Source organism: Urtica dioica, chromosome 7 (genome assembly GCF_054948205.1).
Source record: "Urtica dioica subsp. dioica isolate 48M chromosome 7, U.dioica_male_clone48M_v1_H2, whole genome shotgun sequence".
Taxonomy (NCBI): Eukaryota; Viridiplantae; Streptophyta; class Magnoliopsida; order Rosales; family Urticaceae; genus Urtica; species Urtica dioica.
The window spans coordinates 37,193,362-37,263,159 of NC_142762.1; the positions used below are offsets into that span (position 1 = coordinate 37,193,362).

At 39.3% G+C, this 69,798-nt stretch overlaps 9 protein-coding genes across 11 annotated transcripts in view; 4 read left to right on the plus strand and 5 right to left on the minus strand.

Annotated features, from left to right (window-relative positions):
• The window catches only part of LOC149391242 (MATE efflux family protein), a 2,707-nt gene extending 610 nt beyond the window's left edge, over positions 1-2,097 (plus strand). The window contains exons 2-3 of the mRNA XM_089618766.1: positions 1-838; positions 1,316-2,097. The exon at positions 1-838 is cut by the window's left edge and continues 41 nt beyond it. Of these exons, the coding sequence (XP_089474892.1) occupies positions 1-838; positions 1,316-1,915 (1,438 nt within the window). The 3' untranslated portion in view covers positions 1,916-2,097. The remainder of the gene's footprint in view (positions 839-1,315) is intronic.
• Positions 2,098-21,275: 19,178 nt separating this feature from the next.
• LOC149391243 (uncharacterized) lies at positions 21,276-22,656 on the minus strand. Its single transcript, XM_089620525.1, has one exon. The coding sequence runs from the start codon at positions 22,458-22,460 to the stop codon at positions 21,396-21,398; it is 1,065 nt and encodes a 354-aa protein (XP_089476651.1). The 5' UTR covers positions 22,461-22,656; the 3' UTR covers positions 21,276-21,395.
• A 1,753-nt stretch (positions 22,657-24,409) lies between these two features.
• LOC149391244 (SET domain-containing protein) lies at positions 24,410-26,827 on the plus strand. The gene is made up of 4 exons (XM_089621032.1): positions 24,410-24,921; positions 24,999-25,102; positions 25,190-25,904; positions 25,996-26,827. The coding sequence occupies exons 1-4, from the start codon at positions 24,447-24,449 to the stop codon at positions 26,112-26,114; spliced, it is 1,413 nt and encodes a 470-aa protein (XP_089477158.1). The 5' UTR covers positions 24,410-24,446; the 3' UTR covers positions 26,115-26,827.
• Positions 26,828-27,572: 745 nt separating this feature from the next.
• LOC149391245 (phenylacetaldehyde oxime monooxygenase CYP71AN24-like) lies at positions 27,573-29,514 on the minus strand. The gene is made up of 2 exons (XM_089619291.1): positions 28,493-29,514; positions 27,573-28,374 (listed from the first exon to the last, which is right to left on the minus strand). Exons 1-2 carry the CDS (start codon positions 29,423-29,425, stop codon positions 27,742-27,744), a joined length of 1,566 nt encoding a protein of 521 aa, XP_089475417.1. The 5' UTR covers positions 29,426-29,514; the 3' UTR covers positions 27,573-27,741.
• LOC149391246 (Ubiquitin carboxyl-terminal hydrolase family protein) lies at positions 29,289-32,976 on the minus strand. The gene is made up of 2 exons (XM_089619292.1): positions 31,235-32,976; positions 29,289-29,406 (listed from the first exon to the last, which is right to left on the minus strand). Exon 1 carries the CDS (start codon positions 32,784-32,786, stop codon positions 31,305-31,307), a length of 1,482 nt encoding a protein of 493 aa, XP_089475418.1. The 5' UTR covers positions 32,787-32,976; the 3' UTR covers positions 29,289-29,406; positions 31,235-31,304.
• A 7,465-nt stretch (positions 32,977-40,441) lies between these two features.
• On the minus strand, positions 40,442-41,032 carry LOC149391247 (uncharacterized). The gene has a single exon (XM_089619961.1). The coding sequence runs from the start codon at positions 41,030-41,032 to the stop codon at positions 40,442-40,444; it is 591 nt and encodes a 196-aa protein (XP_089476087.1).
• A 5,057-nt stretch (positions 41,033-46,089) lies between these two features.
• On the plus strand, positions 46,090-48,971 carry PTP1 (protein tyrosine phosphatase 1). Its single transcript, XM_089620750.1, has 8 exons — positions 46,090-46,507; positions 46,685-46,767; positions 46,850-46,990; positions 47,079-47,213; positions 47,714-47,862; positions 47,954-48,095; positions 48,433-48,519; positions 48,629-48,971. The coding sequence occupies exons 1-8, from the start codon at positions 46,240-46,242 to the stop codon at positions 48,641-48,643; spliced, it is 1,020 nt and encodes a 339-aa protein (XP_089476876.1). The 5' UTR covers positions 46,090-46,239; the 3' UTR covers positions 48,644-48,971.
• Positions 48,972-50,487: 1,516 nt separating this feature from the next.
• Positions 50,488-53,866, minus strand: LOC149391249 (purin-rich alpha 1). Its single transcript, XM_089620646.1, has 6 exons — positions 53,634-53,866; positions 52,188-52,708; positions 52,029-52,076; positions 51,484-51,624; positions 51,134-51,373; positions 50,488-51,023 (listed from the first exon to the last, which is right to left on the minus strand). Exons 2-6 carry the CDS (start codon positions 52,494-52,496, stop codon positions 50,871-50,873), a joined length of 891 nt encoding a protein of 296 aa, XP_089476772.1. The 5' UTR covers positions 52,497-52,708; positions 53,634-53,866; the 3' UTR covers positions 50,488-50,870.
• Positions 53,867-69,586: 15,720 nt separating this feature from the next.
• The window catches only part of LOC149391250 (protein PSK SIMULATOR 1-like), a 5,635-nt gene continuing 5,423 nt past the window's right edge, over positions 69,587-69,798 (plus strand). For 2 of the 3 annotated variants that reach the window (XM_089619361.1, XM_089619363.1), the window contains exon 1: positions 69,587-69,765. The gene's annotated coding sequence lies outside the window, so the exon portion shown is untranslated. The other variant, XM_089619362.1, reaches the window with a different exon arrangement.

Below are 69,798 nucleotides of genomic sequence, written 5' to 3' on the forward strand. Positions count from 1 at the left end.
GATAACGGGGATGAACGTGCTGGTGTATCTCCGGCTGGCGGTTTCGGTGGCGTTCCTGGGGAGGCTGGGGAGAGTAGAGCTGGCCGGAGGAGCTCTGTCGCTGGGCTTCACGAACATCACCGGCTACTCCGTCCTCATGGGGCTCGCGTCGGGGCTGGACCCGGTGTGCAGCCAGGCCCACGGGGCCCGCAACGACGCGGCGGCGGTGCGCTCCCTCCAGCGCATGGTCCTCATCCTCCTCGTCGCCGCCGTCCCCATCGCCGCCCTCTGGCTCTGCCTCGAGCCCATCATGCTGGCGCTGGGGCAGGACCCCGGGATCGCCGCGGTGGCGGCGGTGTACTGCCGGTGGTCGCTACCGGACTTGGCGGCGATGGCGGCGCTGCAGCCGCTGCGGGTGGTGCTGAGGTCGAGGGGGGCGGCGCGGCCGATGGTGTACTGCACGCTGGCGGCGGTGGCGGGGATCCACGTGCCGCTGACGGCGGCGGCGGCGAGGAGCGGCGTGGCGGGGGTGGCGGCGGCGGCGGCGACGACCAACGTGGCCATGACGGCCATGATGGGGGCTTGGTGGTGGTGGGGCGAGGGCGGGAGGAAGGCGTGGCGCTGGCGCTGGCCCTCCGGCGGCGGCGACGGCGGGGACGAGATGGCGAGGCTGGTGGCGCTGGCCGTGCCCAGCTGCCTCGGGATATGTCTCGAGTGGTGGTGGTACGAGATCGTCACCCTCATGGCCGGCTATCTTCCGGACCCCACGCTCGCCGTCGCCGCCACCGGAGTCATTATTCAGACCACGGCCGTCATGTACACTGTCCCCTTGGCCCTCTCCGCCTGCGTCTCTACCCGGGTACTTGTTTGAATCTTGATTCTCGATACACATGGCGGTAAAGCAGATATTTATTTATTTTGTCTTTTTTCTTTTTAAGTGTATAAATTTTGGTTTCTGACTCATACTACACACACGCACGCCGTGAAGATCCACTGGCGATGAGTGGTCCAACGTAGGTCTGTCTTTACACACATCATTGGCATTGAAGCACCTGTTTGTTTCTTCCTCTTTTTATCCATAGTGTTTGACCTTCCATTGGGTGTGCTTCTCAAACCAAATATGACTCTATATTGCCTTTTTTTATTATCTGAGATTTGACCTTTGTGCAATTAAACAAGGAAGTCATATGCATTACTATAAGGTCACTTTTTTGGTCTCGCAGTGCATTCCGTGCGCTAAACAATTCCACAAAAACAGAGTTTCCCCACAACTCCCTACATTTCTTGTCACATCACTCATGATTCCATATACTAATGATTAATTTGTATTTTACAGGTTGGAAACGAACTCGGAGCCGGAAAGCCGTACAAGGCCAAGCTAGCGGCCACGGTGGCCGTCGGATGCGCGTTCGTGATCGGGTTCCTCAACGTGGCATGGACCGTGATCCTGAGGGAAAGGTGGGCCGGGCTCTTCACGAAGGACGATCTCGTAAAATCCCTGGTGGCCTCGGTCTTGCCGCTGATCGGCCTGTGCGAGCTCGGGAACTGCCCCCAGACGACCGGGTGCGGGGTCCTACGTGGCACGGCCCGGCCCGCCGTGGCGGCCCGCGTCAACTTGTGGTCTTTCTACTTCGTGGGCACGCCCGTGGCCGTGGGCCTCGCATTTGGGCTCAGAGTGGGCTTCGCGGGCCTGTGGTTCGGCCTCTTGGCCGCCCAGCTGGCGTGCGTGGGCTCCGTGCTCTACGCCGTGTTCTACCGCACGGATTGGGAGGCCGAGGCTCTCAGAGCAAAGAAGCTCGCCGGATTGGAGATGATGACCGTCTCGGGTGGGCCCAAAGGCCCGGACCACGAGGAAACCCAAGGCTTCTTGGCTAATGGGAATGGGAATGGGAATGGGAATGAGAATGACAAAGAAGATGCTTCTTGGGCAGCTTGAACGTATACGTTTCAAGGACTTAATTTTTGGTGCTAGTAACTATGATTATGAATTTTGTGCTACTTGTGTTATATGGCATTATGTCATTAGGTATAATTTGATCTTTGTCTCCATATATATTGTAACGAAAATTTTGGATGCAAGAATTTCTTCGGATTAAATCAAAGGCTGTTTTTTACATATTTTTTTGGTTCATAAGTTCTTTTATATTTTTTCCTTTTTTTTCCTCTAATTAAGTTTGACAATTTTAGTAGTGTCTCTCGAATCAAAATAAATTGACGTCGACATGATTTATTTTGATTGGAGTAACAAAAGAAAACGCTAAAAAAATGAACAAATGGTCTGGATTTATTTAGGCAAAGGTAACAAGAATATTAATTTTTTTTTTGGAAAATATCAAGAGTATTACTCGTGTTTAATCGGAATGCGAGATTTATCCATTCGATTTTTAGAAATATCATACATATCCCTTCAGTTTAATATAAATGACATATATCTCGCCTAAAAAAATGTTATATTACAAATATCACTATTTTCGTTTATTTTTTACAAAAAAAAAAAAAAAAATTGAACTCCCCAAAATACCCTTAATGAAATAATGTTTTATTTTCTATTATGTATACAAAAAATTAAATTAAAAAATTTCTTTATAAAAAGTTATGAATTTTTTTAATAAAGAGAGATTTTGATTTTTTTTTTAATAAAATAGTAAATAAATATTTATTCTATAAAGAGTATTTTGGGGAGTTCATATTATTTTTTTGTAAAAAATAAACGAAAATTGTGATATTTGTAATATAACATTTTTTAGGGGAGGTATATGTTATTTATGTTAAACTGAAGGGATATGTCTGATATTTTTAAAAATTGAAGGAATAAATATCGCATTTTGATTAACAAGGAGAGATGCTCTTGATATTTTTAGAAAAAGGAAAAAAAAATCATTGGAAAAGAAAGTGATTGAAGTTGAACACAAATGGTACATGAATAGAGTTATGAAAATGTATACCTGACTTTATGGAATTGGTATTCCTTATTAGTCAATTCTTGTCCCATATTAGAAAAGAATTGGACTCCACTATTACTTACCAGGTGAAGAGATGAAACCGCTTTTTAATGCTTTCCTAGTTATGGCCTATGGGTCACTAATTATGGTCTTAAGATAATAGCATAATTGACTCGACTTATTATGCACAATGATATTAAAAAAAATTAATTTGTTATAGAGTGATGTACAGTCAGTAATTACGTTACGAATCATATGATATTCTTAATATACCCGTAGAAGTAATATATTACTCGGGGAATCAATTCTTTGTTGAGAATCCTTTTAATTTATGATGTTTTATATATAAAGAGAACAGATTTTGCTCATGATAAAAAAAACACGACAAAAGGAATACGTATAACTATATAAAATTGTATTAGGATACTTTTTCACCTAGAAGATTCTCGGTAAAATATTATTTAAATAATTCCTTCTTTTTTTTTTTGCTTGGAATTTAAATAATTCCTTCGACAAAGAATAAAAAATCGAACAAATTGGGCTCGCCCATTGTTTAAAATCATATAATAAAAGCATTATCTTTTTTTGCACTGCGCGTATTATTATCAGTGATTTATTTTTGAAAAATGGGTCAAGCGGTTATATAGCCAAATAAAATTTAAGTTTTTGCAAAATAGTCATAGTTTGTCAACTATAAGTAAATTAGCCAAAGTAAGATTAATTTAGGTTTGATTAAATTTAATCCCAACGAACTATAAAGACAGAATGTAAGATTTATGACGGCTGGATTAAAATTAATCGAGTCATGATTAAAAGTCGTAGTACTCTCAATTGGCTATTTTGCTATACTTAATAAAACTATGACTATTTTACAAAAGTCATAGTTTGAATTGACTATTTCATACCGTTTTTCCCTTGAGGAATATCCAGTCATTTCATTTCATAAAGCTTTTCAATATTTTTCTCAGCGTAATGATTATGAATCTCTCTTCATTTACATTTTTTGCAACTAATGATAATCGTTTTGAAGGCATGGTCTGTGCTACATGTATCGGAAGAGAGAAATTACGTTTGTTTCCGGTTCTTCCAAAAATCCAGGTTTCGATATATATATATATATATATATATATATATATATATATATATATATATATATATATATATCAGCGTGCTTACAGCGTAACATGTAATATGTTGTGGAGCTCACATTGTAAAAGTATGATGCGTCTACGCACTGATAAATAATAATACATTCTAAAATGGTCATATATATCTACTCTGTTCATTTTGATTAGTGTGATTAATACGTAAATAAACATATCAACCATTGTGGATTATTAACTAGTGAACATAATTTATAGAATAATAGAGTGAATAGTGATCATAAAAGTAAAATACATCAACTAATAAAAGTTACATGAAACATAGTAACTATTATCTTAAATATATATACATATATATATATATATATATATATATATATATATATATATACCACTTATGAACATTGCCATCTATACAAACACATATAAAGTTAATTGGCGAACAAATCTAATTTGCGAAGATCTTCAAATAAATTAATAAACAAAATAATAATGATTTAGGTAAACATTTATTTATAAAATACAAAACAAATGATTCCATATAAACAAAATAGTATAAATAAATAAACACGATAACTATAATTTAGGTAAAGCATTGGTGAATATTATTCAATAACCGAAGCATCGTTAGATCTTATTCAATAATTAACACCCTGATTTTTAGGAAAGGAAAGTTATACGAGCCACTTCAGGATACCATCTTTTCCAAATCGATGGCAGAGTCTAATCTTTCACGAGAGTTCATTTTCAAGAGATTACGAATCTTACATTTGTGGAGGATATAAAATATTCCGTACAATTCTGTTAGGATATTGACATTAATAATACCGTCTCAATGTCACTTATCAGATATAGCCAAAAATCAAAAAATTGACACATGTAATACTTAGATTATTGTGTAAAGATTATTATACCCTCATAATTCTTTTAAACACATCTTCAACCCATTTTCCTGTTCTTCATCTTCTTTTTACTTAAAAAAAAAAAAAAAAAAATTGTTCGGTCCTCTCTTCATCTTCATCCATCTCTTTCTCTCGCTCAACCCACAATTTCGGCCATCCCCAACCCATTTCCCGGTTCTTCATCTTCTTTTTCCTAAAAAAAATAAAAAATAAAAAAAATGTTCGGTCACTCTCTTCATCTTCATCCATCTATTTCTCTTTCTCGCCCAACCCACGATTTCGGCCCCTCGTCACATCTCATACCCACACGCAACTACCAAGTCGGCTCCTCTTCATCTTCTTCTACACCCATTTAACCATTCTTTCTTTCTCTCCGTCTCGGTCAACCCTCTTGGAAAAACCCAAAATTTCGGCGACCCAAAACGCTCGCGAACCAGCACTCTCGCTCAACCCACGCGCTACCCCAAATTTCGGCGACCCGACCCATCCTCACTGTGTTTCTCTTCGATCGGCTACCCATTTTTCTACAGTGAGTTTTTCTAGATCTTGGATATAACATTGTCAAAAAAGGAGGTTTGTTTAAATATTGATCTGAAATTGCACGTTTGTTGAGTTTGTGTGAGATAAATTGGTCCAAAATCCATGTTTGTTGAAGAAGTTGCAATGTTTCATTCATAAAAAATTTGATTTTGGATGAAAAAACAGTCGAGTATTGCTGGTTTGATGATTATTTACTCAAAATAAGGATTGTAATGTTTCCACCATTTTTTGTTCTAGTTGACGAGTATTTTAGCATCTAGGTTCATGTTTGGTGACTTGATTTGTTTTAGGTTTTATCTTCAATGACGAAGTCGAAAGATACCAAGGCAAATGAGGCCTCAAAAGTTGTCCGACGAAACCCTAGGACGGCTTCGAAAAGGAAGATTGTTGAGCCGTCCAAGAGTTCCGCCGATGACGCGTTCATGGTCGCACCACCCAAGATGAAAAATGTATAGAATAAAAACTAAGTGGCTTATTTAGAGTATTTTTTGGTGACGTCTTGGTTTGTTTTGTGTTTGATATAGATTAAAAACAAGGCCGAGTCATCAGGCATTGCGGCGGCCTTGGAGAGTCCTACCAACTGAATCTCTAACGATTTTCCCTATTTATAAGATTTCTAGACGGTTTCTATGATAACGAGAAACATATGCAAACCTTATACTCGGGGCATCCATAAAATCGTCTTTCAGGGTTATCCGCAGTCCAGGAAGTTCGTTCAACTCCATTTAGACCACACAAACATGAAGGAGGAGGTCGTCGACGCTCGGTACCACCTCATGTATTTCCAGAAACGCGCGGCGTCCGACGTGTTGACGAACTGCAATCACTCGACTCCATCGTGGTATTGAAAATCGACCGAAGAAATTGGGAAAAAGAGGAACCCTAACTCAAGACTATTTGGGGGCTTCCCATTTGTTTATGATAAATGAAACAATTTTATAAGACAATAAACATTTAATTCTGAATTCATTATAAATTATATTAAAAACGGTTATTAACATCGAAAAACATCCAGTTCGTGACACATGTGAATACAGTTCGTGACACTTCTGTCACGAAGTGAAATCCAGTTCGTGACACTTCTGTCTCGAAGTGAATCCAATTCGTGACACATGTGTCAGGAAGTGAATCCAGTTCGTGACACTTCTGTCACGGAGTGAATCCAGTTCGTGACTCCCAGAAAAAATCGGGAAATCAACAAAAAATGTCATATTTTGACAAACAAATCACACTCAAACACAATCGAACCTATTTCAACATGAATCAAAACAATTAAACATGTTCATATATGTTAAAAATATGAAGAACTTACCAAAATATGTTTGAAAATTTTTTGGATCTAGGATTTGCAGGGAACCTCCTCAGCACAAGAAGAAGAACAACCTTGGATTTGCAGGAAACAAACCGTCATTTGGATTTGAAGAAAAAAAATGGGTTTATGATTATTGCAAAATGGGTTTAAAATGAGTTTATGATTCAAACCTTGGATTTGCAGGAAAAAAAACCATCCTTTGGATTTCGGCGAGCAAAATTCCAGCGACCCTCGTGAAGAAACCTCCGGCGACCCAGAAGCGGAGAAGGAGTGAGTGTATTTTTTTTTTTGCAGTGTAGCAAAATAGCTAAAATAAAACCATGAAATTTGTTTTTAGCCTACTTTTCACAACTTTTAAGGAAATAGCCAACAAGCATATGTGACAGTAATTAAGGTCTGATTTGCCTTTATTTATTAACAAATTCGTTATTTTCTCTCTCCTACTTTTTTCCTACACTTTTTTTACCTAAAAACTTCAAAAAACCATATATATCTCATATGAACTCGAAATTGAGTGATTTCAAATCTTACGGATTCGTGACGCCGAGATCTTCAAAAATAGATCCATTGTGTTTGATGAAAAATCATGTTTAATATCATAGATGTAGAAAAATCATGTTACTATCTTATATATGGAAATAACTTAAATTTTTTGAAATTATAAAAAAAAATGGAAACGTAAATATGATGCATTAAACGTAACTTTTCATCAAACACAATGAGTCTATTTTTGAAGATCTCGACGTCACGAATTTGTAGGATCTGAAATCACTCAATTTCGAGTTCGTATGAGAAAGATATGAATTTTTGAAGTTTTGATGCACAAAAAATTATTTGAAAAAAAATAGGAGAGAGAAAGTGACGAATTTGTTAATAAATAAGGGTAAATCAGACCTTAATTATTGTCACATAAGCCATTTGACTATATCTTTAAAAATTGTCAAACGTAGGCTATATCCAAAATCACATGTTTAAAGTGGCGTAATTAATTACAAATTTTTTTTAGGGAGATATTGCAATGTGTATATACACACAACAGGTATCCATACCGACAACACATAATTTAATAAAATTAGTTATAGTAACTTTATGGGTGCATGATTTAAAACTGAAATATTAATTTTATGCACATATACAATACAATAAATATTATAATCGGTGTAATTTTAAAAATTAATTAATTGTGTAATATAAATTATATAAACACAATTAACATATATATAAGAATTAATTCATTTTTTACCCCCTGGACTCGTACCTCGATTACATTTCACCCCCTGGACTCGGAAATGTTGCAGAACTAATCTCAGAACTTAGACACGTGTTACAACTTGCCACTTCCGTCAGTATTTGGACGTTAAGTTTAACTTTTTGATGACGTGGCAATATTCTAAATACTTTTAATATTTAAATATTATTATCAGATTAAATAATTCAATATTTCTCTCTCTCTCTCTCTCTCTCTCTCCTTTCTTATTCTTCTTCTTCTTCTTTTCTTCTCTGCAATCAAAACCAACAATCAAAACATCACAAAACCAACCTAAATCCATAAAATATCACAAAAATCCGAAAGCCCTAAATTTCAACATATATTAATTCTTTTCTCAGTTGCGTGTTCGTGGCCAGGAAAGAAAGAGAATGAATTCGAGAAAATGTTTAACCTGAGACCGTAGTCTCAACCAAACCAGAGGCTTACATCCCGACTCTCATCGGCCTTGGACCGTACCACCACATGAGACCCGAGCTCTAACAAAGGCAAATGTGCAAGCTCAACGAGGCCAAGAGGATCCACGAGCGCTTCCGATCTGTGGGCTTCGAGCGCCTCGTCGAGCTTCTCCACCGCCTCGTGGGGCCCGCCGTCCAGGCCTGTTACAGCACGTACTTGGACATCGACGACCAAGACTTGGCCACCGTGATGGCCGTGGACGGGCTTTTCCTCTTCGAGCTCCTCTGCTTCCACGGCGTCTCCGGCGACGGGACGGCGAGATCTCCGCCACCTGGCGGGGGGAGATTGGTCCGGGATCCGAGCTGCCTGAGGGAATCGATGATGCTCGAGAACCAAATCCCGATCCTCGTGCTCAAGGTACTGATGCTCATCGAGTCGAATCACGAGGCTCGAGCCGTGAAGGAGCTTTTTCCGAAGATGTTGGTGGGGTATTGCAGAGCGTTTTTTCTTTTTTGGGGTCAGATTTAACTGAACAAAAAAAACTAATAAAGAAAGAAAGAGAATGAATTCGAGAAAATGTTAAACCTGAGAAAAGAATTAATATATGTTGGAATTTGGGGATTTCGGATTTTTGTGATGTTTTTATGGATTTAGGTTGGTTTTGTGATGTTTTGATTGTTGGTTTTGATTGCAGAGAAGAAAAGAAGAAGAAGAAGAAGAAGAAGAAGAAGAAGAGAGAGAGAGAGAGAGAGAGAGAGAGAGAGAGAGAGAGAGAGAGAGAGAGAGATATTGAATTATTTAATCTGATAATAATATTTAAATATTAAAAGTATTTAGAATATTGCCACGTCATCAAAAAGTTAAACTTAACGTCCAAATACTGACGGAAGTGGCAAGTTGTAACACGTGTCTAAGTTCTGAGATTAGTTTTGCAACATTTACGAGTCCAGGGGGTGAAATGTAATCGAGGTACGAGTCCAGTGGTAAAAAGGGAATTAATCCTATATATAATTTCAGTGTGTCAAAATATATTAGTAATCAAACTTATCAATTGAATTACTTATAGAATATATGTACAAATCATTTGGTATTATTAATCTCACGATACTTATAATTAGTTAAGTCATAATTATTCACATTGATTCAATAAATTTATCTACAAATATTGAAAAATACAAAGAAATTGAGTAAATCACATCTTGTAGTTCTATCGTTTTCTTATAGCGACTATCCGTAACAACTTATATTAAGTACGTAGTGAGAACAAAATTCTCATTATTAATAAAATATTAAAACATATTGAATATACAAGAAACAATAAACATTTTTATACATAATAATAAATAAATATAAAAGAAATTTTATTGAAAAATACGAAGTTAATACAAGTTTAAAATACAAAAAATAGAAAATATGTGAGAGGGAAAGATAAATAAATTAAAATAGAAGCGATATAAATGAATTATGTTTATAAATCAATTATTAATATTTTATTAATAATATTTGTTATGTAAATTATACAATTTAAGTTTTTAATAATATGTATTTATATACTATACAAAATTAAACATATTTTCATGGCCGTGCCCCCGGAACTCGTATAGTTTAAATAACCTTTCTTTAAAATTGTAGCATAATTACCAATTTATTTAAGAAAATAGCCAACCTAAAAGATCATTCTTAGAATATGTAGTCTTCATATACTCATATAGAAAATAAAACAGTTTTGAAAAAAAAAATCCATCTCTAAATGCCTAATAAGCTCTCCGCTCGATATTTGCACTGGCGCTAAAATCTCGCCAATGACCGACATTTTAGTACTTCAAAAAAACCATGTATACATATACTAGTAGATGTAAATTATTATAAAGAATATGTTTAAACTTTAGATTTGTAATTTATCTAATGTTTCAAACATGTTTAAAATCTAGTTATATTTAGTATCGTAGCTTCATTTATCAGATAGTATTTTATATGATTGTGTTTAGTATTTTCATACATTAATTTTGATTAATTTTAATAAATAATTATTTTATAAAAATAAACTAAACAATAATTAGTTCATTAAAATCAAATTTGAAACCACGACAGCCTCGTTATTGTAAACGAACTCAGTACAAATATCCAATAAGTCTTAACTAGGACAAAACCTTATCGCCATATAATAATGAGGTATTGTAAAAACAGCTGAGGGATGTGACTAGACAGTATGCCAATTCTGGCAAATTCAACTTTTATTTTTCGTGGAGCAAAGCAAACCCAACCAAACATTGGGAAAGACGCAAAGAAAGAGAGTGACACACACAATCCCCAGTACGCCACGTGTCGGCATCGATGGCTGTACATTCCAAGGACAAACAGATAGAGGTTTGTACAGGAACAGGAAAAGGATATTGTGATACTGGTTAGTATCTGGTTCAGTTTTCATCAAAAGATGTTCTTATATTTATCTCTTTTGAGGAGATATGGGAAAAAGATGATTAGTCAATAAGTCAGTGCACATGGGTTTGGCTCCGAAAGAGTTAACTTCAACAAGCTAGTTTTGGATTATACCACTGCTGCTCTACAGCTCTAAACGTACATTGATGTGTAATATATTCTATTGCATAATGCATGTACATTCTACAAATAATTATTTGTTGCCTCAATTTACAAATTTTTATATAAATGTAATTGTCATCATATTATTGAAATCAATTATGATAGTGTTTTTTTTTTCAAGAAAATTTCTCATTAACACTCAAAATTGATTTCAGCCATACAAAAATCCTAGACAAAAAACCTGTACCTCATTCAAACAAAATAAATGTCCTAAAATAAAAATGAGAAGCAGAAAATGAACAAAACAAGCAAAAGAGACAATGGTCTATTTTGACGGAAATGTCGAGTACCGTCGATAACTCTCTCGGGTCCCTTCAATAGAGATGTGCTGCAATTTCTGGAGTGAGCAAGAACATTGCCAAAAAAACAGGTCAGAGCTCAAATCATATACCACATTCGAAAGCTCAAGGGACACCAACCTCACAAACTAATTTTTATATTTAAGGATAGGAGGGGTTACACATTGAACCCTCGAAATGACTAAGGTAATAAAAAAAACCACTGCATGATGTACTAGACCCAAACAAAACACCCTAAAGTAAAACTAATAATACCAAATATACGAGAGCACCAAACAAAATAGCAATAACGAAACATTAAATCAAAGCAGAACTGGCAGTCTCGCAACCAACCACCGTAGACCCTTCGACCAAGCCCCTCCCATCCATCACCCGAAACCTCATTCCTGCACCGAACACGCCCCGATCAGAGAGAAGAAGAGCCGGAAACCCCGATCTCCATCCTCATCAAAGACAACACCCTACCGGAGGCCGAGACTGCCTGAGACCGAGGCTCAGGTGTGTTACAGCCGCCTGGAAAATGAGAGCCACGCTGTGTGACCAAAGACCAAAACTCTCAGATCTCATATCTGAGTCACAGCTCCGTCTCAGATCTGCGCACGACAGAACTATGTAGGAAGCGTCGGTCGTCAAGAAGGTAGAAGAAGCAACGTCAAGGCAGTGGCAAGTGTAATTCCTGTCAGCTGGGTGTAAAGTGGGGATTGCACCCAAAATTGTGATACCGAAGTCTATGTAAGAACCAAGGTTCGAAATGCCGTTTTCGTTGCCGTTTCGAGCTTCCTGATTTACGGAAAATCGACAAGTCGATGGAAAACCGAATGAAAAAAATGTGGAAAAAGGGCATACGATTTGTCGTTTTCAAATAACGTTTTCCATGGAAAACCGACAAGCCGATGGAAAATCGAACGGAAAAATGTGTCAAAATATATTTAAAATATATACATGTAATACATACATATATTTTTCAATTTTTAAACATATATAAAGAAAATACATTATGTATATAATCTTTTTTTAATAGAAAATTGTATATATATATATAATATTTTATGAATTTGTGCTATTAATGCATAATACATTGTATATAATATTTTTTATAATTTGGTTCTTTAAAAACTGACAGCACACTAGGACAAAAAACGTCATCCGGTGCGACGATTGTCGCACCGAATACTTCATATGTCGCACCTAAAGGTTTATTAGGTGCGACAACGTCGCACCGAATAACCCGTCGCTATAGAGAGAGAGAGAGAGAGAGAGAGAGAGAGAGAGAGAGAGAGAGAGAAAGAGAGAGAGAGAGACGTACCTTGGAGGAGGACGACGAATGAGTCACGGTGGCGGGGAGGTCACGGCGGCGGGGAGGTCACGGGCGGCGGGGGACGACCTGCAGGTCGGAGAAAGACAGAAGTAAGAGAGAGAGAGATAGAGATAGAGAGACGTACCTTGGAGGACGACGACGAAGTGGTCACGGTGGCGGAGAGGTCACGGCGGCGGGGGAGGTCACATCGGAGGAAGAAGAACGAGCGTTGGAGAGAGAGAGAGAGAGAGGCGGTTTGGGCGAGGAAGAAGAGACTCGTGTATTTAAAATACCCTAAACTATTAGGTGCGACAGTGTCGCACCTAATAGTCATATTGGGTGCGACATTGTCGCACCTAATGTGAAATCACAGAACCAAAAATATTCGGGGGGAATTTCTGACCGTTTTAAATTTTTAAACCCATTAGGTGCGACATTTGTCGCACCCAATAGTAACGGTGCGACATATGTCGCACCCAATAGTATCAGGTGCGACAGAGTGATATCCGGTGCGACAATGTCGCACCGAATACCACTAAACATCAACGAAGTTTTTACTCTTTTGGAGGACTATCTGGTGTGACATGTCGCACCTAATGTTAGCTTAGGTGCGACTATGAGGTGCGATATGTCGCACCTAATACCCTTCCGCACCCAATATGTTAATTTGTAGTAGTGGCAAAAAACAAACGACAAAACAAAAACGACAGAAAAAAGACAGTAAAAATGACAAACGACGAAAAACGACAAAAAAACGAAAAAATGACGAAAATCGACGACGAAACGATATATTACCTTGTCGACGACCGATGACTCGCCGGAAACGAATTTCCCGGCGAAATTCCTGGAAATTCGTCCGCTATATATCCTTGGTAAGAACAAATACAACAATAGAGTTTATATTTATATATAAATATCTTAATATATCAAGCGGGAAATTTACTTTCTATGTATCTATTAAAATTAAATTCAGTAAATAAAAGGTAAATCTCATATATTTGACAAAAATGTCCTTTAAGATATAGTTTTTAAATTTTAAAATCCTCTATATATCTCTCATAGATGGCTGCAGATGGTGGCATAAGATGACCACGGAAGGCCAAATAGACATATTTTCACGTATTCGTCTTTTTTTTTTACAAAATTCGTTAAAACATGATAAATATTGTTCTTTCGTACCAGAATAATTCGACATATGTAATAAATTGACCTAAATTTTATCAAGACGTGGTTGACAGGATGGAGCAAAGGTCCTAAAGGAGGCGAGTTAAACCTCTTGGCGGCCAAGAAGCACGACCGATCGAGTTAAGTTTCCGTTGACATTTTCATTTTTTGGGTTCCTCGCGTGCGTGCGTGCTTATGCGTGTGTATGGGTGCATGCTTACGTGCACGTGTGTGCGTGCGTGCGTGTGCGCGTGTGTGTGTGTGTGAGAGAGAGAGAGAGAGAGAGAGAGAGAGAGAGAGAGAGAGAGAGAGAGAGAGGATTTAAGGGGTGTTGAGATGAAAGACTTTTTTTTTGTCAAATTACACATATATTTAAGATCACAAAATCTTCCTATTAAGATTCAAATATTAAAATGAAAAGTATCATATATATCAATATTTAATCTATTAGTAATAAAATCACAAATCAATAATTAATTGCAAAAACTTTAAAAATAATTTTTTACTAATATCGTTTAAAAATGTTACTTATTTACAAATCACAAAATGTTGACTAAAAACTTTATATATAAGAAACTCATAGATGATACTTATCAAAATAAAACGCACAGAAAATGGACAGCAAACATAACCATTATCGCATGGTGGTGTAGTTGTGTATGAAAGAGAAAAATAGCCTGTAAAGGATTAGGAATAAAGCCATAAAAAAGATAATGTCACCTAGTTTTTGTATCTTAATTTATGTCTATTTTGCTAACTTATTTAAATCTGGTAGTTTACTCGATATGTTTGGGGTTGTTTTTTTAGTCAGCCGGGTCTTCTTTTTAGGTTTGTGATCGTTTTCCGCAAGGTCAAAGTTAAACCTCAAATGCAAAATCTTCAATTTCTCAGTAAGGCACTTTTCACCGTGAACCATTTCGATTCCTCCTCTGCTCAATACCACTCGTCTTTCCCCGCTAAATTGCTCAATGGAATTCTCGATCTCTATCAAGTAGACGACCCTCATATTCGAATTATTCCTATTCTCGGAGATTAGCTTACACATGTACACCTTCATGTTCTCCAATGATGCGTTCGATGTGATCACATACAGATTGTCACCATGTGGTGTGGGAGCCATGGATCGCCAACCACTGATAAATAAACTAATATATGAATCAAAATAATAGAGTGACAAACAATATACAACAAAAACGCAGATGAATAGTACTTGGATTTTTTTACGTACCTGAAACAAATAAACGTAGATGGTAATATAAATAAACTAATATTAATCAAAATAATGTAGTGAACATGATGAAATTAAAAAGAACGAACGCATAGAACCAAAGAAGCTCTCGAAATATTCAAAAAGTTTGAATGAAATTTTTAAGTTGAAAAATAAATTGATCTCGAAAAATATGGGTGATTCAATACACTGATTAAATAATACAATTTATTTTTAAAAAAAATAAAGAGACAATGGTAGAGCGGGGTGGCAAGTTCATCCGGAGATAAAACCCCGAGGCTTTGGAACGTGTTTGGGGCACAAGAAGTGGTGAAAGCAAGTCCGGAGCCATTTGCTCATCTGGGGATTCGGTGAAGCTCTCTCTCTCTCTCAGTGTAACCTATAGTGAAGATTGCGGACCTCAATGGACAGTACACACATCAAGGCCTTTCAGGTATTAATAATTGGCTTTTTCCCCGGTTCTCATCCCTCTATTTTTTATACCCATCTGAATATCCCCCGGACACACGTCAAATGCATCCGGAGATGAGACTTGATTTGGTGAAAGCTTCTCTCTCTCTCTGTAATAAAAAAAAAAAAAAATCACCAGATCCTGATTTTTGTTTATATTATTGTTAATTTTATATCCCATTACTTTGGAAAAATGAGTGAAAATATGAAAATCTAAACAATTTAGAACAAAATCAGTCGAATGCCATTGATGTTGCATAGTAAATGTTTTATGTACAATTAAATATGATACAGTCACAGTACCATCAATTTAAAATTCATGCACATACTGACATGTGATTGCGCTTGTAACATGTTAACCACATCAGCTTAAATCAATTCCATAGGTCCTATTTAACAATAATTAGCAGAATCAATCAAAACAAAACAAGAGTTATGATGTATAACGAATTAACTCGATTGGGCTCTTGAATAGAGAAAGTAAGATAAATATGTCTTAAAAATGAAGGGAGCTTGTTTCATAGGAGGAGTAACAAAGTTACAATGATCATAAGTCCATTTTGCATCCAAGCTGTCTAGCTCTCGCTATAAATGCTTCACTTTGCAAACAAACATACTAATGTTAAGCGTTAGAGAACACGTTCGGGAATAATTCATTGCGGCTCCTAGCGAGTCGTAGTTCGCCCACGAGCCATGACTGTCTACATATCTTTTGAATGCTCGCCCACGAGCCGTGACTGTCTACATATCTTATTTCAAAACATTTGTATTACAAATAATAATAAAAAAAACTATATGTTATAAACGAAACATAAAATATTTAGAATTTTTTTTTGTTTTTCTGCTAACAAATAGTGTGAAAACCTGCGCGCCTAATTCACTCAAGAACACAGACAGTGCACGTAATTGCAAACACAAACCAGAAAACTGAAAGAAAGAGAAAAGAGAGACAAGCGATTTGTTTACGAGGTTCAGAACAAATGTCTAATCTCCGAAACTCCTTAGAATAAGGTAGTTCAAGTCAATCTGATTATCTTCAACGTCAATTCTCTCAAACCTTCAACACCAAGCCAACCCTTTGTGTTTATCTCTCAGATCTAATTAGTTGCAAACTACCCAGCAAGAATTTTCCCTGAGAAAATACCTCTCAATTCTTGTTCAACCTCACTACAGATCTCTCAGAAAGAATTCCAAAATACAAAAGTGTTTTCCTGACTTGATAATGATAAGAGAAACTAACTGAGACTTTATAAACCATTTTGAAATCCTAACTAACAAACTGAGGGTTGCTCTCCACTATGGATCTTCAGTCTTGTGCTAGGATCTTGACACGTCGCCAAGGACCTCCTCTAATTGAATGATGAAGGACTGAACTTCTAGCAAATAGAATTTTGAAAATATGAATATATATATGCTTAACATATAAAAAAAAAATATGTATTCCTGTTTGAAAACTCTTATTGTACGGCAAGTCGAGGGACGCATGTCCTGTTTCCTTGGACTAGAACCTCCCATTATCTAGATTACCAAGAGTCATAATCTTATGAGTTAGACATAGTTTGTGACGATCATAATCATCATCACCGTGGTCTCTTCTCCTCCACGTATGACTCGTAGCACCTTGTGATCACCGCTCTTCTCTTCAAACCCTAGTCCCAAAATCGAGGGATATTTGTTGGGAATCTCGTTGACCAGGGACTCCGAAAGAACCCTAGATTCTCTGTTGGCCGAGTTCCACAACATCAACGGCTTTGGGAGAAGGACGAGGCAGCCAATTTAAACTGTTATACATCAAATGAGATTCAACCGTAACTTTATATATATATATTGTTATGAAAACCAAATGAATAACTTGAATTGAATACTCTTTAAACACTAATATGGTGAGAATTTAGAAGAGGAGAATATGAAGAGTAGAGAGAAAATGGAAGAGAAATTGTAGGAAATTTAGGGATGGATTTTTCATTTACCATCCTCATGTATTTATAGTGAAAATTTGTGTACATTAGTCAAAAGTTAGGTGTAGGGTAATTAATTATCTACCCCATATTTTTGACTTTATTTACCCTATATTTTTGACCTATATGAGCATACCAATTTATTTACAACACTCCCCCTTTGGGATGCTCATTGATACATTTACATGGTCAGCTGCCTCATTAAAAACCTTACTAGGAAAAACCCAGTGGGATAAAAACCTCAGTAAGGAAAAAAGAGTACAGCTATGCAAAGCTCCCCCTGATGCAGACGTTGGTGCGGCCTTTCTACAAATCTTGCAATTTACGCATTCCAATATCATGAACATGTTTTCTGAAAGTTGAAGTGGGGAGCGCTTTTGTGAGGAGATCAGATGAGTTATCACAAGAACGAATATACTGGATGTTGATAACATTGTTCTTCTCTAGTTCTTGGGTGAACGAAAAGAACTTCGGAGGGATGTGTTTTGTTCTGTCGCTCTTGATGAACCCTTCCTTCATTTGAGCAACACATGCGGCATTATCTTCATAAAGTGTGATGGGGTCTTCGATTGTTGGAAGACCACTGGTGGCTCTGATATGTTGCGTCATTGATCTCAGCCATACACATTCACGACTTGCTTCATGTAGTGCTATAATCTCCGCATGATTTGATGATGTAGCAACGAGCGTTTGCTTTTGAGAACGCCAAGAAATTGCAGTCCCTCCATACGTAAACACGTATCCAGTCTGAGATCTCCCTTTGTGTGGATCTGATAAGTAACCTGCATCTGCATAACCAATCAAAGCTGGTTTTGTCTTGTTAGGATAAAATAATCCTAAATCTATCGTTCCTTGAAGATAACGAAGCACATGTTTGACACCATTCCAGTGTCTCTTTGTAGGAGCTGAGCTGAATCTTGCTAATAGATTAACTGCAAAAGCTATATCTGGTCGTGTGCAATTAGCAAGGTACATAAGGGCTCCAATCGCACTGAAATATGGTACTTCAGGACCAAGAATCTGTTCAGATTCCTCACATGGACGAAATGGGTCTTTTACCACATCTAGGGATCTGACAACCATTGGAGTACTTAAAGGATTTGACTTATCCATATGGAAGCGTTTTATCACCTTTTTCGTGTAATTTGATTGATGCACAAATATTCCATTTTTCACGTGCTCAATCTGTAAGCCAAGACAATATTTTGTCTTCCCAAGATCTTTCATTTCAAATTCTTGCTTTAAGTAAGAGATTACTTCTTTAATCTCTTCATCAGTCCCAATGATGTTTAAATCATCAACATAAACAGCGATGATCACACATCCGGATGTTGTTTTCTTAATGAATACGCATGGACATAGAGAGTTATTGACATAACCTTTCTGTATTAAATATTCACTTAAGCGATTAAACCACATTCGTCCGGATTGCTTTAACCCATATAAAGATCTTTGTAATTTAATGGAATATTTTTCTCTAGGCTTCGAACTAGATGCTTCAGGCATCTTGAATCCTTCAGGGATCTTCATATATATTTGAGTATCTAGCGATCCGTATAAATAAGCTGTGACAACATCCATGAGATGCATATTTAGTTTCTCATGCACTGCTAGGCTGATCAAGTATCTGAATGTAATTCCATCCATTACAGGGGAATATGTTTCTTCAAAATCAATTCCGGGCCTTTGAGAAAAACCTTGGGCAACAAGTCGGGCCTTGTATCTCACAATCTCGTTTTTCTCATTTCTCTTTCGCACAAATACCCATTTGTATCCAACAGGTTTCACATCTACAGGTGTGAGTACTATAGGTCCAAAGACCTTGCGCTTGTTAAGCGAGTCAAGTTCGGCTTGAATTGCATTTTTCCATTCCCCCCAATCGTGTCTATTTTTACATTCAGTAACAGACCTTGGTTCGGGATCCCCATCATTTTCATTCATGACATCGCATGCCAGACTATATGAGAATGCATCATCGATTTCATCATTTCGGTTCCATTGTATACCTGTATTGGCATAATTAATTGAAATTTCTCGATTTTCCTCGTTTTGTATTTCTGGAATACATTCCTCCATTTTGGGGTCATTTTGTCTCTCTGCTCCTTTTCTTTTTCGAGGATTTTTATCTTTGGAACCAAATGGTCTTCCACGCTTCAGACGTGTTGTGACTTCATGAGTGACTTTATTTTCAACATGTCCTTTTGGAATATCAATTTGCGCAGGAGCATTTGCAGCTGGAATGTATGATTTAGTCACTCTTTTAGTGTCTGTAAACGCATCAGGAAGTTGATTTGCAATACTTTGCAAATGTACAATCCTTTCCACTTCTCCTTCACAATCTTTTGTGTAAGGGTCAAGATGCAATAATGTTGGTACAGACCAAGTAATTTCCCTTTCCAACTGTTTTCTTTCTCCCCCTAATACTGGGAAATTTTCCTCATCAAAATGGCAATCAGCAAACCGTGCTGTAAAAACATCACCAGTTTGAGGTTCTAAATACCTAACAATAGATGGACTTTCATAACCTACATAAATTCCAAGTCTCCTTTGAGGTCCCATCTTTGTTCTTTGAGGTGGTGCTATAGGCACATAAACAGCACATCCAAAAATTCTCAGATGAGATATATTTGGTACTTGGCCAAATGCAAGTTGCATAGGGGAGTATTTATGATATGCACTCGGTCGGATGCGAATTAATGCAGCAGCATGTAATATTGCATGACCCCATATTGAAGCAGGGAGCTTTGTTCTCATTATCAATGGTCTAGCAATAAGCTGGAGGCGCTTGATTAGCGATTCAGCTAGACCATTTTGTGTATGTACATGAGCAACAGGATGCTCAACATCAATCCCAACTGACATACAATAATCATCGAATGTTTGGGATGTAAATTCACCGGCATTATCAAGCCTGATTTTCTTAATTGTATGATCAGGAAATTGAGCTCGTAATTTAATTATTTGAGCAAGTAATTTCGCAAATGCCATATTACGAGTTGATAACAGACAAACATGTGACCATTTGCTAGAGGCATCTATCAATACCATGAAGTATCGAAATGGACCAGATGGTGGGTGAATAGGCCCACATATGTCACCTTGAATACGTTCAAGGAACGTAGGTGATTCTGTTTCAACCTTTCCTGGTGAAGGTCTTATGATAAGCTTTCCAAGAGAACAAGCTTTACATGGGAAAATATTACCTTGAGGGATCTTCTGGCCCTTCAATGGATGCCCATGTGTATTTTCAATAATTCTTCGCATCATAATAGAACCAGGATGACCCAAACGATTATGCCATGTCGTTAAAATTGAAGACTCAATGACTACCGAATTTGATTCTATCGCATTTATATATGTGTAGTGCAGTCCAGTAGGGAGCATAGGTAGTTTTTCTAAAATTTGTTTCTTTCCGAATTTGGATGTCGTAAGACACATATATTTCATGGTGCCTTCAGTTATAGACTGAGTATTAAATCCATGAGAATATATGTCATTAAAACTCAACAAGTTTCGTTTGGATCTTGGTGAAAATAAAGCATTATTTATATTGAATTCTGTTCCATTTGGCAGTGTGAAATTTGCCTTACCAATACCTTCAATCAGATCTACAGGACCTGACATTGTATTCACAAAATTTTTCGTTGGTTTTATCATTGAGAAAAACCTTTTATCATTCAAAATAGTATGCGTTGTTCCACTATCCGGTATGCAAATTTCTCCAGTACCAACCATTTGGTTCGCCTCACAATTTGCTTTTTCCATATGATAACTTCGGATTAAAACAAAAATAAAGTTAATGAGAAAGACGTACTTATATTATATAATACTAATGTGTTACAAAGTCTTGAAAAATATTACACATATTATACATAATTATATTTAAGTAACTAGGTAAAATACTTGACTTTACTTCATTCCCAAGCATGGGAAAAACATACATGCATCATTAATCTAGAAGTCTTCTGTGAAAACAGCAGAATCAGCGACAGTGTGCGCAAGATCACCATCGAAGTCGGAAGCATTAAGATGAGTGGAGTCATCTAAAGGTTCTTGGTCAATAAAGTTGACCTCTCTCTCTTTCCCCTTCAAGGATGCTTTATATAGATTGCACAAATGTTGAGGAACACGGCAAAGTCTAGACCAGTGTCCTTTTGTGCCACATCTATGACAAACATCTTCACTACCCTTGGAAGTACTTGGGTATTTTCCTTTTTTGTGTGGATAATCGTTATTCTTTTCATCTTGCTGCTTCTTATGATAATCTTTCGTGGTATTGTAAGAATGGTTATGATTATAACCACTTCGACCACGTCCGTATCCACGTCTGCGACCATGACCACGACCACGACCACGACCTCGACCTCGTCCTCGACCCGGAATATAGTTCCGTTGTTCAGTTTCTTCGGAGTTGACAGCGTTTACTTCAGGTAACGCTTTTGAACCTGTCGGACGGGATTGGTGATTCTTTATCAGTAATTCATTATTCTTCTCTGCGATTAGAAGGCAAGTGATTAGTTCAGAATATTTTGTAAATCCTCGAACACGATATTGTTGTTGCAAGGTTACGTTCGATGCATGGAAAGTGGTGAACGTCTTTTCCAGCATGTCATGATCTGTCTTTTGGTCTCCACAAAATCTCAGATGAGATACTATTCGGAACATCGCAGAGTTATATTCGCTGACTTTTTTGAAATCTTGGAACCGTAAAGCGTTCCATTGATCACGGTATATTGGAAGCATGATCTCCTTTTGGTGAAAATATCTGTCCCTCAACTCATTCCAGAGTAAACTTGGATCTCTGGTGGTGAGGTATTCACTTTTCAATCCCTCGTCAAGATGTCGACGAAGGAAAATTAAAGATTTTGCCTTGTCTATATTTGACGAGGTATTTTCTTCAGAAAGTGTTTCCAGTAAACCCAAAGATTCCAGATGCATTTCTACATCCACCTTCCAAGGCATGTAGTTTTGGCCTGTGATGTCTAGAGGACTGAAATCGAGCTTGACGAGATTTGCCATGATGATAACTATTATGAAATATAAAATTTCTTAGATTAATAATTAAAGACATATAAGTCTACAAGAATTGTAAGGAATAAAAATAAATACATGAATCCAAACATTACTACAACGAAATAAAATTCTTTCGGTGGAATTTCTATGGTAGAAATATAAGCATTAAACATTACAATAAATATGGCAATAAAGACTAGTAGTAAGCGAGACATTTTGAGCTTGTACCGAAAAAATAGTAGGATAAGAGAAAAATATGTATGAGGTAGAAAAATTTGAGATTTTTGTGTGGTTAAAAATGAGTTGAATAGATATGTATTTATAAGGTAAAATATAGCCGTTTATAGCCGTTATATTACCGTTGGTATTTATTAATTTTGTGATAAAAAAATTATTGTATTTAAGCATAACAATGTGTAATAAACAATATGTATATGTACGAGTATTGAAAAGATATAGCCAATCAAAGTAAAATATTAATTAGAGCAGTTAAAATAAATTTGCAATTAATAGCATTTTTCTATAAGGTGACAGAGCCTCCTGTATATAGAAAATTGATATTAATTACAAGTAAGATGTAGTTCACATCACTTTACTATAAGGAGGCATAGCCTTCCATATGTATAGTACTATGATGTTATACATTAACAAAGTTAAAATATTGTAAATCACATCATATTACTATAAGGTGGCAGAGCCTCCTGTGTATAGTAATCTGGCGTTATACAATAAATAATAGTTATACGAGTTTTAGTGTTTAGAGTATTATACCTCCGAATCGATCTTGATGAGAGTGATCGTGCTGATAACGTGTTATGAAAACCAAATGAATAACTTGAATTGAATACTCTTTAAACACTAATATGGTGAGAATTTAGAAGAGGAGAATATGAAGAGTAGAGAGAAAATGGAAGAGAAATTGTAGGAAATTTAGGGATGGATTTTTCATTTACCATCCTCATGTATTTATAGTGAAAATTTGTGTACATTAGTCAAAAGTTAGGTGTAGGGTAATTAATTATCTACCCCATATTTTTGACTTTATTTACCCTATATTTTTGACCTATATGAGCATACCAATTTATTTACAACATATATATATATATATATATATATATATATATATATATATATATATATATACCGATCACACACGACACTACACACCCATTCAACCGTAACTTTTTTTTATATACCGATTTTTTTTTTTTTTTTGGTCTAGCGGCTATATAGCTAAATAGAACTTAAGCTTTTGCAAAATAGTCATAGTTTGTCAACTATAAGCAAACTAGCCAAAGTAAGATTAATCTAGGTTGGATTAAATTTAATCCCAACGAACTATAAAGACATAATGTAAGGTTTATAACGGCTGGATTAAAATTAATCGAGGCAGGATTAAATTTAATGACAATCTGGAAATCGAGGATCTGAAGCAGAACCGAAACATCTCCTTCTTCGGCGACGCGATTCTTGCGTCCTCGACGCTCGCGATGTTCCCGATCGCTCCGTCGATCTTACCTCTTGTCGGACTCTCTGTCACGGCGGCAGAGGCGAGGAGATCGACGGGGATTCATGAGTGGATTCGACGGCAGCCCCTCATCCACATCAGCCTCGCCACCCTGTTTGGCCGCCGCCGGAGCACCCTCTTCCGCCGCCGCCGGAGCAGCCGCTGTAGCATCGGGCTCCGCCGGAGCCGCATCTTCATTAGCCACGATCGAACGTGTTCTGTTTGGGGAAATTGTGTGAGGACCGTGTTTTGTTTGGGATTTTTGGGGAAAGATTTTTGAATTGACTATTTTGCCTAACCTAATGAAACTATGGCTATTTTGCAAAAGCCATAGTTTGAATTGGCTACTTCTTCATGCCATTTTTTCTTTTTTTTTTTATGAAACTTCCGACTTTATCTTTGTAATTTTAACCACCTTATTTTACTTATATACAAAAGAGAGAGAGAGAGAGAGAAGGAAGCTGAGTGGTCGTAAGAGAGAGAAAATGGGGATGGAAATGAAGGCCGTTGTAGACATAGGAATGGGAGAAGAACTGACAGAGGCAGTGAGGCCTCTGTGCTTCGAACTCGCAGCAAACGACAATCCCATATCCCTAGTCTCACGCGCCGCCCTCCGCCTCCTCCGATTCCCCTCCGACGGCCACCGCATCGCCGGGATCCTCACCAACCGCCGCAACCTCCTACCCGATCCCGACGTCGCCTCCGCCGTCACGGAGACGGCAGCCTCAGCGGAGATCGGCGAGCAGGAAGCCGCGGCGGCGGTGTGCGCCGTGTTGACTAACGCCGTTGAAGCGTGTGGCGGAATCGCCGTCTACGGTCCCGCCTTCTCGTGGATCAACCACTCTTGCTCTCCCAACGCCGCCTATTTCATCTCCGACGAAGACTGCGACGACGGTCACCATCTCTCCGCCCCGAGAGTCGCCGCGTACGACGGCGATCGTCACATTCCGCTGCCGGAAGGTCTGTTTCTCTTTTAAGTTTTTCTCTAGGGATTTTATTATCTTCTTCTGATGGCGTGAAATTGAATGATGGATCAGAGTGTGGTTGGTGCGAGGGTCCGAGAGTCAGAGTGAGGAGCGTTAAAAGAATCAAAGCCGGGGAAGCCGTCACCGTCACGTACACGGAGTTATTGCAGCCTAAGGTTGTTCTGCGTTTGAACTTGACTGTGTATGGTGTTCCATAGCTACTGAAATTATCACCTCTTAATGATGATGATGATGATGATTAGGGTTTGAGACAATCGGAGTTGTGGTCCAAGTATCGATTCATCTGCTCGTGCCCTCGCTGTACCGCCGATCCCCTCACTTACGTCGACTGTGTTTTGGAAGAAATCTCATCTACGATCTCGGTGATGGAGGTCTTCGAGGACGCCGTGGCGGACTATCTTTCGTTGGACGACCCCGAGTCTTGCTGCGACAAGCTCCACCGCCTTCTCACTCGCCTGAATCCGCTTCATCATTTGTCTATCAAAGCTTATTCGGTTTTGGATTCCGCTTACAAAGCTCGTGATCTGAGGAGGGCGAGCTGTGCGTACTCGCTTCTTCTCGCCGGAGCGACCGATCATCTTTTCCGGAACGAACCTTCTCTGATCGTGTCGGCTGCGCATTACTGGATCAACGCCGGGGAGTCGTTGGTGGCGTTTTCCAGGAGCAGCGCTTCTGATCGATTCCCGAATCGCCTGCCTCTGCGTGATCACTGCTCTGATTTCGAAGAGATGACGAGGGAGTTTCGCAAGTGTGGCGCTGATCTTGCGCGCAGAGTCTGGGGATCTCTCGCTCGGGGTTCGTGTCATTTGAGGACGTTTGAGAATCCTTTTGAGTTTGGGCGGGTCGAGAATTCGCCATCATTGAGGGACAGTTCGGAGTCGGACGAGATTATGGATGCGTTTCAACTGGGGGTTCATTGCTTGGTTTACGGCCGATATCTGGCCACCATATGTTTCGGTGAGCGTTCCTACTTGAGTTGCCAAGTTCAGGCTCTCTTCAAATGCAAAGACACTTGAACATAACTGAGTCATCTGTGAATTATCGACAGGGGAAACAGTAATGTATCAAAGGGGTTTTGCAGTAATCAATTATTTTAGCAAGGGTGTCATATTGAAGTGTTGCAAAAGTCTTTTGAGACTCAGACACTTGCATATGGTGTTAGTATAATTAGCAGGCTTAAGAGCAAGCTGAGTATATACTAAAGGCCAGCTTCGATTTGAAGATGGTGTTCAAGGGTGAAGCAGATCTCTATCGGGCTATGTATTCAGAGTCGGTTGAAACACGCTCGATTGGAAGTCTTCTTTGCAGGCCTTGTCAACAAGTTATTATCGAGAAGATATCCATAGACATCGAGGAAGTATATACAAAAGTTGTTCCTGTCAGCAAATTCAAGGAAGCCTTGGGAGTTTCTGAGACTGGTCAAGGGTTCAAGAACAATAAAGAGGGCACGAGCATAAGAGGTGTTGCTTTACTATCCGTTATGAACACTCCTGAATGTCAAAGGCCAGGTGAGGATTTGTCAGTGCTGATATGTCTCAGCATTCAATTCACGCCGTCAAAATGATAGTTAATTAGTCAGTTTGTAATCAAAGCATCGTGCTAAAAATAAGTGATTCTTGCTAAGTTAGGCATTTGTTTAGAGAAGAATACTGAGATTGGGAGCTGTTGAGAAAACAAAAATATGGATCTTGATCTTCTCAGGGATTAGCTTTGTAGGATAAGCAAATGGTTATTAAACCTTTGGGATTGCGTGATCTTCATTGTATTCAGGCTCATTGTAATCAGTGGATCGAAGCAGGGACAAAGCTCATGCCCTGATTTGGATGTAGGATTTTCAATGAAAACCAAGGATAAAATCGTTTGTGTTTTGTTTTTCTGTTCTTGTTTAATTGTGTTTCAAGCTATATTTTTTGTTTTGATTGGTCTGATATTAATCCCCATTCAAAGATTTTGTATACTCGCTAATGTACTCTTAACACCACCTTTAAGTAATTTTCATTCTCTTTTTCTTCTTTGCAAATATTTTCTTTTGCATTATATGATTTTGTTTTCTTTTTGTGGCTAAGATTATGTTGTTTTATGTCGTATCTTTGGTAGCATACTTAAAAAGGGTTTATATGTAATTGTTTAGGTTGGCTCAACGTGATTCACGCAGTGTCCCAATAGGTATTCCTGTTGTTCACTAATAAAAAAAAAGAAAAAAAAGCTTCCCTTCAGATAGAGAGAACGCATCAGTGATAAGAGTAGATAATATAATATAGATGATATAATTCTTTTTCTCTTTCCTCAAAACTTTACACCTAATGTCCACCATGCATAATCTGTTTCTGTGTTTACAATATAATATATCATATTACACACACACACAATTCACGTTAAATTTTAATGAACACACTGGCCCAAAATCATTGAATGTTCTTCTATAGGCATTTCGTGACGTTTGGAGCCAAATCAATGCAATGAGTAGTCAATTCATGTTGTTCATTCATTCCAAAGCAAAAAAATCCTTACTGTTTATTCGATGTTTGTTTTTAAGCAATTGGTTTTTGTAACCGCTATCAAGTATCAACGGCCATATATTCCCTTATGCAGCCCACTCATATTTAATACAAATGCACTATCGCTCGTTAAATGAAAGTGTTACACCTAATAACTCAATTTTTACTAACACTAGTAGTACTTCACTCGTTACTTGTATTATTGTCTTGAGTTAATCGGCCAAGTGAAATAGATAGAGAATTACAAGACATGCGATAATTATAACCTTCAAAAAAAGGATAGATAGAGATCATGCTCAGTAGTGGTAGGGTTTTGGTATAAGAAGAAGTGGCATTTTCTTGCCCACCGTGATCCCATAAGCTTCGGTCATGTCAAACTTTTGAGGATCACCATCAGTACCACTATCCACGGGGAGAGTCCAGTCAAAGGCATACAGAAGATTGGCGATGAGATGCTGAACATTGACTGTCCCCAAGGCCATCCCGGGGCAATCCCTTCTTCCGAACCCGAAAGGAATGTAGTGGAAGGAGTCGCGGGGCTTGAAGTGGAGCGGATTCTCGAGGAAGCGCTCGGGAACGAAGTCGTGGGGGCGGTCCCACGTGGCGGGGTCTCTGTGGATGGCCCACGCGTTGACGAGGACTTTGGTGCTGCGGGGGACGTCGTAGCCTACGATGTTGGAGTCGGTGTCTAGAGTCTGTCGGGGGAGAAGGAACGGGAAGGGCGGGTGCAGCCTCAACGTCTCCTTGACGACGCACTTGAAGTATTCCATGCGCTCAATGTCCTCCATCTCCACCATCTCCTTCCCGGGCCCCGCCACCCTCCTCACCTCCTCTTGCACTTTCTCCATCTCCCTCGGGTGCTTCACCAACTCCGCCATTATCCACTCCATCGTCGTCGAAGACGTTTCTACTCCCGCCAACAGCATATCCTACACTCACGCGCACACAAAATCCCTCTTCTCATTGTCAGTTGATTTTCAGACAGATAGTCGTGTCACTCGTCTCATCTCATTGTCAATTGGTTTTCAGCCCAACAGGGTTAGTTACCTGAAGGATGGCTTTGATGTGGACGGGGGTGAGGTGGTCGAACTCGTGGGAGGCTTTGAGGTGGAGCAAAATATCGACAAAGTCGTCGACATGTTGGTCACCGCCCGTGTGCTCCACCTCGTCCCTCTTGGCGCGGTGGTGCTCGTCGACCACCTGCGTGTAGAAGGCGTCGAGGAGGCGGGCGGTGGAGGAGAGGCGGGCCGTGAAGCCCCGGAAGCGGTCGATCCACCCTCCGAAACTAGGGAAGAAGTCGGCGAAGGAGAGAGCAACGAGGAGGACGGTGACCTTCTTGGCGGCGTCACCCAAGAAGCCCGAGCCGTCGCTAAAGCGCTGGCCAATGATGCAGCGCGTGGTTATGTCGTTGGAGGTGACCATCATGAGGTTGGAGAGGTTGACTGGCGTGGTTGACCGGGCCGCAAGCGCCGCCACGAGCTTGGAGACCTCTTCTCGCCTGACTCGGCCGAATGAGCTGACTCTCTTTTGACTCAGGAGCTGGACGGTGCAGATCTTGCGGGCTTGTCGCCACTCCTCGTTGTAGGGCGAGAAGGCGATGTTCTTGCCCTCGTAGAAGAGTGCGTCCGAGGCCGCCGCCTTGGGGCGACCCGAGAACGCCACGTCGTGCTTCTTGAAGATCTCCTTCACCGCCTCCGCCGAGGACACCACCACTGTCGGGCTCTGCCCCAGCCGCAGCAGCATCACCGCCCCGTGCTTCTCCGACAGCGCCGCCAGCGCCCGGTGCGGCAGGCTCCCCAGCTGGTGCAAGTTCCCGATCACCGGAAGCCCCGGAGGAGACGGCGGGAGATGCTTCCCGCCGCCACGTGGCGGTCTGACCAGCGCGTAGGCGACGAGGAAGGCGACTGCCAGAGCCAGAGAGACGATCAAAACCGGGGTCGAGTCCGAGATCATGACTTGCACTGTTTGGAGTGGTTCCATTGAGTGTTATTACTTGCTGTTCAGCAGCTCACATAGATGGATATATGTATTTCTACATGCTCTAATAATCACTCTATTTTATAATGATCGGCTCACATTTTTATGTTGAATTATTTTTTACAATAATTGTTCCATTATTGGATAGGACATCACCGCAAAGGGGCCAATTAAGTTCCATACCTTACCGACTACGCAGACAAGTTAATGCAGGTGATTGATAAAGATATTGTATTTTATCATATACTATTTAAGAACTATTTGGATCTAAAAATGGCTTTGTTTGTCATCAATTATTTGTGGGGTTCGACCAAAAAAAAAATGTTATTTGTGGGATACGGTCATACTCCAGGATTTTGCAATCTGCTTTATGTGATTTTTATACTACAAAGAAAAGTAACACTGCGCAACCAGGGAAAATTATAAAGTGTAACATTTAAAAAATAGCTACTATTTAAAAATCTTTTCAAAGTAGCTTTTTTTTTAAAGGTCTTTTAATTATATAGTCATTTTACTTATACCATTTTGTATAATAATCAATTTTTGGTTAATTTTCTGTAAATAGTCACCTCAATTTATTTAAGGTATTAAAAAAGACAAAAAAAAACTAAAATAAGTGGAAAGGTTTTTGAGTATTTTTGTCTTTTTGAGTGCCGTAAGTAAGTTGAGGTGACTATTTACAAAAAAATTACAAAAAGTTGACTATCTAACGATTCTTCTAATTTCGGTGACTTATTTGGCTAATTATTTTGTTTTTTTAATGGTAACAATTATTTTCCTTTCAATGAAGAACCTGTTTGTCCCTTCATATACTCAACATGGTTGTCTATGTGAATTAATGAAGAACTAGGGAAGAAAAATATATAGCCAGTGAGTTTTGAATTTGTTGTTTATGTCTATTTACTTTTTAATCATTGTTGTCTCAAAAAATGTAAAGCATGGAAACAATCTTTGTAAAGCTTGGTTGAGACGAGCTCTAGTGACACAATTTTGCCGGTGGTCGTCAGTGAAAAATGTCTTGGATTAAGACACGAATTTTCCCATTGAAGCTTGGTGGAAAATATTTACTTCTAAACAAATTTGCCTCATAAGCATCAAATTTCATGTGCTTTATACAGTTTACTCCTATTTAAATGTTGGTTTTAAGGTATAAAGTTTGGTTTCGAGTTCAAAGTATATCATTTCTGGGTGGGACCAAAACTACTATCAAGGTCCGGAGAAAAAAAAACTAAGCATATCTGAGCTGAGACCTGTTACACCATTTTTTGGCCTAACATCAAAAACAGAATTCCATATATTTATATAAAATTTCTCAGCCAAACGTGACAGACTAGAGAACTTTTTGCTTTGTTTTTTCTACCTATGATCAAGGGCCACCTTGATAAAAATATTCACCAAATTCCTTCACATGAAATACCCACAAAACATCTATTGCTGCTTAAGCCAAGTGCTAGCCTATTGAAACCGACGAACTAGGCTCTTGATTAATAACCTGATGCGATGATACTTACGAATTGAAACTCGTCAATGAAGATTACAAAGTGAAAATCCTAAATGACTTCGAATTTGTTTTCCAAAGTTCTTCTCCAACTACAAATATTAACAGAACTAAATGCATCTTTGGAGCTCATTCTGCATTCTTTTCTATATTATTTCCTCTGCATTGTTTTACAAACCCAACCGTCACTAAGAGCCTCTCAGTCATTCTCATTCGAAACAGCCCCGAAAAAAGGGCTTGACAAATTAGAGGCACAGCAGAGAAGTGTAATTTTCTGTAATGAAACACATAAAACAAACACAAGGGAATCATACCTTGAAGTGGTCAAAAAGCGAAAGCTGTTCTTCTTCAGAACATAACAGCCAAAACCCACCAAGAAACCGACTAGGATGACAAACCCGCCGCCGCGGGACTCCCTCGATTCCCCTTCCTCGTCCTCGAAATATCCTTAAAGGTCGGATCTTTCTTCTCGGTCATCAAAAGCCCTTCAGCCTCAGCAACTCTCTCTCCGCTCTTCCTAGACCCTCCTCTTTGATTCCCTCTCGAGGCCCTCTCTTTCTCCCCCGAGCCCCTCTTCCTCGTCCTCCTTCTATCGACCCTCTCCTCTTCCTCATCATCAGCGGGCGAGTCAACAAGCCCCGCTTCGGGTTTTCGTCTATCCCACCTCTCCTTCTTCCTCGTCGCCGGCTCCGAACCCGCTTCCTCGTCCGACGACGACGACTCGACGAGCTCGTCCTCCTCATCTCTCGGTGGGCCCGCTCTGGCGCTCGCGGGCTTTTTATCATCGCCGTCGGCGTCGCCCTTCTCGGCCCACGAAGCGTTCATGAGGTGGATGTACCTGCTCCGCATCTCCACCAGAGCGTGGCTCTCGACCAGAGCGCCTCTCTTGAAGGCCTCCTTGAGGACCAGCGTGTGGGTGTAGTTCTTGCTCGAGATGTAGAAGATGCCCGGGTGCCGAATCAATGCCCTCCTGAACCGCGACCTCATTCCGATGCACTCCCCGAGCCACATCGCGTTGTCTTTCGCCGTCTTCTTCGGGGCCAGGATGCTCAGAAGCTCGTGTAGCACCGAGACGGCCCACCGGTCTGACTCGTCCCCGTTCGGGGCCAGCTCCTCCGAGTGGTCCTCGTACGGAGAAAAGTACGGAAGCTTCTGCCAGTCCTCGACCCAGCTCGCGAACTCGTCGTCCATCTCGAACCCGGTCGAGTACTTCACCGGGAAAGCTCCGCCGCCGGAGGCGGTCCTCTTCTCGGCGGCGGAGACGGCGAGCTCCTCGATCCAGCACACGAGCTCCAGGTGGCGGGAATCGCCGGAGCCGGCGATCCTGAAGTAGTCCGGGAAGTGCGGGACGAGGGAGGTCTCGAAGTCGTCGGGGAGGCCAAGGTCCCACTTGAAGAGGCGGAGGAGGGTCAAGGGGAGCTTGGCGGCGCGGCGGAGCATGAGGAGCTTGAGGAGCCTCTCGGCGACGTCGTCGCGGTAGGGGTCGCCGGAGAACATGAGGGAGTGGTCGGAGTGGAGCTGGAGGGCGTCGGCGGTGAGGGAGAAGGTGGGGTCGGGGGCGTTGGCGGGGAGGGGGGACTCACGGAAGACGGAGGGGTAGCGGCGGAGGAAGTCGGAGGGGCGGTGAGGGATGGCGAGGGAGTGGCGGCAGTCGGCGATGGAGGAGAGAGGGAGGGACTTGGAGGGCTCGGCGGCGAGGAGGTTCTTGGTGTTGACGAGGGGGATGAGGTTCTTCTCGCGCAGCACCGCGTGGTCCAGACCCGTGTCGCGGACCCACTTGAACGTTCCGGCCGGGAGGGACGACGCGAACGGCCGGGGCACGTGGGGCTCGCGCCCCCGGGGGAGGATCGATCGGAGACGGCTCATTTCTTCTTCTTATGTTTGCTTTGACGCTTCCCTCACCCGATTCGGGGTTTACAAGGGTTTTGGGATGTTTTTAGTTTTCTCTTTTATTATTATTATTATTATTATTTTTTGAGGAAACAACTGGATTCATTAGCTCTTATAGAGCAGAGGCCAAATCGGCAATCAGGAGATCTGAAATACAAGGGGGAGGGATATCAATCCAGGCAAGGCCGGTTTAACGAAATTGGAGGCCTAAAGCAAATATACAAAATCGGGCCTTTTTTTAACCTACGCAAAATAAACTTCATACATATGGTAATCATAAGTGTAATACCATTAAATAATACAAATATTCAACAAAAATATGTTTGTCAACTATCTCCATCATGAACTTCATCCTCAAACTCTTTACTTCAATATTCTTCGTTCACACCACACAAAATATGAGAAACCTGCAAAACAAAAAAACACACACACGCACACAACTTCAAAACTTGATTTTTCTTGCCTTTTGCGATGCAAAAGTATTGATCAAATCATTATATTCTAATTTTTCCATCAAATCTTTTTCAATAGACAACATAGCCAACCCAGATAAACGTTCCTGTGACATCGTTGACCTCAAGTAAGTTTTTATTAATTTCAACTTTGAAAAGCTTCTCTCCGCAGACGCAACAGTCACAGGAATGGTTAATAAAATTCTGTAAGCAATACATGCATTCGGAAAAGAATCCACCTTTTTTATGTAATCAAGTATTTCAATTGGACCATTAGTTTGCTCTCGAAAAATAACTCTTAATATTTTTAGTTCCGAAAACAAGTCTAAACCATCAATATCTGAAGATTCCTCATGTTTTAAAATATTTTCAAGATTCAAGCAATATGTTTTCAAAACATTTTCGTCCAATAATTTCAGCTTATCAAAAGTAAAAAGAAATCCAAAATTTTTATCATACTCTTGAAACTGCTCAAATCTAATTTGAATTGAGGAAACAACTTGATCAACCATGTATAAAAAATAATCAATTCGAAATAATTCTTCAAGAGATTTAGTATCATCGGAAACTATTGGCTCATCGAATTGTCTCTTCCTACGAATCACACGTCTTTCACGAAATTGGGATTTTACTCCCATCTCATTTGCAATTTCTTTTGCCGAAATCATGGCAGATGTGAATCCATTTTCTCTATAACTCTCAAAATATGAAACAAGACCTTTCAATTGATCTAATGCCACATCGATATGCATATCTTTACTTTGTAAACTCTTGCTAACCAAATTAATAGCATGTAAGATATCATACCAAATTGTCATGCCTAGCAAAAATTCAAAATCTTCTAGTTCATATTCCGCTAGACATTTTGCTTCACTCTTAATTTTAGGATCGTCACTTGCTTCTGCGAGGTCTAACAATGCATCTCTAATTTTTGGAGCTTGATACCTAATTGCTTTGACACTTTCTATTCGACTTTCCCAACGAGTTTGTGACAATGATTTTACAGTCAAACTAGATATATTTTCTTTCAATATCTTCCATCGCTTGACTGATGAGGAAAACAATGAATATATGTGTTGTAAAACTCCAAAAAATGATATAGCTTTAACACAAGAGTTTGCAACATCACAAAGCACCAAATTAAGATTATGACAACCACATGGTGTGTAAAACGCTCTACAATTTATTTCCAATAATCTTTTTTGCACACCTTGATGTTTTCCTTTCATATTAGATCCATTATCATATCCTTGTCCTCTTACATTATTAATATCAAGTTTCAAATTTTCAATCTCCCTCACAAGTGTATTAAAGAGGCCTTTCCCGGATGTATCGTCAACATTTAAAAATGAAAAATTAGACGAACTAGCCATGTCCAAACGTTTAGATTGCAAAATAGCCAACCTTTGAGAAACTTTTGCAGAATAGCCAATATGGATGAGCTGGCAAATCAGATGTGTTTTTTCTACCTAAAATGCCCTTATTTTTTTTTAACGTTGGTTTTATATAAACGTAAAGAATCAAAATGAAAAAGTCAACCAATGATCCACTTTAAATGCTTGTTTAACAGAATTTCCACGTTTAAATATACACGTTCAGATTTGAAGAGACTTTTCCCTCACGCCCAGCCAAACGCTCGGTCTCGCGCGCCCCGTCTCGTGCGCAGCACCGGCCTCGCTCGCCGGCGTCCCAGCCGTCCCAGCGCTGGGCCTATCCTGGTTGGGGGCTCCCTCCTTGGCGATCCCGCGCGCCAACGCCCTGGGCGGGCTCGGCTGCCTCCAGAGCCTGATCGGCCGCGCCGCCGGCCACGCCGGGTGAGGCCCAGTCGCCCGGAGGAGCATCGCCCGAGCCCACCACCTCGATGAGAAGGGAAGACTTATCTTGATTTCCGGAGAGCGCATTCCCCCTGCCCCCGTCGTGGCCGTCGGCGCCACCGGTGTCGCGCCGTCGTCCACCCAGGTGTTTGAATCAGGTATTGAACGATTTATAGGTTTTTGTTATCTGTTTTTATGTTTGATATTTGTACAGGAATTAAAGATCTTGTTTTCAATCATGTTAATTTCTGTTAATTCTTGTTAATTGTTGTTGACGATCTGGTGTTAACGATTTTAATCCTGTTAATTTATGTTAATTGCTGTTATTTAGAGCTTTCATTGAAGATTTTTCACTCATTGATTCATGTATGGAATGATTTCAATCCTGTTAATTTCTGTTAATTGCTGTTAATTTCTGTTAATATCTGTTAATTTCAATCGCCGGTCTCGCTTCAATTTTTTTTGTTTGACTTTGTTTTTGAATTTTTTCTCGTGCGTTGTAGGTGTGGTTGCGTGTTGGTTGCCATTTATCGCGATAGATTTCTTAGATACGCAGCATTTATCACGGCGGATTTTTTTAGTTGACATTCATTGCTTCCAATTTTATTTGTTTCTTTTTTTGGACGCGGGAATTTGATTTGATATTACTTAAATGAAGGGCAAATTTGTATTTTTTAACTGTTAATGTGGTATATTGGCTACACATTAAAAATAAACCAAAACTTGGCTATTTTGACAATTACAACGTTTGACTTTGTTATTTAGCTCGGGCTCCTTTTAAAAATCCCAAAAAGTATTCTTCGACTCGAATTGGACTTGTTGACATATCCACACACCTTAATATGATAGACATTTGTTCTTGGTGGCTTGTATCCGGAGTACAATCAAGTATAATAGAAAAGTATTTTGCCTCTTTTAACTTTTTGACAATTGTAGTTTTGATTTCATGTGCCAACATTTGAATGAACTCATTTTGAACTCCATGTCCCAAGTAATGATTACGGATCTCGTCGTTTTTAATACGCTTCACATGCTCTTGCATTACCGGATCGAATTCCGCTACCATCTCAACTAGACTAAGAAAGTTTCCGCTATTTTCTTGATAAATCTTTTCATTTGTTCCCCGAAATGCCGAGTTATTCTTAGCCAAGTTTTTAACAATGACAATGATTCTTATCAAAACACTTCTCCAATGTTCTTTCTCTTTGTTAATTATGTTTTGAGCACTCCGGTCAATTGTTTTATTTTTGATCAACCTCAACTCCAAATCAAACCAATCTTTCATATTAATCATGTGTTCATCACTTGTTTCATGACTTTTAAGTTTGGCACCAAGATTTCTCCAATCATTTGTTCCATCGTTTCCTAATAGGTTTAGACTAGACTTCGTACCAAACAATTTACAACAAAAACAATACACTTTGTTCGATTCCCTTGAATAGACTAACCATCTTCTATCACATCTTTCCCCATTTAGTAATTTTCTCGTGTAAAAAGAAGCTGAAAAATGCCTACAATTATCATCTTTTGGAAATTTTATATCATTATCTCTAATGGGGCCTTTTTCCACAAATAAATCTCTCAACTTATGATCTATATTTTTCCATTTAGACGGGTCAAAAATATTGGTAGAATTTTCAATAAAATCACATTTATCACCCTTGGTATCCATATTAACTTCCTCTTCTTCTATGATTTTTTCACCTTCTTCATCAACCATTACAATATCACATGTTTCATTGATATTAATCTCTTTATCTAGACCTTCTTCTACCACTACTTTGTCACATCTCTTTGAATTAGGTAAATTTTCTTCTCTTATTGTTGCTTCACTTGAAGTTTCATGTCTTTTTGTAAGAAATTTTTCAAGTGCTCCTTTTTGAGATTGAATCAAATTTTCTTATTTTCTTTTTTTCTTAATTTTATCATACCCCGATTGATATTTTTTACTAGACATGTTTAAATCAAACCAAGAAAACACTACAATTCCAAGAAATAAAAATTCATACTTTGTCAAAAAAAAAAATCTAACAATCAAGCAATACACATTATAAAGGAAAATAAAGTTTAGATAGATAAAACCTTGAATTCGATCTTTTTTCCTTCTTCACGTGTAATAATATTGTTGATGCATCATCAACAGCTTATTTCTTGGACTTGTATGAGCTTGGCTTTGAAAAGTTGCTTCAGGAAGATTTTTTTTTTTTTTAAAAAAATGGTTTAGGAAGATGAACTGTCGCATATGGCATATGGGTTGTTTAAAAAACATATTGTATATGAGCCTTTGATAAGTGGGCTTGGCTGTCGCTTCCTGTTTGCTTCCATTCATGTAGAGAACGTTCATGTATATACTCAGCTCTATTCTCTTTTTTTATTTATATATATATATATATATATATATATATAATTTTTTTTGTGGGCCTTTGAGGAAAGGGGGCCTAAAGCATGTGCTTTACTTCCCTTGCAGGTGGGCCGGGCCTGAGTCCAGGTTAGAGAGAAGCCTGAATTTAAACCCATCGAAGCTAAACGATCAGCTACACAGTTACTAGTCCTACGGACAAAATGGAAGGAGAAGTTACAACAGGAATTCAAGTGAAAAATATCTTCGACTATCAGCCCTTCTTCCTTGGCGTTTTTGGTATTATTTTGCAGCAGGTGAATCGCACTTAACGAGTCCGATTCCAGCTCACAGGGCGAGAAGCCGTATCTGACCGCCATAATGATGCCTTCCCGGATAGCGAGGAGCTCGGCCGCTAACACCGAGGATGACCGAGGGATCGACTTGCAGTAAGTAAACCGAAAGTCTCCTTCCGAGTCATGAATGCTCCCGCTTATGCCGCTGGAGATGGAGTCGGGTTTGAAGGCGGCGTCGACATTAATTTTCCATGGCTTCGTCGTTGGCGTGGACCACGTAGCGGGTTCGGTAAGGGCTGGGAGCCGCTGCGAAGGAGGGTGAAGAGCGCATAGTCGTCGAAGAGTGAGACCGCCTTGTTAAAGATGGAAGCGAAGTCGGGATTCTTGTTCTCATGGACCAATTTGTTCCGACATGACCAAATCTCCCATAACATGATAGCAAACAGCCCCAAGTTGTAGAGGGACGGAGGGACCATGAACCTATTGATTGTGTCCCACAGGTCGCAGCACTGATCTTGGTCTAGGATGGCTTCGAACGGAGTGTTTCGCCAAGCATTCTCTACGAGTGGGCAAAAGATGAGCCCATGAGTCGTGGATTCCCGCTGAAAGCCACAGAACGCGCAGTTGGGATCCACCGGGATATGGCGTCTCTCTAGATTTCCCTTTGTGGGGATTATGTTTTTGCAAGCTCGCCAAAGGAAGATCTTGATCTTCGGGGGGACCTTGATCTTCCATAAGGCCGGGCATCGACTGCTTGGGGCCCTAGAGCAAGAGACCGAAATGGTCGAGGCAATCTTCATAGCAACACGGTAGCCGCTTTTGACCTAGAAGATCCCCTTCTCATCTAAGTGCCAAATCAGTGAGTCTTCTTGGGGGCGGAGGGGCCGGGGCATAGAGATAATGGATTCCGCCTCAAAGGGGAGGAAGGAAGCCCAGATTTTGGTTACATTCCACTCTCCGGAATCGAGGAGAATGTCACAGACTTTGGTTCCCATGGGCAGCCGTCTCGGAGATTGGACCATAAAGCTCGAGGGAGAGGGAATCCATCGGTCCCCGTAAATGGAGATCGTATTCCCCGTTCCAACACGCCATCTCCATCCTCTGTCAATGATACCCCGACCCCACATAAGGCCCTGCCAGACGTAAGAGGCTCCTGCTTTTGGAGTAGCATGGAGGATGGAGGCATGGGGATGATACTTGCCGGCTATCACACGAGCCACGAGAGAAAAAGGGTCACAAGCGAGGCGCCAAACTTGTTTCGCAAGAAGAGCACGGTTGAATTCGCGGAGCCTCCTAAAGCCAAGCCCACCATCATTCTTAGCACGGCAGATAGAGTCCCATTTCTCCCAGTGCAACTTTTTGGACTCCTCTGATGACCCCCACCAGAACTCCGCGCAAAGGCTCTCAATAGCCTCGCAGATTCCCACCGGGACCATAAACGTGCCCATAGTGTAAGTAGGAATTGACTAAATAACGGTCTTAATAAGAGTCTCCTTGCCCCCCGTAGAGAAACACTTCGACCCCCAGCTACTAAGTCGTTTCACAACACGCGACCGAAGAAAACCGAACTGAATGCTCTTAGCCCGCATCGTAAAGGTGGGAAGGCCAAGATAGAGATAAATCCCAGACGAGGCCGGCACCCCAAGCAGCCTTTTGATCATGACTTGGATGTCCGGGTCAGAGTTTGTTGAAAACAAAATAACGGACTTGTCGAAGTTAACGAGCTGGCCCGACGCCGCGGAATATCTCTCAATACATCCCATTAGGCTACGGCAGTCAGATTCCGTGGCTTGGAAAAACACCAAGCTGTCATCGGCGAAGAATAGGTGGGAGATGGTCGGGCTAGCCCGTGCGATGCTAACTCCGTGGAGCTTGCTCATACTGACTTCACGGTGGAACATCGACGAGAACCCCTGAGCACATAGAATAAAGAGATATGGAGAGATAGGGTCACCTTGTCGAAGACCACGGGTTGGCGTAAAATCTGTCGAGATGTTGCCGTTGACGAGCACCGAGAAACTGACAGACGAGATGCAGTCCATGACCCGCGAGATCCACCGGTCCCCGAACCCCATGTGCACCATAACCCGACGTAAATAAGCCCACTCGATTCGATCGTAGGCTTTACTCATATCGAGCTTGAGAGCACAGTATCCCACATGACCTTTTTTGCGCGTTCTCAACCAGTGGTTGCACTCGAAACCCAGAAGGATATTATCATTTATTTGCCAACCGGAAACAAAAGCACTCTGATTTTCATCGATCACCTCCGAGAGAAAGGGCTTGAGGCGGTTGCGAGAGCCTTGGAGACGATCTTGTAGAGGACGTTACAAAGCGCAATAGGTCGGAAGTCTTTCACTGCTTGACACCGTCCACCTTTGGGATAAGGGTAATGAGAGTCTTATCCCAATCTGCCACGCTCGCACCATCGTTGAGGATATGCTGGCAGGCCGCGGTGACACAACTCCCAATGCAACCCCAATACTTCTGGAAAAAGAGAGCGGGCATCCCGTCCGGGCCCGGCGATTTGGTGGGATGCATAGTGAACAAGGCTTCTTCAATCTCTTTCTTTGAGAAGTCTGCCTCAAGACAGAGGGCAGAGGCAGCGGAGAGTCTCGGGATACACGAGGGGACACCATTCTCAATGGTTTCTCAAGGCGGGTCGGTGCTCTTGAATAAAACGGAGAAAAAATCGGTGAAAGCCTTGGATATATCCCGAGTGGATGTGGATTCAGATCCAGAAGTGAATGGTATTGTTTCGACGCCTGCTGTTGGCTTGCGCGTGAAAAAACTTCGTATTCTTGTCACCGTGTGAAAGCCAGTTGGCGCGAGAACGTTGTTTCCAATGGATCTCCTCAGCAGACCGGAGTTTCTCCAACTTCGCGTTCAAGCTCCGAAGAAGTGGGATGTTGTTCATATGAGTTTCATCCCTCTGAGCATTCTCGATTTCATTTTGGAGGGTTTTGATTTGCTTCGGGATTCCCCCATATTTTTTGCGACCCCAACGGTTGAGAGACAAACTGACTTGACGAATACCCTCCGCGATACTTGAGGTAGAAGGGCCTATACGATGTCCCCAATTAGTTTCAATGAGTTTACCGCAATCCACGTCATGGGTCCACTTCTCCTCGAAGAAGAAACGGCGTATCGTCGCTCTCGTATGGACCATGGGAAAAACCTGTGTCAAGATTGGCCTGTGATCGGAGCGGTAGTATGGGAGATTGAGCACCTTGGAGTTGGGAAAGGTGCACAACCATAAGTCGTTGCCACAAAAGCGGTCAAGGCGTTGTTGAATGAACCCCGGGGTTGACTGCTTATTCATCCAAGTGAAACGTTGCCCAGTAAAGCCGAGGTCAGTCAGCTCGGCATCAACGAGAGCTTGGGAAAAATCCGTCAGGGCTGAGAGACTTTTAGGGCAGCTACCTTCATTTTCTTCCTCCAGTCAGATTTCGTTCCATTCGCCTCCGACAATCCACGGTCTTGACCCATTGCCCATCCTCGCAAGTCTGCGCAGCAGGTCCCAAGAGAATTTACGGTTCTCCGGACGAGGATTTCCATAGAAGCCTGTAAATCGCCAAAAAAATATCATCTCGACAGACAAGAGCATCAATGTGACTAGAGGAGTAAGATTGAATGGATACATCAGTGATTTTATTCCAAAACAGCAAAACACCTCTTCTCCGACCATCACAGTTAACAACAAACTAACCTTCAAACCCGAGAATGAATTTCCAATTTGAGCATTGATGGGAAAAGAGGCGGGACTCAGAGACAAAAAGTAAATCGGGGTTCACATCCTGAACCAGGCGGTGTAGATCGCCAAATGCACCCGGGCTGCCCAGGCCCTGGGCGTTCCAGGCTAAGAGATTCATGGCTCCCGGTGGGTCTGGCTCGACCTGCCAGTACCCGCCGATCCCGGGGAGTGATTCTCCTCTGCATTAACCATTTCACCATCCTCATCCACCACCTCTATCATAACCGACTCAGCTTCATCACCCGCAGCTTTCCTCTCCACAACATCAGACCATGTATTACCCACACCCCCATTGAACTCGGCGGAAAGCGGTGGAGCTTCGATCAAAAGCTGGGGAAACTTAGCTCGAGCCGCTTTTTTCAAAGAGAGACGCCCCTCACCAGCACAAGATACCCCTTGGGCGTCACGTTGCGGAGAAGAAACGCCTTCCTGGGGATTGGCTTTTCTTTTCTTCACCTGGGCCGCCGGATCGCAGGGAACAATAAGCGACGAGCTTTCTTTTGGTTTTTTCGTTGGGCGCTGTGATGATTCTACGGCATGGGCTTGGTTCGAGATGAGTTGAGTGTTTTTTAAAACCTTCTCGGGTGTTTTCTTCACCCGGGGGCCCTATTTCAGAGCTGGAGCCCCATTTGGGTTTAAAAACAGCACATGCTCCTCACGTACCAAAGAGGGAGTGGCGGGAAAACTAGATTTGATCTCTGACATATGATTTGGGCTCGAGGATATCCCTGGAAATTCGCCTACCACAATATGGGCTTGATTATCTCCCTGATCCACGCTTGACTCCGGAACATCCGCTGTAGAGGTAGACGCCTTAGCCGGGTTTTCCGTCGGAGGAACAGAAGGCAAAGTCCCATCCTCAAAGCACGAAACTTTCCATTCTCCGCCCTAAGCCATGGCCCAAGAACCTGTCGGAGATTTCCGGAGACATCCTTGGTCATCAGAACTTTTTTCCTACACGAGCTCTGGTCGTGCCCCACGCACCCACAACCGTAACACATGAAGGGAAGTTTTTCATACTTAAAAGCAATCCAACATTGTTTACCACCCACCGGGATGTACCGGCCTGGGCATATCGGTTCGTTGAGCTTGATGGAGAGTTTGCATATGAGAAACTCCTTGAGTAACGAGCAAAAGGAGCCATCCCATTTCAGGTTCATTACTTCCCCGCCCGCCGCCGCCAAACGGGAAACATTTTTCTCTGTTCTAGCCTGCTGAGGAATCCCATACAGCCGGACCCAGAGAGCTATTGTTTCGAAACTGCAGTCCTTCCAGGCCTCGAAGTCCGGCCAAGGTTCGAGAAGAAGCACCCCACCATTGAAACACCATGGGCCGCGCTCGAGCATCCGCTTGCAGATTTCCGGTGAAGAGAACTCCAGCCCGATGAACAGTACCCCATCTTTTTTTCCAAGAGTTTGGACTTCCACCCCTTGACATCCCACCAAATCCTGTGGAGAATAGAGTTCAAAAGTTTCAAAGAACCAATTTTTAGGGCCAGAGCTTTTCCAACCACCGTCGAGGATTTTGACCGGGTCTTCCCTCCGCCAGGCTCTTCAGCAAAAGCGTCCTCCCAGTCTTCCTCTTCCATATTGAGCGCATCTGTAAGATCCACCAGCAAATCGACATCATCGTCCATTGAGGATTCGAAAACCATGTTTCAGACCTGTAAGAGATGTGTTGAAAGTTCCACAGAGGAGGGCTCACCTAAAAATAGAGAGCATCATTATTATTATTGTTATTATTGTGTACACAATTTGATAAAGTGAAAAATCAGATGCAAGCCTATATAGAATTTAAATTTAAATGTGTGTCATATTTGGATAGAAAATTATCCGTAATGCACATAATATCAAACACTTCATTGGCTCAAATTGATGAATGAAGGCCTAGACGAAGAGATATTGAAAGAAGAATTCAAACTTGCATAAATTTATATTTAAAAAAATATATATTTATTCATCGAAGATGTTAAAAATATACAAAATAAACAAAGAAAAATACGAATACAAAAGTAAAACAACAGTGTTAGACTTTGTCCAAAGAACGATATACTAGAAGATGGAAGCCACAAAGAGAATCGACGTGCAGTTGACTCGTGCATGTCATCATTGATGCTATTGGAGTCGTCGTGCCAAGCATTTAGTGCAAGCCAAATGAAATGAAGTCGTCGGATCCCCTGCACATTAATAACTCCGCCAAGAGCACACTTACATCGAGTCCCTTGTGCATATATTCATTGAAGAAAGACACGCACTCAAGGAGCCACCCCAAATCGCACACACCAACTGCAGATGCATCGATGTTTTTGAACACGTCTCAATAATGAGGCACACCAAACAAATCCTCACTTAGATACAATTTCGATTGATGCTCTAGCGAAGTTTGCCCACTAAATGCAGTCTTTTTTTTACTTTCAACTTTTGCAACTCCGTTCCGTCAGTAAAAATCTTTAAATCACATCTTTAGGGCTGATGTACACCCGCGCACATAATTTACGACATACATACTATCGTAAGAGGATAATCCGGTTGAATAAAGAATATAGAAGACGAGTAAATGATGACATATGTTGTCACTCAAAATTGAACAACGTTGAAGACTTCGGGCGTGTCGACCCAATGCCGGACCAAGTGGTCGCACCCGAGCCGAATTTATAGAAACTCGAAAGTCACAAGTTTCCTCTCATAGCTCAAGAATGTTCTTCGTTCGTCGCGGAGATCTGAGAAGAAGAAGAAGAAGAAGGGCGCAGAGGCGGCGACTTTAGTCCGCGCTCCGACGTTTAACAATAGTCTGATTGTAATGAGTGAGGTGGAGGCCGATATTCTTTGAGAATATTTGAGAGAATCGAGCGCGATCAGAGTGAAAGCAAGTGTGAAGGGTCCTCGGCAACGTTTCACAACTCTATAATCGAATGATTGTGTTGATAGAGAATTGTGTACTTTTTCTTTCTGGGTCGGAGGTCCGCTTATAGTGAAGAGGAGACTGAAAAATCCTCATGGGCGAGTGCATAGTGCGCGGGACATTGTGAGGTATGCACGACAGGTCTTGCACGCGCCGATTCTAGGCGTAGGCGCGCCGCGCAAGTGGTGGGCGCGGCGCGCCATTGATGTTGCGCGTGGTCAATTTCTTGAGGCGCGCGTGGCGCGTGGGAGCGTGGGCTCGACTTGGACCGCTTTTGATGGACTTTTGGCTCTTTTTGGACCTATGATGGATTTTTTTGCGGCTCGGCCCGTTTAGCTTTTTAATGTTGAATTAGTCGCAAGTCGCGACGAATTTATTATTTTTGATTAGGTGAGAAAGAAACATTAGGTGTATTACATAATTGAGTTACTACTTTATTTATTTTAAAGAGTGAAATAAACTGCAAATGATTTAAAGAACAATGTGTAATTGATGAGGTTATTAAGGAGTGGTCGTGTGTGTGAAAGAGATATATATTAATTTAGGAAAAATGGCATGAACTAGCCAATTCAAACTATGGCTTTTGCAAAATAGCCATAGTTTCATTAGGTTAACCAAAATAGCCATTACTCTCATCCCTGGACTAAATTAATCCTGCCTGGATTAAATTTAATCCCGATATTTTGTGTGGATTAAATTTAATCCTGCCTGGATTAATAATCGCAGCTTGGCTATTTTGCTTATACTTGATAAACTTTGGCTATTTTGCAAATCCTTAAGTTCTATTTGGCCATTTAGCCGCTTGACCCAAAATTGTGTGTGTGATATATCGGTTGATTTTTGTTTTTTGTGTGTGATGATATATAGAGTGATTTTTTATTTTTACCATTCAAACATCTTATTCATACGTCATAATTAAAGAGTCAAATGTCACAATTCATCTTATTTTTTTATTATTAAAAAGGTTCTTCAACATGAATAAAAGGAAAGCCAATATAATTTAAATTATAATACATCTCAATAAATATTCTAAACTTCTTTAGATATATATAAAAGATGGACCATGAACACAATTTATTTTTATTTTTTTTGGCTAAAAAAAACACAATTTTTATTCTTCACATGTAATATGTATCACGCCCAACTATTACAGATTGGATTGGTGGCAATATAAAATTCAACCCCAATCGACATCCATGCACATAGAAAACACTTGAATTCCATTTATCAAATTTGATGCTAATTAATGATTGCTAAATTATAAATTTAGATTAAAGATCCAACAACACTAATTTAGATCTAGATCTCTGACTTGTAGACGAACAAATATCCATTAAAACCTCCCTATTTCACTTTTTTTAAGGGGCTTTATTCACTGGTTAAATCATTTTAATAAAAATGTTATCGTTTAAATAATAAAATAAACTCATACATCCAAGCTTGTTTGGACCAAGTGGTAACACCACTCTCCCCCCAAGGGAAAGGGGAAGATGCGGGATCGAATCCCGGCGAGCGCAATGCCCACATTTATCTTGTATCATTGGGTAGTTATAAAGCCCTCCCTAAAAATAAAATAAAATAATCTTGACCGATAGTGTCACCTGCGCTTTACACGGCTAATATATATCATGTAATCCTAACCGATAGTGCTCCTACTAAAATATATATATATATATATATATATATATATATATATATATATATATATATAATGCACCCACCCACTAATCGCTGCCCTTGCACGCTAAGAAAGAAACAAAAATAACAGCCAATCACAACCCACCAACACACATCATCTCTCTCTCTCTCTCTCTTACATTCTGGGGAACGTCACTTCACGGCGATCCAGAGCCCGCCGGAAATTTTCCTCCGCCATGGACTCCGTCGCCGGTAAGCCCTCGGCGCCTCTGAACTTCTCGCCCGAATCTCCACCGCGAGCTTCGCTGAGCCCCGACCAGCTCAGGTGGTGCTCGGAAGCCCTAGGGCTCTTCAAGGACAAGCTCCGAACCCCGCAGAGGATTCACAAAGAGTTCGCCTCGCTCCAGGCTAATAGGCTTTCTTCGATCGAGATGACAAACAGAAGTACCGTCGCTGTCGACCCCGTCAACTTGAGCAAGAATCGATACACCGATGTCTTGCCTTGTAAGCTTACACTCTCTCTTCTCTTGCTACTTGTTTGATTAGAACTGAACAATAAACTGTTTGGCCTTCATTTCTCGTGTTCTTGGAGTCGTGATTTAATTTGCTTTTTCTTGATGAACATAGTTCAGGGACTGTATATGTGTGTGACCAAGAAACTCATTAATTGGTTTGTTTCAGTTGACAGCACTAGAGTCGTCCTCGAATCTTGCAAAGATTACAGACCTTCGGCGAGGGGCTACATTAATGCCAGCTTCGTTGCGGTAGATCTTTTATAGTAATTTGTATCTATCGCGTATGTATGTATGTATCTGCAAATAATGAACTGAAGGTTTCTTGTTCTAGGCCTCTGATTCGGAGAGCGTTTCCCGGTTCATAGCCACACAAGGTCCGCTTCCAGACACTTACGAGGACTTCTGGGAGATGGTGATTCAACAACGATGCCCTGCGATTGTGATGATAACTAGGCTGATTGACAATTATAGGGTATTCTTCATTTTTATCAGTCCAAAATCTAAGACTTGGCAATTCTAGGCTACATGTGATATCCTAATTCATTGGTTTTTATATGCAGACAGAGAAATGTGGAGATTATTTCCAGGCAGAAGATCGTCCAAGAGAATTCGGAAATATATGCATCAACACTAAGTGGACAAGTCCCCCTGGTACTTCATTGGTGCTGCGCCACCTGGAGGTGAACTACAAGGAGGTCAGATTCGTATCATTGTGAAGCTTTGAATGAATTAAAGAATGGCTTAACTGTTGTTTTGAGGCATCTGAAAGTTGCCTTGGATTTTTCAGTCAATAAAAACACGAAAGGTGACCAAAACAGACTGACAGTAATTAAAAGCCGTTACATCAAAGAATTTATTTAATTTTTTATTTTTATTTTGGATAACGAACAAGAATTTTTTACTTGATCCAAACGGCAATTCACAATAGATTCTTAACTTCCACTTGTCTTTAGCCGGCAGATTTTAATATATGAGCTTCGAAAAGAAGAAAGGAAGAAAAATCTGTCTCCCGTGATCATGCAGTGATTTGCTTTTTGGGATCGTTTTCTCTTCGATTCATATTAGAAACCCTGGTTTGTTTGTCCCCCCTGATTGAGCAAGATATCATTCAAACTTGTTGCAAGATTTCAGATGTCAAACACAAGAGAGGTGGTCATTTTTGTATCGATCTAATCCTGTTTTTTGTTCAGTGCAGTCTGAGGAAGCACCCATGTCTGTTCTGCATATTCAATATCCTGAATGGCCAGACCATGGAGTTCCTAAAGACACACTTGTAGTTCGAGAAGTGTTCAAACGACTCAACCAAGTGCCACCAAGTGCTGGTCCTATCGTGGTTCACTGCAGGTTTATCTCTGGTCTATCACTTTGCTGTTTTGTGATTTCGAATTTAAATGATATTACCTATTTATCTCACAGACACATCTTTCATGCTCAGTGCAGGAATAGGGAGAACTGGAACATACTGTGCGATTCATAACACTGTTCAAAGAATTCTTGCAGGAGATATGTCTGCTATAAATCTTGTTAATACCGTAGCCGTGTTTAGGTCTCAACGGATTGGAATGGTTCAAACCCTGGTACGTTCTCTCGTCTACACAGAAAATAGTTTTTCTTGCTATTCTATCAGCTACATGCTTGATTAGAGTTGATTAAGGTGTTACTGGGGGTGAAAATAGCTGATCACTAATTAGTTCCTTAGGAAGTACCGATTTCAAGCGGAACACATCAGTGTCAGGATTATGTGTGATAAGAAAGAGTGGTGTAAGAAAAAGTTTCCATAAAACATAAGGAGGGTAGCCATGTATTTAACAATTTACAAAAAAAAAAAAAAAAAACACACACACACTATAAAGCCATTCGTGTGTAAGACGAACTTGTTGAGATGTTCGGATTTCTCTCTGCTTTGTCCAATAGGAGCAATACCGTTTCTGCTACACTGCCATTGTCGACGAGTTGGAAGACCTCATCTCAGGACTCAACAGGGAAAGAAATTCGACTGGGGTACCTTCTCTCTTTATTACAAATTGCTTCTCCTCGTCCTGATCTACAGCTTCAATTTTATTTATTTATCTACATTTTTGTAAATCCATAAATGTTTTTTGTGACTCAGGAGCAGTCAGGTTAACAATGGCTATTGGCTAATGCAAGCGAAAACTCCGGCTATCTTTTGCTTGAACAGACAAAGATGCGTAGCTCCTCTCTACCCTACCTGTACATTAATGGATTCTTCGCCTCGTCAGATCATCGTCTTTTTTTCCTCTTCCAAAATATATACTTTCATGTCGCACAGTATTCCGAGTACTTATTGTGGGAAATCTTCATTTTTCTGAAGTCTTAGGCGAAGGTTTTTTACTATAGCCATCTAATGCTGAGAAGTATGTGTCGCGGTGGTTGGCCATGAGTAAGATTAGTATCGATTTCATTTTCGTGTGTTATGAATGAATCTTATGGTCCTTGAATGTCTCGTCTGTTAGCTCTCTAAGATTTTTGGTACACGACATTAGTATAACTATGGGCACTTAAAAAAATAGCAAACTATAGCGTAATACACGAGAGACGACTTAAAGAGGGAATGGTGGTGATTTCTTTCTTCACATATTTTGGGCTATTCAAGCGTCAGTGCTCAACTTGGAAACAATATTTGCATAGTAACAAAAATTTCGTAAGTTTTAGTGTTTGACTTGTGAATGATTGGTAAGTTAAAGCTCAAAGTATTACAGATGAAAAATATTATTAGCGTGACGTGTTTTGAGAGTAATATGGCTTTAATTTATTATTATGAATGCCATTTCTGTGTATATATATTATTGTATGACATTTTATTCTCTTATTAGAATAGGGGTATAATACTTGCAGATTTTTATGTAGAACATTATAATACACGGTCAAATCAAATCTAACAGTTAGCACACATCATCTCTCATTTTTGTACGTATTTAAAAACAAACTACACAATACCATTTAAGCACTTACTTGAACCGCACTGGTTGATTGAGAGATCCAAACATATATAGATAAAAATCTATCAGTATTCCTCTGACGAAGTAGGATGATTCAACTTCAATTAAAAAAAAATATCAATATTTGTATCATAAAGACTAAATTAAGTGCTCTAAAATGCAGTAATAAGAAGAAAAAAAAAAAAAAAAAAAAAAAAAAAAAGCATGCCAATACAAGTGCGATGTTCTCGCTGCAATACCGTTGATGGCAGCCACCGGCGAACCACTGGCATCGGAAACCCAAGCCACGCCACCGACAACGGAGACCTATGTCGCACCACCGCCAATGGAGAACCATGTCGAACCACCACCGACTAGGACTAAACCTTGGCAAACAATTTGGAAGAGAATCAAAATTCTCTTCCTTACTCTTTGAAAGACCGCTAATCGAAATTCCGAACCGGTTATGGGAACAATGGCAAAGCATAATTTATGCCGTACTATTTCAGTGAATTTACACTTTATCTTTTATTTTTTTATGTGCCAAAATGAAAGTGCCGTTCCGGTATGGCAGCCATGTTCCAAACTGAATAGGCATTTCGGTTTGGGCGGAATAAAATTTTGTAATGTTCAAATACTCACGTTTAACGAAGACCGACTCCAAACCACCAACATTGTGCCCCCACCAAGTATTTCAAAATCCTTATTTCTTCTTCCTCTACAGGACCGAAGATGCAGCCAGAACCAGCTTCAAGGAGAATTTTTTTTTTTGTCAACTTTGTGTTCACATCAAGCTTGGAAATTTGCAAGAAGCTTAGCTAACACGCCACCAACTCTCAAAAGGTTTTGTAAATGGAAATTGTAGTTCACGACAAGATAACTGATAATCTTCGTCATCAAAACCATAGCATATGCAAGCTAACAATTTGTGACAAAGTGAGGTGAAATTTCAAGAGAATCTGAGTAACAAAATTGCATTTGATACACAAATGGACACACCTGCACGAAAGTTTAACTATCTGAAAATAAATGAACAAATAAAGCACATAGAATGGTCAATTATTGAGTTAAGAATTGAGTGGCACGTACAACAACTATCAAACTGACAATTACAAGTATCTGATCTGCTTTCCCTATTATTCCCTATTCCAATTCACAGGCTTTGCAATCATCTCCGAAATCTTGACTGATCACGCAGAAATCGGATTATTTCGGACTTGAATGAGAGATGACGGTGATGAACTAGTACATAACAAAAAACAAAACAAACAAACAAACAAACAAAAACAACTTGAAACACCAATTCCCACCCCTAATAGAAACCCCATTTCCACCTCTATCTATGCTGAGACTTGGCAGACTGGAATCATCTTTTATTCCCACGCCAAAACCACCTTTACCAATAATTTGTATTTATCTCTGAGGAGGGTCAACTGTCCGAACATTTGCACCGGTCATCCCTTCAATCCGGTCTTTCGTGACCTCTACAAAGTGACCCACCATCTCATGAAACTGCTTCAGCCCCGACAGCGGCAGAATGATGGAGGACCGGTCAGAGCCTGCAACCTGTGATTTCGATTGGGTTATTTTTTTTTTACTTCCTCCTTTCAGATCATTTACAAACTTAATAGATCAAAGAAACTTGAAAAAAAAAAAAAAAAAAAAAAATAGTGCACCTCAGATATCCTCAGAAAGTGGCCCCTGTTGTTGCTGCCAAGATCGAAGAAGAATCTTTTCTGATCGGCTCTGATCACTTTTGAGATTCCCATGTTAGCGATCTCTTCCTGGGCCAACTCGACAGATCTGTCGACATTCAGCTCCGTAGATGGAGCGGGCTGACTACTGTGACCAGATATGAATCCCGCCCCGACATCGTCCGAGAGCCCAACATGACGTTCTGCAGCTTCGGGATTTGGCTGTTTCAGAATGCGATCCCGGTGGCGACGAGAGAACGTGTGAGATCTTCCGTTGAAGGAAAAACAAAGTCGTAAATAATGGAGAGAACATTAATGCATAAAAAGAAGACCTGGTTCGGTAGAATGAAAAGCCTCGATGCTTCATTGAGCTCGGCCAAGATGTTTCTAAAAGCTGCCCACCCTTCATCTCGGCTACTTCCTGCAGGAACTATGATAGTACTGCGGTTTCTACTAACAGAGGCCTCGGAAACCTGCACAAGTAATTCAATTTAAAGCAATACTGAATAAACATCACAAGTTGCCTTGGTATCCCAAGCGTCAGAACTTGTAAGAGATTGCTGAAGAGCAGTACGAGATTCCATTATCGACATATAACTTTTAGGAACTATTTTTAATATACTTTTTTCTTCAATTTACTCTCATTCTGGTTCAAGGTTTTCATTACCGACATATAGACACTGCTAGAAGCTTAAGGAGATAAGCTACAGAAGATACACGACAAGAATAAAGCAAAAGAAGAGTTATTGACATTTGCAATGAAGCCACAACACAATGAATACAAAGAGGTAAGTCTGAGTGATGGATTGGACAAAACAAATCAGGCCAGCCTCAATAGACAACACCGACCCAAATGTGCAACATAAAATAAAATTACCTTGAGAAAACGACCCCTTCGATTCTCACCAACGTCAAAGTAGAACACCTAATGACAAACATGGAAACAAGGGTCAGTAAAGAATCGGGTAACAAAAAAAATAAAAAGAGTGAACGAAGAACAATGAAAAAAGAGGCAGAAGGCAGAAAGGGCCGTTGCCTTGGTGTCGAGCTGCAACTCCTTGCTGAAGACCTCTTGATCCTCGGAATTGACATAGTAGTTAAAGAGATCGAGGAACCAAGATATCCCGGAGAAGGGTACAATGATGGTGGAGCGAGTGGCTGATGTTTTTTCCGATATTTTGAGGTACCGGCCCCGAGGATTCTCCTTCAGATCAAAGTAGAAGAGCTTGTGCTCCACTTGAAGTGTTTTGCAAAGCAACTCAACATCATTCCCTCCTCCTCCACCGGTCGCCGCCACTGATGGTGTCCCTCCTGATCCTCCAACACCCCCAGAATTTCCCTCCATCTTCCGTAAAGCTAAACCACCAAAAAACCAACCACAAATAGAAACTAAACTGACCGCACTTCTACTTCCGGATTCTAGTTGATACTGAAAAACAGAGCCGATTTGGATCTTTTCTCCTCTCCTTGTGATTCTAGGGAAAACTGGAATTTGTTATGACAGATGTATCAACCCAAATGCCGGGATGACACTAGTTATATTATCCCAATATTTACCTGCAGAAAAAAAAAATTGTATTACGGAAAGACAAACATTGCAGATCTGGGAAAGATAGATTCTGTGGCAAATTTCTAATTTATGCAAGGCGGGAGGGAAAAAGAAAGAAACGTATGTTCCATTACACATCACCATTGGGGTCTGCTATGAAAATAAAGCATTGACCAAGTAAAAAATTTCAACAGTGAACTTTTAGATAGTTAAATTATCGTTTCTTGAGAATGAGCTACTTAAACGAATGATAATGGAGCAAGCGAGCCCGTACGTTTCAATGAGCAATGTATCTTTCTTTGCAGCCTAATCAGACTTCAATATTTAGTTTACAGATTTTTATATGTGTCTCAAATCTCAATAAGCTAATTAGTTTACATGTCACAGCTTTTTTTTTTGTAGAATTTTTCCGCGAAATTTTTACTTTGTTCAACCAAAACCCGCACTCAGATCCACTATTTGGGAATGTGAAAAAAATAAATAAATAAGCAAAAAATAAAAAAAAATCTAGTAACCTCAAATAAATGAAATTGACCAAGAACCTTACTCGGGGAAGGACTAGATAACCATTTACCTAAATATTACGAACTAAACCCGTTTCTGATCCAATAAAATTCTTCGAAAAATCATCAATCAACCAAAAAACTGGATCCATTTGATCAAATCACGTCGAAACCGATTAAATGAGCTGAATTATTAAGTTATATCAGCAATTCGACTAAAGCAACCATCCCCTTTCTCAAATTCCAATCAAGAAGAACCAAATCATTGAAGCATTTACCAAACGATTAGTCAACGATGCAATATTCAAATAAACCAACGATAAAGCAATTGTAAAGAGAACTTCCAATGAAACAGCAAGAACTACAACAGAAAAGAAGCTGAGAAAAATAAATACGAAGGAAAAAGAAAACGAGAAATCCAAGCACGTACCAGTATGACAATTGACGAGAGAATGAACGAGGACAATCACCAAAATACGGAAAACCTAATCAGACAAACTCTCAGAGAAAATTCTCGAGCGAGATCTGAGAGCTGAGAGGCTATGAATTGGATAGGGTTGAATCAAGAACATAAGAGGTAGTTAGAGAGAGAGAGAGAGAGAGAGAGAGAGAGATAAGAGACGAAAATGGAGTCTCAAGTGGGTTCAGTTACAATACGATACACTCACACACACAAACAGTGAACTTTTACTGATTCTATTGACCGTTTATCTTTTTGTATATACTCAATCCAACGGCTTATAGTTCATATTATTTGCTTCGTTTTTATTATTTTTTTTAATCTCTATATATTTCTGTTTCTGTATTCCTTGCTTTTTATATCTCACGCACTTTCACAATTGTTGATGACTGATGTTATAACTTATACTAAAATAGAAATTAGACAAATTTAAATTAAAAGAAGGTATGCTCTTGATACAAACTACAAAGTCCAAAATAATAATAATTCTTAATTCTATTTTTATGGGTGATGTAACTAAATAGCCAATTTAAAGTTATAAATTTACAAAATAGTCAAAATTTATCTTAATTTAGTGAAATAGCCAAAATGTGAAGCAATCTGGTTTCAAAAATAAATTTGATCCCAAGATTATTTTTTTAAGGGCCGGTTAGATATTTAGCCCAAATTAGCTACATTCTTTAAAATTCTAGTCCAACTATCACTTAAATTAGGTAACTAGCTCAATCCACTACCAAACAATCTTATATTCCTATTTTACCTCTCATCAAATACACACCAAAATTTTCGCATCCGACTCCGAATCCTTCAATCCTCCGATATTACCTCCGAACTCTCCGTCAATTTCGAATACTTCAATCCTCCGATATTACCTCCGTCCTCCTTTTCTGTCACCAATTTTCTGATTTTGTCACTTCCGAAGCCGACGAAGACGTCTCCATTCTCATACTCGGAAAAAATGGTAAGTAAATATTATTTCCAATTCGATTAACCCATAGAACACCATAATCGAAACCCTAGCTCGTATCTCCGATCAATTCTTTGTTAGATTAACTATAAAATATGGTAAATATTATTTCCAATTCGATTAACCCATAGAACACTATAACCGAAACTCTGAAACTTTAATGGTAAATAATATTTACAGTCCGGCCATTCGATAGTAAATATTATTTACCATTCGAAAAAGCAAAATACTTGTCTCCAATTTGGCGAACGATTCCATGATTCAAATCCGATGATGAATAACTGGAAAAAATTTGGAATTAACAAACAAATAAGAACGAAGTTTTATGAAACCAAAGAACCTAAACACTTACACTAGATAAACATAAACTAAGAAAGATTAAATGATTAACCTAGACAAACAAATAATATAAGAACAATAGAAGAACATCTATGAAATCGACGATCCTAAACATCTATTCCAAATGAGTCGTCGAATATCCTGGTTGCAAATCGCAGGATAATTTTAATGGTAAATAATATTTACAGTCCGGTCATTCGATAGTAAATATTATTTAGAATAAATGACATATTTGCCCCCTGTATTATGGCAGATATTTCAAGTTAGTCCCCGAATTCTGAAAACGATCTTATTCATATTTGAACTTTGTTTTTGGACCCATTTAGTCCTTCCGTCAATATTTGCATAACTCTGTCAGTCAAATAGGCATATTTTAATCACGTGACAATGAAACAAGGGGCAATATAGTAAAAAATCACATTTTTATTTTATTTTCTCTCTCTAAAACACCCAAAAAAAAAGTAAGTCTCTCTCTCTCGCTCGCTGAACCTTGCATCGACGAGGGCTAAGCGAAAAGCCTTGGCGGAGACTCCCATGGAGGTTCTGATCGGCGGATCCACCGCGTTCGGCGCCATGAAACGGCCGTCGCAGCTCTTCTCCGACGCCGCCGGGGAAGGGTTCGAGCACAGATCTGGAAGCAGATCGCCGGAAGACGCCGCGTCGGACGTCTCGTCGTCGATCGGAAGTGGAGAACTCGTCGTCGAACGGCGACGAGGCCGAGAGCAAGTTTCGCGGCGGCTCTCTGGCGTCCATGGACTCTATGGAAGATTCTCTCCCAATCAAGTGAGTCTCCATATAGCTTTTAGGTGTTTTCTTGAATTGAATCAACTGAAAGAAAAAAAATAAATAAATTGAATCACAGGCGAGGATTGTCGACTCATTTCACGGGGAAATCGAAGTCGTTCGCGAGCCTTGCTGGCGTGTGCACGGTCAAAGACCTGAAGAAGACGGAGAATCTGCTGAACAAGAGGAGGAGGCTCTTCATGGACCAGATCTGAAACAAATAAGGCCGAGCTCAGGCCATATCTGCGCGAGGACCGGGCTGAAGCACCATGGATGCCGGTGAGAAATTCTTCTCGAGTTGGAGCAGTGACGTGAGGCACAGATCTGGGCGGGCTCGTAGATGGGAGGCGCTGAGACGGCGGCCACGGCGCCGATCGCCCCCACTCCCCAGCTCCGCCCTCGAGCTCGGCGTCGGCGGCAACGGCTTCGGAGCGAGATTGGGTTAGAGATGGAGAGAGAGTGGGAATGTGACGAAGAAGAAGAAGAGATTTTTTTTGTTTTTATTATTTTTAACAATTTATGTTTATTTTTAATTCATTCTTTATAAATATTAATTGCTTTTTTTATATGATTACAAATTTACCCTCATTTAACAGAATTTTTGACGGAAATTTTGACGGAAGGACTAAAACAGTTAAAAAACAAAGTTAGAGCATTAAAAAAATCGTTTTGAGAGTTCGAAGATTAACTTGAAAAATGTGGCAAACTACAGGGGGCAAAAGTGATATTTATCCTATTATTTATTACTATTCGAAAAAGCAAAATATACATGTCTCCGATTTGGCGAACGATTTTATGATTCAAATCCGATGATGAATAACTAGAAAAAATTTGAAATTAACAAACAAATAAAAACAAAGTTTTATGAAACCAATGGCAATTTGGAAGTATGAGAAATATGAGTTATTTCTCTAAATAAATGGATAGTTGGACTATAATTTAAAAGTCACATATATAAGTAGGCTAGTTGTTTACAAATCTCTTATTTTAAAGGTAATAAATTGCTTATAATAATCGTCAAAAATTTTAATCATGGCTATCAAAAAAAATTTGAATACATAAATTTGGCTACTTTGTTGAAAAGTTGAAACTTTGTGTCTATTTTGTATAATTTTTCGTTTTTTTATAGATCTTAAAAGAAATTAATTACCATTTTAACTTAAGTACGTGTTCAACTGGGAAAAACTTGAATAGCACGTGTGTATGTGTTGATATAATAATAAATAGAATTAATGATATTTTTGGTCACTCATCTTTGACCACTTTAAAAGTTACACCCCGAACGAAAAAAACTGCTTTATCAATCGTAATTAAAAAAACTACTTTCAGTCTTTCTGTTAAAAAAACCGTCAAAACAGATGAAAAATGGATCATGTGCTGATCATGTGCTTTTTAAATGAGAACAAAATCGTAATTTAATAATAAATTAAAAAACAAATAATATTACAATTAAATTTAATAAATAAAAAAATAAACCATCACAGTATCCTCTTCGACAGCGAGCGGTGGTTCGAAATCCTCATCCTCGGCTCTGTCGCTGCCGACAGCGAGCGGTGGTTCGAAATCCTCGCTCTTGCTCTCCATGTAAACGTCGGGTTCTTCGCTCATGGACTTTCGCTTGGCCTTCTTCAAACTAGCCCTCATCATAGAACCGCAATTACCGACCAAGATCTCCAAATCCTTCGTCCTGTTCGTCTCTTTGTGCTCTCTCAAAGTGAAATCCCAAGACGAATCGCGAAATATCAGTCCTCCTCCTCCGTTGCTATCCTCACCACAGTTCAACAGTTCTAAAAATTCCTTGTCTGTTTCCACAAACCCAGTATCCAATTTCTCACCCTCGCACATATTTCTGAAGTAATTCAAAAAAGACAAAAAAAAAATTGAGGGATTCTAGAAGATGCTTCAAACTTCGATCAAGCTCTAGGTACAATGATAATACGAGGGAATCAGTAATTTCCAGACCAAAAACTCACAAACCTCTCATCAGCAAAGAAGAAACTTCATTGCCAAGGTCAATCTCAAAATGTTGGCTTACAGTTGGAAAAAGTTCGACGAGGACGAGGACCGACCTGAGAAGCCCCGCAGCTATGGAGTCACCGAGATGCGAGGTCCAAATTACAATCTCCTCAACCAAAACCTTCTACAGGTAATTTGTTTTTCTTTGCATTGTAGTCTTTTTACTCTGTTTTTTCTTCGAATTCAATCATCCCTCAAATGTCTCGTCATTTTTGTTCGTTGCTTCATTTCCGCGTTCTCAATCGCCCCGACCACCGTCGATCTCTTCTTCTACACCGCTATCCATCCCTCCGTCGACTCTCCGATCGCGCGAATCGCCGATTCGACGGTCTCACTCTCGTAAAACTCCACCATCTCCGGCTTCCCCACCGTCAAATCGCCCACCACGTGGTATAGAAACACAGACGCCATAGTTGAACCTTGCGAAATCAAAATCCAAGCAATTAAAATTAAAATTTCTCTGATCGTGCATCAGAACTAAAGAAAACGAAACTGAAATACCTCGATCAGCCTCAGATCAGCTCAGCTCCGCGAATTTCCCTTCCCTTCGGAAAGTAAGCGTCTCGATTTCCTTCGCCAAGCTTCGTTTTTTCTTCTTCTTGCCCAGTCAGAGAGAAAAGATGTATTTATTTATTTATCTATTAACAATATTAGGAAGTATAATAGTTAAGGGTATTTTGATTATTTCCTTTTTTTGTTCTACACGTGAGAATTTTCAGTCAATTTTAACAACAATGCTAACAGAAGGACTGAAAGTGAAAAAGTGACTATCATAAAGGATTGATAAATCATTTTTTTTCGTTCGGGATGCAACTTGTTAAAGTGGTCAAAGATGAGGGACCAAAAATGTCATTTATCCTATTAAATAATTCATGAGTTAGGATTCTTCTTTGTCGTAGGTGAAGTGAAGTTTAAATTTGGCGTAGTTTGAACTTTGAACTTTGAATGGGATTTGGATAGTTAAAAATCTATTTTTTACAGTTTTTCCCAATATAACTTCAAAGATCTTTATCAATTTTAGTTGGCCTTATTAAATGAGCCGAATATTGATAATAGAAAATATAGGTCGAAAAGTAATTCTAAACTAATTAATTAACAAACATGATTAAAAAAAAAAAAACTTGCTAATTACAAATTGATAACCTATTTTTTTTTTCCGTCAATAACCTTTCTATTCTTCTATCATAGTGTTTTACAGGTGATCGTAAGAGGAATTACATGTGTTAATGGATATTGTGCGGCTCAAAAATTGGACATACTTAAAACTTGTGATTGAATCGAGTTGCCTTTATGTTGAAGATGAGCGGTGGACAGGGTCGGCCCTTGTCTTAAGCGACATAAACAATCGTTTTAGATCTCACATTCAAGGAGTATTGTTTGTTTTATGTTTAGGCCTCATTTTTTTTTCTAAAACGTTAATATAAAGAAGCCTCAATTTGAAAAAAAAAATTATTTAAAAGCTTATCATTTTATATAAAAAAAAAAAGTCTTAATTGAAAGCATAATTTTTAGTTTTGCCCAAGGCCACCATTCATGTGGAGCAGGTGACAAAAGTGGTGACTTGGTGTATTTATGGTTCAATATCAATTGGACGGTTTGGGGACGAGTCGCACCCCAGCGAGGCATGCGCCAATGGGACCGTTTTTCGTGTTCTTGTTCCTTTTCTCTTCAGAGGGACTGTCAAATATTCTTCGACTGGAAGAGGAACAAGAGTCTATGATTCAATCGCATAAATTGGAGGGTATTCCAGCTTTTCTTTGCGGACAACAATCTCACCTTTTTCGTGTCGTTAGGGAATGAGGGCAAGACGGTTTGAGAGGGCTTGAGGATCTATTCGAATACATCCGACCAGGCTATGAGACGAGTGTGGACAATGAGAGACATACTTCCATTGCCAATTTCCTTGAGGTGCCGGAGACAACGTGCCATCAAAAGTTCTAGGGACTACTAGTATTCATGGGATGTCGAAAGAAAGACATGTTTGCCTTTGTACAAGGGTGGATAAAAGTTTCAAGGGGGTGGATAAAAGGTATATGTTGGAGAGGCTCTTCGGAATCTCAAGACCGGGAAGGAAGTCCTCACTAAAGTTTTTCTTCAAGCAACTCCATTCTACATTGATTTTTTCCACTTTCCTGTGGTTCTTGTTGTTGATATCCGTTCCACAATCACGAGAGTTTGGTGGTGTGATGGAGGTGGAAGGAAAAAGATCCATTGGAGCAATTGGTTGGAGATGTGTTGGAACAATTGAAGGGCATAACGTGATTTAAAGACATTGATTTTTTCAACCAACCTATCTTGGAGAAGAACATGTGGATAGTAGTATGTTTTCTCAAGTCTTTGTTTGATATATTCCTCAAAGCGAGCTATTTATTCACCAATTTTTTGTGAAGTGCATCGAGTGGCTCAAATGTGTCCTTCACCTAGCAAAGATTCTATGGACGTGAAAATTATCAAGGGTATATGGATACTACATCCTAAAAGATTCTCACTGATTGATCATTTTCCTCCCTCAAAAGGTAAGGAAGTTTGTCATCATAAAGCTCCCTTCAGTAATTGGGACCAATATATGATCCATGCTATGTTTGTGGATGAGGGCGCTGATGCCATTGTCAATATTTTATTCATTGTTTCAGACTCGTCGAACTTTTAGATGTTGCAGTTATCAAAGGATTGAAAACAGTTTATTAGGAATAGGTACTAAGAAGCCATAGATTCCAAATTCAAAGCAAGATATTCAAAATCTAGAAACTCAAATAATTGGTGGGCAAAGTTGTGGCGTCTTTTGATGCCCAAATCAGTCTAAATAATCAATGAACATATTAGGTTTAAGGTTGTTTCGATCACGAAAATCTACATTATCACCAAAGAAATCCTTTCCATTTTCAATTTATATTGATACCCTTGAATTTCATTTTATCACGAGAGCCTATAATAATGTGGCACATTGTCTAGCTGAGTTTTTGCAGCCACGTCTCCTATACCACATGGTTGGAGTCTATTCCGCAAGAGTCATAGGACTTGTGAACATAGACTTCTCTGTTAACTGATTTGAAAGTTTCTGAAATATGAAATAACCCTTCTATCAATAAGTTTGTTGTGCCTATATTATTTTGTGAATTATATTGTTACAATTTAAAATTTATTTAATATATTTTTAGGAAATTGTTTAATTTAGTTTGGATGCTCAAACATTAAATTTGATAAGAATGTCATCAAAACTGTTATGGTTGTTCATTCACTGCACAATAAAGATGAGAAAATTGATTAAAGATTAAATCATCAATAGAATTGGCTGGTTAATCAAATTGGTCGATACACTAAGTTACAACTTAGAGTTGTTGTGATGAGGCTTGGCCGGGGTTGCCGTGCCATGGGGTGGTTTTGGTGCCAAAAGCGTCGGGCACCTTTGGACGCAACTCGGACAAGATAGTATGCTCAGTTGATTTTTGAATTAATGACATTTTTAGTCCCTGAGCTATGTCGTGTGTAACAAGTTGGTCCTTCGGCGAAAAAAGCTGTAGGATCGATACTTGGTGAACGTGGGAAAATCACGTTTGATCCTTGTGTCTAATTAATCGTCTATTTAGACAGAAATTTGCTGACGTGGCTCGATCGATTAGGATAGTTAAGTAATTTCATATTTCAACTGATTAAATGTAACCAACAATGTCAAATAATCAACAACACAAGCAACATAATCAATCAGAGGCAACACAAATAGCATAACTTATCGGCCAAACAGAGGCAACACTAACAGAAATATCATCAGCCAAACTGAGTCAAGGAGCAGAATAAACAACATCACAAACATAGAATTCAGCTCAAAACGTCATCAACTTCATCATTGAACCTCATGAAACCGAAACCCCTAAATCACAAACACAAACCCTAGAAATCAGAATTGATTTTTTCTAAAAATTCCATAAACTCCCTTACCTTTTTGGGCTAGGACAATTTCAGCCAGAAATCGTCTATCTTCCTCGCCAATTTCTCGCCGGAAATGCTCGCCGGAGCTTCTGGAATACACGGCCGAGAAGAACCTAATAAAAAATTAAAACCTTAGATGAACCCAACCGATTTAAGAGGAAATGGGAGGAATCAAACTCAATTCCTTACCTCCACCAAATCCACAGCGGTCCTGGTTCTTCTCCGGCGATCCTCCCTGTCCGGTGGCGGCGCTTATCCTCCCTCGACCATCGTACACACGCCGAGCTCGGTGGTAGCGCATCACCCGCGTCAGAGGCGTGCGCTCAACGTCCGGTGGAGCTCGATGGCTGAGGAAGTCGTGCGAGGAAAAGAACGACGGCAGCGCTCTCCGATCTCGCGTTTGACGGAGACAGGCAATGGCTCAATCTCAGTCGCACAGGGAAGAGAGAAAGAGCGAACGAGAGAGCGAGCTAGAGAAGGAGAGTGAGAGGCGAGAAGAAGAGAGTGAGTCGGAGCAGAGAGACGGCGCGGTGGTGATGGCATGGTGGTCGAGCAGTGAGAAATAGAGGGGAAGATAGTGGGATTTGATTTTCTCGATTTGGGACGACCATATAAAAGAAACCATTAAAACAGGGGCAAAACCGTAACTCCCCTAATCGATCAAGCCACGTCAGCAAATTCCGTCTAAATAGACGATTAATTAGACAGAATGACCAAACGTGATTTTCTCACATTCATCATGTATCGTTCCTACAGTTTTTTTCGCCGAAGAACCAACTTGTTACACACGACATAGTTCAGGGACTAAAAATATCATTAATTCTTGATTTTTTAGTTCCGGTGAAATTTGTGGTGCCTTTTTATCCTTTTTTGTTTGTATTTTTTTCTTGCATAAATGTGCACCGAACATTATGATATTAATTGGTGACCCAAATAGTCAATCCCTCTTTGAATATAAAAAAAATACCATAAGAAAATAGAAAGAAAAAAAAGGACCAAATTAAGCGTTATATATATATATATATATATATATATATATATATATATATATATATATATATATATATAAAGGAAATAACAGTTATATACTAAACAACATATATGGTTTCCATGGCATGCTATTTGTAATCTATATATACTACTAAAAATCAAATCTTGTTAGACCTTGTCTTTGTTGTATAATGAAATTCTTATATTAATGTTTCGTAAGGTGTAAGCCTGTAAGGTCGTCAATGGTATTTTTATTTATTTATCAAACAAGGTGATTATGTTTAAAGCGTGATGGATTTAAATAAACACCAATATATACCACATTAGTTTAGGTTAGAATTGGTATTACAATCCATTGTTAGTTTTCAAATCTAAAAAGGACCCACCATTACTTAATTTGATCAATTACGTATTTCCAACTTCATCATGAGTAATGATATTGCATCCAACATGTACAATTTTGAATTTGATTAGGTAGACACATATATTCAATAAACAAATATTAGCACTTGTTTTATGAATCAAATAAAGCACTGCCTTTAAAATCAAACAATGAACTTTGTCAAATTCTTCGAAATTTCAATGTTAATCAAAAGAATTTTGTCCTTTTAAATTTAAACTACTGTTTGTAATTTCTTCAACTAAGAAAACAATAATCTCGTCAAATTTATTGAAATAAATTATTTTATTTTTATTTTTTCTCGTTGCACTTTTAAATCTTTTTACATATTGTAGAGTCACATTTTTTACTTCTTAGATTTTAAAATATTATGCCCTTCTGATAAAATTAATTCAACGTGAAAAAAAATTAATTATTTCGTGATAAAATTATTACGGTTCTCGAAACTAATTGTTTCTTGAAATTAATTATTTTATGATAACATTATGTTATGTTTTAGATTAAAATAATACCACTTGACATAAGTGGGGGGAAATTCTAACGAATATCAATTTTCAAAAGGTAAAAATGTAATTATCTTTTTGAAAATATTATACGCATCTCCTGTGTTTAATTGAAATGTTGCGTTTATTCTCTCAGTTTTTAGAAATATAATAATTTTCCATTAACATACCTATTAATATCAATTATATACCTTAAAATGCATTTTTATAAAATTTTGTTCATATTTTTTTCAACATTAAAATTGAACTGCCCATTTCAAAAGAAGTATCGCTTCTGGCCACCGACGACGGCGACAGAAGGAACGACTTACTAGAGAGAAGAGAAAGCATATTGTTGTCGGCGCTACCATAGTCACCGAGCACCGTGCAACCTCTCTGAAATCCTATAGACTTTCTCCCCTTTACTAAGCCGTTAACGAAGAAGAAATTGAAGGCCAAGCGGATGAGCCAAACACTAGGACAAATACGATGAGCCAACGACATATTTGTATTAGGTGCGACAAAGTCGCACCGGATAGCACTAATCATCAGCGAAATTTTTAGTCGCTTGGAGGACTATCTGGTGCGACATGTCGCACCTAATATGTGCTTAGGTGCGACATGTCGCACCTAATACCCTTCCGCACCTAATATGTTAATTTGTAGTAGTGAAACAATAATTTTCTTATTTTTATTTATTTCTTATTATAAAAATAATTCAAGTATAAAAAGAGTGAGTTCATTAAGTGTAATAAGTCATTTCAAAGAAAATTTGATGTGCAGTTGAATTCAAATCAATAACATAAAACATTCATTCCTTTTAAGTAGCTGTTATGATTTATTAGTCTTTGTCCTGAAATAACTCACAACATGTGAAGATTCAAATTTAGATTTGTATTATATTTCTTCTAATAGTTGTTTAAAAGTAACATTTACAATCTTAGGAACAACTGGGCAAGTGATTCCAATAGATGAATTGTTAGAAGAACTCATAATATTTGAGTAGCTCCTCTTAGATATTTTATCAAAACATTGAATATGACTAGTGCACTTTCTAAGACTTGAAACCAAAACTATTTAACTTAGTCTTAAAGTTGTGTATGAATACAATCAAGCTTACTTAAATCATGAGATGAGACATAATCACTTATGGCTATTCATCTTCAGTTGATTTCATTTGATTTGATGAATTGACGATCAAGGTTCTTCATTAAAAATCTATGATTAGGAAGTTGGTGAATGACTTAGTCATGTTGGGGTTTTGAGTTCTCATAATTCATGAACAAGATTTATAATTCTCACCTGGTTAATAATATTCATAAAATGTAAATCAGACTCATTTATAAAAGTAGTAGTGTATGGGATAGAAAATTATAACATATGAACCGAGATATTTTTATTGTCAATTATTTAGTGGAGTCAATTGACATCAATGTTTATACGAGTCCATAAGATCTCTCCATGTAGTCAAAGAATTAGGATATGTTGAATTAACTAAATTGGAGTAAGATTTAATTGTTGAATTAACAAATTGGAATAAAATTCAAATGTTCAATATAATTCACTTTGAGAAATGGAACTTGAAAAGTTAGTGCAAAAAATGTTTTCACTAAAATTACCAAATGATCAAAATTTGATTTTGAGGTCTACCATATGATGCTAAATAAAGCAAATACCATACGTTATATTAGAGAATATGGCCATGACATTTAATTATGAATAAGGCAAATTTAATCCTTGATTTTACACGTGTCATTTTCATATTATTCTTGAGCTAATTAAGTGAGATTAAAGTTGTCAATTGTGCAGGCCCGGCCCGGGTCGGCCCGACCCAAAAAATGAGGCCCTTATTTCAAGCCCGGGCCTAGGCCCAACCCGGCCCAATAATGAAGGGGCCCGGGTCGGCCCAACACAAAGTAGAAAATCATCATGACAAGTCCGGGCCCAGGCACAAGGCCCTCTAGTTCACGGGCCGGGCCTTGTCCTGGGCCGGGTTTTGGCTTGGTCCTGGGCTTGGTCTTGGGCCTTGTTAGGGGTATATTTTAGGCCTGTTTTGAGCTTTTTTTAAATGACTTTTTTTGGGCTATTTTTTTTAATTGTTTTGACTACTTAAGGGGCTATTTTGATATTGAGATTGATTGAATAAAAAAAAATTTGGCCTCAAACGGGCTTGTGCCTTAGCCGTGCCGGTTTTGTGCTTGGGTCGTGCCGATTCTGTGCTTTTCAAGGGTTTTAGGTCGGGCTCGGATTTTGGGACTAAAACAAAAGCCCAAACCAGGACCAATTTAAAAACCGGCCCGGCCCGACCCTTCTTTAATCCGGGCAAGGTCGGCCCAAAACCAATTAAAATAAGGGCCGGGCCGGGTGGCCCGGCCCAATTGACAGCTCTAAGTGAGATTAATGAATTGTTAAATTGTGATTGGTTAATAAAAACAGCGCAAGGATTCAAGATGGCCACAAGTCCCTTATGTGACATGCCATTTCCATAAAGGTAGAATAATTGAATATGTCATTTTGTTAATTTATCTTAAGTGATAATTTAAATGACTTAATTGTGTTCATTTTTTATTGGTTCATTTCTTTTCACAATGATTGAAGACTTGGCCGTGTGACTCAAAGATATAAGGAATGCTTTCAGCCTTGATGATGCATTGGTTTTGGAAGACTATGAATAAACTTTTGAAAGCCACGACAACAAACACCCCAAAAGCATCTTTGCTTATTTATTTTTGAAATACTCTCTCTCTCTCTCTCTCTCTCTCTCTCTCTCTCTCTCTCTCTCTCTCTCTAATAGCACATAACCTTCTCTTATAATCAAGTTTCTGAGAATTTCAAGTAGCTATTTGACTAAAATAAATTGATTTTTACTCACTTGTTTCACTTGTGCCCACATACAATGACATAGACACATTTTTTTTAGCTTATTTGTAGCTTCTTTTGTATTGTTGCTCGTGTACATCAAGCGAAGACCGAGACGAGGATGGTGTGTTATAAAATCCCAAGGGTTCTTAACATTCAAGAATACTACAAAAGGTTGGTTATTAGTTTACATATTATCATGCTCTTTGTTTAGGTTTCATAAAATAGTTCTGCTGAAATGTAATTTTTTTTAATTATGCCAATAATGAGTTATGTAAAATATTTTTATAAACCCTAAGTATCATTTCAAACAGTTAGACCCCCTCAACTCACACTTCCACTCGAGTTAATGTTGAACATCAAAGTGTGCATTAGGGGGAAAACCCTCCGCACCCCAATAGATTGTATTTTTCTTTGTCTTATTTAGGTGACGAAGGCCAAAGATCTGACCACCCAACGAGAGAAATAAGAAGACGAAAAATTACTATCACTTCGGTCGTGCTTCCTATGGACTTTTGAGGACCATGAAATTTCAAACTTCGCCCTTCATAGTCACGATCTTCTCGGAGACTCCAAAATTGACCCACCGCCCTCATCACAATTCCAAAGATCCTCTAGAGGCCGTCACATTTTAGGTTTACTTTTTATAGTCACGATCCTCTCGAGATCACGAAAAAATGAAATTGGCGACCTTAAATGAGATATGTGACATTTATCTTTAACATCTTTTAAAATATTTATATACACTTTATTTATATTATTAAATATCGAATTTATAAGGTATTGTTTTCATAACATTCTAACAATTATTTATTCTACACTTTGAATATTATCGTAAAATGTTCGCAACTGATCAATGAGACATTTTGCACGGATTAGAAAACAAATGGATTAAGGGTGTTATCGTTAAATTAGCAGTTGAAATTAATGTTCTAGTAAAATAGTCAAAATTTATCTAAAATGAGTAAAATAGCTCAAATGTGTAAATATCAAATTTTAATATTTTTTTATCATATGATAATTTTTTAAAAAGTGATAAATTATTTATATAATTTGTAAAAAAATAAAATTAAATGACAATTTCACTTTTTTTGGCTAATCAATTAATTTTAAGTGGCACCTAGGTTAGAAGTCCAATTGTGCGCTCTCTTTTTAAAAAGTGCCCAAATTTAATTTTATTAAAAAAATAGTTAACCAAATTTGTAATAAATAAATTAATTAAATAATGATTTTTTTAGTTAATTAATTTATTGAACCCGATGAACTATTTTTTTAATAAAATAAAACATGGACTATAATTTTAAAACGAGCTTTCCAACAAATTCTTTTAATTTTGAAGGGTTATTTTGTTTAATTTTCAAGATATAATTTTTAATTCGATAATAATGATAGGATTAATTTCATTTTTGCCCCTTGAACTTTTTGACGAACCACAGACTTTGTCCCGCTTTTTGTTTCGTAGCAACCGGTTACCATCAACTTTTTTACCTTTTTCAAAACTCATCCTTCCGTTAATGTTTCTAACAGAATTTGACACGTGTCATTGTATAAATGAGTTTAAACGTAAATTTACCAATATACCCTTAAATTTTGTATTTTTAACAGTTAATTTTTTTAATATAAATTTATATATGCGTATATAATTTATCTTGTGGCGGACCTTTGATCTGCCCCGCGCACGTCACCTTGGGCGACGTCGGCTCCGACGCCAGCTCGTCGCGGGCCCCACCGCCGCCGGCAATGGACTTGACCTTCGTCGGCCACGTCAGCTGGCTCTTCCTTTGGTGCTGCAGTCTCTTTCCCGGCTCCAACGGCCACGCAGGGCTGCATATCGGCTTCGGCATAAGGTCCACTTGATAGCTCAGAATTAGAATCATGTCTTACTCGTTGTGGCTCAGGTCCACGTCCTCGAACACATATTTTGCTGGCATGCGAATTCAAGAACAGAGACTAAATCAAAGAACAAAAAAAAAAAAAAACAGAGCATGGCCTGCGAATCCCAATTTTTTTTTCTTCTGCAAATTGCTCTAGTATTCAATTTCTATCGTACTGTTTGATTGCAGATATCAATCTTGTACCTAGAAGATTTGTGCTAAAAAAAAATCTCGTGAAATGATTCAATTAAGTTTGCTTATCTGAAGTTAATTGAAATTTTGTATCTGAACTTTGTTTATCTTTTCCTTGGAATGTTATTATATTGGGGTTTTCAAAAGGGTCTGATTGAAGAAGCTTTGGAAATAATGAAGAAGATCGAGTATAGCTCGTGATGTTGTTACATGGAATTCTATGTTCTGACTTTCTTTTTTGTCGTTCTAGTCGTCACTGATGAGGTCTCATACCAAGACAAGAAAAAAGAGATAATGGATAAACTCCACAGCCTGAAAACAATCTTTGTTTATGGCCCTCCCGGAGTAGGAAAAACACATGTGGCCAGACAAGTCTCAACAGAAATCCTCACACACACACACAGAGAAGCCGATGACCCCGAATCCCGATTCGCGGCCACTCTATGGCTCTCTCTCAACATAAAATACCTCAACCTCTCTGACAAAAAGCCGACGCCTCTCCTCGAAGACCTCGCCAGACAGCTCTCCGTCCTTCCCTCCCCCGGTGACAGCGACTTCAATGTTACTTAAAACGAGAGAGAGAGAGAGAGAGAGAGAGAGAGAGAGAGAGAGAGAGAGAGAGAATAAATGCTAATATTAAATGTTAAAATAATTAAAAATGTCTTTTTTTATGATTTTACCCAATATTTTAGTTAGATCTGTTAAATATTTGACGGAAGAATGAGTTTTGAAAAAACTAATAAAGTTGAAGGTAATGATTGTTACAAAACAAAAGGCGGGATAAATTCTGTGGTTTGTCTATAAGTTTAGGGGGCAAAAGTAAAATTAATCCGTAATGATATTTAAAAGTCAAGCAAAAGCAGCTTTTTATTTTATAATTTTACTTATATAATTATTACTTTTGTCGTCATTTATTTTAAACTCACCTTTCTCCATTTAGACGTATTTTCAATTTCTCAATTTATATGCACGGTAAATATGTAGGTGTGGAAATAACACGCGCGGGTTGGCTCGAGTGAGTTGGGAATCCAAAAGGTAAAAATGGAGCGACTCTGAAAGTCGTCTGAAGCGATAAACCTCGGTTAATTATCGAGAGCGAGAGAGAGGTCTTTGGGTGACTTTTTGTGTGAGTTTTGACCGTCTCTCTCTCTCTCTCTCTCTCTCTCTCTCTCCAAGTCGACTCTAAAGAGAAAGAAAGAGAAAACCAATCAGAGAAAGAAGACATTGCTTTGAACCACGAAAGCTCGAGAAAAACAACACACACACACTCACTGTTCGTTCCACTGTTTTTTCTTTTGTTTTGGTC

What these genes read in the sequence shown, in the direction of transcription:
- PTP1 (XM_089620750.1), top strand. Translation starts at nt 46,240, where the DNA reads ATGGACTCCGTCGCCGGTAAGCCCTCGGCGCCTCTGAACTTCTCGCCC. An exon ending in GGCTGATTGACAATTATAGG is followed by an intron (nt 46,991 to 47,078) that starts GTATTCTTCATT and finishes TTTTATATGCAG; the next exon opens with ACAGAGAAATGTGGAGATTA. An exon ending in TTGGAATGGTTCAAACCCTG is followed by an intron (nt 48,096 to 48,432) that starts GTACGTTCTCTC and finishes TTTGTCCAATAG; the next exon opens with GAGCAATACCGTTTCTGCTA.
- LOC149391245 (XM_089619291.1), bottom strand. Translation starts at nt 29,425, where the DNA reads ATGGAACCACTCCAAACAGTGCAAGTCATGATCTCGGACTCGACCCCG. An exon ending in ACATCAAAGCCATCCTTCAG is followed by an intron (nt 28,375 to 28,492) that starts GTAACTAACCCT and finishes GCGTGAGTGTAG; the next exon opens with GATATGCTGTTGGCGGGAGT.
- LOC149391243 (XM_089620525.1), bottom strand. Translation starts at nt 22,460, where the DNA reads ATGGCAAATCTCGTCAAGCTCGATTTCAGTCCTCTAGACATCACAGGC.
- LOC149391244 (XM_089621032.1), top strand. Translation starts at nt 24,447, where the DNA reads ATGGGGATGGAAATGAAGGCCGTTGTAGACATAGGAATGGGAGAAGAA. An exon ending in TCACATTCCGCTGCCGGAAG is followed by an intron (nt 24,922 to 24,998) that starts GTCTGTTTCTCT and finishes ATGATGGATCAG; the next exon opens with AGTGTGGTTGGTGCGAGGGT. An exon ending in CGGAGTTATTGCAGCCTAAG is followed by an intron (nt 25,103 to 25,189) that starts GTTGTTCTGCGT and finishes GATGATGATTAG; the next exon opens with GGTTTGAGACAATCGGAGTT.
- LOC149391246 (XM_089619292.1), bottom strand. Translation starts at nt 32,786, where the DNA reads ATGAGCCGTCTCCGATCGATCCTCCCCCGGGGGCGCGAGCCCCACGTG.
- LOC149391249 (XM_089620646.1), bottom strand. Translation starts at nt 52,496, where the DNA reads ATGGAGGGAAATTCTGGGGGTGTTGGAGGATCAGGAGGGACACCATCA. An exon ending in GAAGGGGTCGTTTTCTCAAG is followed by an intron (nt 51,625 to 52,028) that starts GTAATTTTATTT and finishes TTACTTGTGCAG; the next exon opens with GTTTCCGAGGCCTCTGTTAG. An exon ending in ACTTTCTGAGGATATCTGAG is followed by an intron (nt 51,024 to 51,133) that starts GTGCACTATTTT and finishes TCGAAATCACAG; the next exon opens with GTTGCAGGCTCTGACCGGTC.
- LOC149391247 (XM_089619961.1), bottom strand. Translation starts at nt 41,032, where the DNA reads ATGAATAAGCAGTCAACCCCGGGGTTCATTCAACAACGCCTTGACCGC.